The sequence below is a fragment of the Aulostomus chinensis genome, chromosome 3, assembly GCF_037954235.1.
Source record: "Aulostomus chinensis isolate RoL2024-O1b breed Wild chromosome 3, RoL_Achi_v1.0, whole genome shotgun sequence".
Taxonomy (NCBI): Eukaryota; Metazoa; Chordata; class Actinopteri; order Syngnathiformes; family Aulostomidae; genus Aulostomus; species Aulostomus chinensis.
In genome coordinates this window covers 26,798,757-26,870,845 of record NC_141322.1, presented here as the reverse complement: position 1 = coordinate 26,870,845, position 72,089 = coordinate 26,798,757, and the positions used below count along the sequence as shown (strand labels likewise).

Here is a 72,089-nt window from a genome sequence, read left to right as displayed (position 1 = left end):
TATCATCATGGGTTGACTGAGCATCAGAATTTCCCATCAGTGTGTTGCATAAAGTGATTGGTGTGTTTGAGACAAATGACTTTCCAGATGAATCATTCATAACCAGCGTCAGCCTCAAGGTTTTCTCCTTCTCTTCCTCAGACCATCAGGAGAGTAGAAAAATATAAATGTGGGCATAGTTTAACCTCTCCAATTTACACCTTCCAGATGTAAACAATGTCCCCTGCAATCAGAGGTGCACTTGCTCTGATGAGGCTGCGTAGCATGGAGCACTAACTCCTCATTACGGCAATTGTGGTTTCCCCCAGCGAGGCGATGTTGCTTATCTCGCTGACATTTCACAAAAGCATACTCTCAGCCTGGCTGTGTGTGACTGAGCAGAAGTGACTGTATGTGTGATGACAGTGGGATTTTAAATGAGGTTCAACAGCTTTTACAGACCCCCAAAAAAACTCACTAACAGACCTCCACTAGAGATTTCTGGTTAACCTATTTGCAATTACAATCTTGCTGCCAGTCTTGTTTAACCAGGTCTCCCATCTGGGCTCTTTAAACGGAGGATTGAGTTGCCTGTGCCTCTGCATAAATGCATTCTGCTCATGTAACTTGCAATAATGTTTCCACTTGTCATTGTATTAGAGATGTACGTTGTATGCGTCTCAGCAGTGAGCTGAGACTCTTAAACCTTGACCCCCCCCCCCCCAACCATCAGGAAGAGTACGAACAGCTTAGTTTAGTGCTCTCCTACTGTGCTGCAAATACGAAAATTACAGCCCAGACACAAAAAGACCGTCCAGACTTATCAATCAAAGCAACTATAGGAAACAGCATGGAGGTGGTGAGTTAAGCACCAAAATAACAAAACAACTCATTTCTAGGCCAAAATACACATCTTGCTCTCAAATATTGTGTGTGTGCACTTCATGACAGTTAGAAAGCATGCGAGACTCATGCCTGCAGAGAGCTTCTCCCTCCAAACACAAAACCCACAAAATCTGACGTAAATCATGCCAGCACATCACAGCACACCCAACAAATGAACCATCATGTGCAAATACAACATAACATACACAAAAAGATGGCCACAATGACCCATATGTTTTTGAAATGCATTCATGTTAAGCGTTTTGGCATCTGTCTGTGCTCAGGACTCAGCACCAAGAGGCATGCAGTCCCGACAGTAAAGCTCTTGCTGCTGTCATCAGCTGATGTTGTGTTAAAATGACTTTCAAAAGTTGTTTTTTCTGAATTAAATTAAGCCCCAGCGAGTCGTCTTACACGGATGAACTCCAGCTTTTAATTGAAAGCTAACCTCGAAAACGACAACATAAATCAAAATGTCCTCCACACTCGTAGCGGCGTCGCTGGCTTGTCATTCATGTTGGTATTGGAAGCATTTGTCAAAGGTTCTCCGAAAACCCAAACCTAACCTAAGAGTTTGCTCTGTTTTCATCGTTGTATTATATCATGCAAATCTGTTTCTGGCTGATTGCGCTGCAACTTTGTTTTTGTGAAGGCCGGCTGACTTTCACACTGACAACGTTTAGCAACGTGTGCTAAAGCGGATGCTAAAAGGGAAAAAGGGATTTTCTTTTCATCATCTGTGATGAGAGAAACGAGCTGGGTCGTGAAAACAGAGCCTGATGAAGGACCAAACTCCAGACAGAAACAAGCATTTTAAAAGTAGCCGATTACTTGATTTTTTTTTCCTACGTGTTGACCTATTTTCAAACTGTTTAAAAATGCATATCAAGTTGATAACACAACTCTCATGTTCAGCAGCTTTAAAAGGTTGCTACGATTACTCAAACAAGTTTGGAGATAAAGAGACAAGCAGGAACAAAGCAAAGCACAGAGGTGTCCATCCTTGTCAGGTCCGTGGAGGAGATCCTGCTCCCTGTGCAGAGATAAAGGGCTCATGGCAAGCAAATGAAAACATACAAATTCTTAGTTTTAGAGGATTACACACTAATCAAATTATGACATAATCAATTTGTGCCCAACGAGCTCCAATCCTAAACAGTGCTGCTTCGACTTAATTCTAAAGTTCAAGCCATGAAAACAAACTATTTCTTTAGCACCCTTTTTGGCAATGGGAGGAAAAAAATCCTGACACTGGGAAGGCAGAGTCACACAACTCCAAAATCTGCATTTCTGTGGCAGAGAAACAGTAAATGGAGAGAAATGGAGACATTTGTGGGGTGCAGCAGGACGAAGGCAAACAGGTCATCATCGTCATGAGGTCTGACTCATGTCTCCTGCAGGCTTGTAAGCGATGCACTGAGGTCCAGGTTCTCCCAAACTCAAATCTTTCATTGCGTTCATCATCACTGTGCATCACTGGGCTGTCTGGTCTTGGCCTGGCTGGAGCACTCATCCTGGCATTTCACTGCAGCATCTGACAGGTTTGCGTTTACATAAGATGACGACTTAGTTTTACACCACTGGCTTCCCTCCTATACTGGCTGGTAATCATAGAATTCATGTGCGGATGCATCGAATATCCATCTCTGATCATTTTTGCCTCCTTTTCAGGCTTTCAAGCTTTTCTTGCATAATGAAAAACATCACTTACTATAGTGAGTTTATTTGATTTGTTCAATGAAATTTTCAATTTCAATTTCTGTCTCAATAAGAGACTACTATGACTATTAAATTACTTGTTACTAAAAGGGCCTTTTGTGTGGCCTGTCAATATGGTTCTCAGCTGAAAAGCGGCCGGTAGCTGAGATGTAATTGGTCATCAAAACACAATCGTCCTGCAATTATGTTTCCTGTCAATGATGTGATTTTTATAGCCATTCTAATCGTTTCTCCTTGAAAATGAAAAGAATGTCTTAGGTGTTAATTGCAGCTTGTTGAAGGGTCTCATTTCTCCGAAGCTTTAATTTCAGAAAACGAAATGTCAGCGTAATTTGTTTAGTGAATGGATGTGATTTTAAGCCCTGAACTAAGTTTGAACCTCCATCGATTTCTTGGTTACTGCAGTGATTTCGTCATTTAAGTACAAAATGTTCCCTTGATACATTTTTAGCATCCAACCATTGCTTGGTAACATTTCCTCTTCCTTTTGTTTTTATTCATCCTAATCACCCATGAATGTGATAATGGGTAAAGTTAGAACAGTGGCTCATTGCCCACAGCTACGCTTTTAACACATGCTTATTTTTTGTCGTCGTGTGGATTCGTACTGTAGGTGTGTGTTATTTCTCTGTAATTACAGATGTGAGAGATTGAAAATCTTTGCTGCTTGAGTAATGGAAGCGATTGTGCCACCAACATTGCCCGTCAGCCACACAGCGCATGATGACTCTTGTCAGTTAACTCATTCCTGCCTCCTGACCTTTCCGCTGCTGCACAGCTTTTTCTCACCCTTTCACAGAAACACAGATTATAGTGTGTGTGTGTGTGCGCGTGTGTGTGTGTGTGTGTGTGTGCGTGCGTGTGTGTGTATAACAGGTAATCTCTGGAGAAGCTACAAAGGATTTCACTTTCGCAGGATGCCCGATGAACCCTGTACAGCTGCCAGCACGAAGGGAGAGTGGATCAATCAAGTAATAAATCAAAAGGAACATAAAGTACCATTGTAGATTACTTTGTGCGGTTTATTAGTCAAAGTAAATCAGGTGTATGTCTGCAGTTCTTCTCTTATCTGAAGGATGCAATCTATCGGACCTTTGTTTTGTTCTTTTTTGAAGCACAATTTCAGGGGGAAAAAAAGAAGATCTGATCAACCCACAGTGAACCATTCAGTGACCAGTCAGTGATTAGCTGGTGAAATCATTTCTCAGAAGGAGAGCAAGCAGAACTGAGCTAAAAAAAAAAAGAGAGAGAGAAAGAGAGCATTGAATTTTCATTTGTCAGCTGGCCAAAACATCTTTCCAGAAGAACAGTGATAATATGGTGATGGGTGAACTAACACATCCACTTAGAGAGCGGCGTGGCTCCGGAAGGAAGAGTGGCTGTCTAGTCATTGGATGGTTTCTGGTTCAACCTCCAGCTCCTCCAGAGACCAAGTGTCAAAGTGTACCTGAGTAATTGCAGCTGATGAGCTGGATGGCGCCTTGTATGACTGTGTGGATTGATGAGCTTCTCATTGGGAAGTACTTTTGACTCCCATTAAGGTGGAAAGACTCAAGATAAATGGAGCCCATTTACTGAAGACTTGTGTTACCTCTAATTCTCCAAAAACTGAGTAAAAGTTAATCTCTTCCTGTTCTCAGAAGTCTTATTTTGGCGGATCTCCAGCAGTTTAACTTGTTACCTCACTGCAAAAGATGTGTAATGTAAGGAAAGGGTGACAGCAGTGATGCCGTGCGGTAGCGGCAGCAAACTTGGCTTTGCCAACCAGAGAGGGCAATAAACCACAGGCTCATATTAAAGCGATACATCATTTAAAAAATCATAATTTGTGTATCAGTTACTCATGATTACATTCTTTTATTCACAAAGAAATTTTTTCACGTGAAAAGTGTCCAGGATTTAGAAGACGCCAGCTACATGCTTTGTAGTGGAAGCTAATGGAGGCCAACATTTAGTGCCACACTTTGATTTGAGCTAAAAAAATAAAAAAATTTTAAAAAATCCTGACTAAAACAATATGGCTTCTATACTTTATGGCGTGAGCGTGACAACACACGGCTGTATTCTAACTAGAACTACTGAAAGCTTACTGTAATTCAAACACAGTTGTTTTTGTAGTTTTAGTTCTCCACCTACATTAGCTTCCAGCAACATTACGTTTTATTAATTTTCAATCCACCAAGAAGAAAATCTGTCTTTAAGTGGGCAGACTGATAAACAAGTGAGGGTCTTTTTGAGATAAGTACCATTTTAAGTCCTTGTTGAACCATTTTTTTCCCAGGTTTGAACAGATGTATATCATAATTAAAACCGATGAAAAAACAAATTACCGCCATTTGAAACATGCATGATTGGTGGTGATTGAAAGATCAGTGATATTGTCAGCTTTAGGTTCACATGCCGAGATACGATGCATTGTGTAAAGGATTTAATGTCGGTTTTCCTCGTAATGAATAAATAACAGAGGGAGCTGATGTTGAAATGATGCACTGCAAATTGCTTCTGTCAAAAAAAAACAAATCTATTGAAAAATAATTACCTTATAAATTAATTACTGCAACAGGACCAGTCGACCATGTAATCCACTGGCCTTCTAACCACTGCAAGCACACAGATCTGACAGATTCTACAAATATAGACCATAAGGAATGTGTCATCGCTCACCCTCACACTAAACCCCCGGCTGGTAATGTTTGTGTTATTTAAAGTCTCCTTCTGTGACCTTACGTTTCAGAACAAATTTAGATTACCTCATCATTATGCACATTCTAAATTGCGATAAACGTGATTATTCCAGGAAATGGATGAGAGATGAATGGGAAGTCATTATCATAATTTCAAACACATTTGTCAATTTCTGTTTTCCACCGGTGTTGAGGGGAAACGCATTGATTTTCAAACCGAAGTTGAAACCAGGACAGCTGTTTCTTGGAGCTCACGGATCGTTTGTGCCTTGAAACTCAGCACGTGAGGATGTTTCTGAGAATCTCTTGACAACACGCTACACACAGGAGACAAACACAACATTTCCAGATATCTCCACACGCAAATATTGACTGGAAGTCTCACAACAATCCATAAAATAATTTTGATTGTGTAGATTTGCGGTCATCCAGGACACAGTATCTAAGAGCGATACTGAGGCGGCCGGGCTCGTTTAAGATTCCTGACGACGTCTCACCTCTCATCCAAAGGGCATCTTCCAGTTCTATGCATTTAACCTCTGAGAGGGTTCTTAACACTTTTAAATTTCATTAAGGTCACACGTGAGTTGCTGACCCACGCAGTGATTATATGAGGGGTCACACGAGTCAAGGTGTGGCTCAGTGTTGAGCTGCCTGAGGACAGAACTCAGCGGGTGTGTACGGACACTCGGAAGCAAAAGCGTGTTCACCATCAGGTTGAAACACAGAGGCATCAGCAGAGCAATGACGCGTGCGGAGCGTAAAGCAGCAAGGAGGCTCCACACCTCTCCGTGCAAGGACGCCGTTAACCAAGACTGCTTCCAGGTACACTTCGTAAAAATATCAGTTGGTAATAAAGTGTGTTTAATGTTGGCGTAACCAGTTTTTTTTTCAAGTTGATATTGATGTTGCTGGCTGAAAAACATTAGCGTTTTAATTCAGAGAAACCCTCGTTACTAAAACTTGATCCACACTGTATTGTTGCAGCCGACCTCTGGCCTGATTTGACACAAATAACTTCGAAGTTTGCCTCACTGGGTGTTGTTTGCAGTGCAGTGTACAGGGGGCACGAGCACCGGTCGCGGCCCGAGCATCTGTTCCAGCAGTCCAACATCCAAAAAAGTTCCAGACGTCAGGCATTTTAGTCCAAGCAGAGCCACGAGCTGTTTCCTGACTTCACTTGTTAAACAACTCACTCAGCTTCTAAAAATATGCTTCCTTTCCTTCTTCTTCAAGGTACAAAACAGCTTTAAAATGAATCTTTAGTGACAACTGTTGAAAAGAGTCTGCAGCAGACGAACAGGGTGAGCACTAAGATCGTGATGATTGACAGGTGCAGGAGCAATCCTGAGCTTTGACTCTACATCCACATAAAAATCTGCTCAGACGACGGGAGTTAGACTTGAACAACACGCCTGACTCTCTTTGTGCGTCAGCCTCACATGAAGTTTGGCTTTCCTGCTCTGGTTTAACACAGAGTTTGTTGAAACTTTACTGACACCTTTCAAGATACAACATCAGGGAGACTGAAACATCGCCATCTTACAGTTTGTTTGCTGTTGACATATCAGTGTCATAACTTATGAAATGGAAGTTATTTTGGTTAATGCTGTGTTTGTTCTATACATGAAACACACTGTTCATTCTTATCAGCTGCACTCCTTGCCTCATGGTCTTTGGCATTCTTTGTCTCACGCCAGTCATAACTCTAACAAACTACATATTTTGAAACGTTAGGGTCGTATTATATTCGATATCAGTGTGCTGTTCCATCACGTCATTAGAGAGTTAGAGGGTTTTGCTCTAGATGATTTATTACTCTCCATCAGGATGCTTTTGTGTCCCTTTGATAGTGACCAAAGAAACACGAACAGACTTCAGAGCAGCTTCTACCCCTGAGCTGTGAACCTGCTCCATGGAAACTACATCGCACTCAAAAACTCACGATGAATAATGGCTGTATTTTTACACCCATTTCTTTTGGACAGTCAGCCTGCAGACTGAAGCGCATTTGACTTGTAAAAGCATATTTTACTCCTCTATCCAGGCCTTTGTGAACAAGAATGCTGCACCAAACCCTGAAAGAAATCTTTTATTTTTTTCTTTGTGCTTTCTTATGGCCACCACTCCTACCTCTATTTCACTCTTATTAATTCACTCTTACGCGTCTTTCCAGAGTGGGATAATGAGTTTCAATTATGGTTTTCATGGGTAGTTAATATTATCGCTTACTTACTCTACGTTCACTGATTGTTTGAGTGGAGCAAATTTGGTTTTACTTCTCGCAACATGAACAACAAGCATGGTGACATGTAAATAAACCTCCTCCACACTGTATTTGCTAGAATTTATTATCAATAATAACAATACGTCATTCCCTCGTGTTCTCTTCCTCAATTTAACAAATATATTGAAAACTATGATACAGTTACTCAATATTAAAGAAAAAGGCGAGTATGGGAACGTGGAACGAAAAAGCCGTGGGTTCAGGTGGTCTGCTCGTTCACCAGACTGGCAGGTGTTGGCTGGCATCATCACCACCCATCCGACAATGAGGGATGTGGTCCATGCAGCCTCCTTCTGTTGGCACCGGCCACTCAGTTTTCACAGGGAGTGGATTCCTTTCATGGAGGTCATATATCTAGAACGATATTTGATTTTAGCAGATGGCTTGTGACCTCTCAAAGAACAACCCTTCCCACTCCACTGATCCATAAAATGAATCCAGGAGCAGAAACCCACTGCTCACAGGACCTGCACTGCATTCTGGGTTTTGGACATGTCTTGTGTGAGTGACATGTTCATCAGACGCGTCTTTATCTAATCCATAACAATCATGATCGGTCGAGCATTAGTGCCTGGTTAATCAAACGCTCTTGATATTTGTGATTTGTCAAATTGATCCTGGTGTTAATTTTGGCAGCTATTTCTTTTTTTCCTTTTTCTTTCTTTAACATCAGTCTCAGTTCTGTCTCAAATGTCTTTAAAAGGTTTCAACACATTTAGTCGTCATTTGTCATGTTTTTAATTCCGTAGCCACATTTGTGTCCTACATTTCTTCGTCCAAGCGTCAAAGCGGACAGAAAACATCTTAGTCCAATTGCTGAAAACCTTTGTTTGGTCTATTCTAGTGGATGAAACTCAGCTTTCATTTCTTTGTTTTTTGAGTAGCTGATTTTAAATTCAGTGGAAATGTTTTATAATAACCATATGTTATTAATACTTAATTAAACATGAGTTAACCGCTAACAGCGCTAATAATCATTTATGAAGTTAATTTCACGGGTTACAGTAAAAATTTATGGAAAGACTCGGGGAGGTTGGGTTTAGGGGTTGTATTGTTACTGAAAGGAAAAACTTTTCCCGCTTTATAATGAGGGTCACAAATTAATAGATAGTTAATTATGCTTAAGTAATGCTGGTCTGCACTCTTCCATATAACCCTTATTCTGAAGTATTCTCTTTTTAGTCTTTTGACTGAAACACATATCGTCACCTTCTTAAAATAACCGCCGAAGTCATTTTTGACCATTTTTTTTTTGTTGCCTAAATCAACTCCTTATGATGTTTCGTCTCCAGTTTTCTTTTCTTTTTTTTTTGTATTTTCTGAAAAACTTGAGGGGGAAAAGGACTTAGGCGACTATCTTAAGAAGGGGGCGATGTTAGTTTTCAAGAGGTCGTTGTTACAGTCTGGTTTTAGTCCACATACATGATTTATATAAATATACATGCAAGACTGTAAAGTGATGCAGTCTGAAAACATTTACCCCCATCCCTATCCTCTCGACTTACAGATACCTACAATCGGCCCTAATAAGGTGTCTGAATATGACCATATATATGATATATATGACCATATATATGATATATATGACCATATATATGATATATATGACCATATATATGATATATATGACTATATATATGATATATATGACTATATATATCATATATATGACTATATATATGATATATATGACTATATATATGATATATATGACTATATATCCATTTTGTGTTTTGCTCTGTATGCCTGAAGATGAGGGTTTTGGGACTCGAGGCCCTCGGAGCTGCTGCATCAACAGGAAGGCGCTTGGTGTGGTGTTTTCACATTCATTTTCATGAAAGCGTTTTTTTTACAGACTGAAACACTTGACCAGCCGATTATTTGTCTCTTATGAATGCATAGGCAACTCCTCTCACAGGCAGGTGAGCTGGGTCCTTCCCGTGCAACACGCTGATTATTTTTTCTCCTTCTATTTGATTCTGCCACGGCAGTTCACAGCGACCAAGGAATCCATTATCCCTCAGCATTAGCACCTTGACAGAGACTGAGCACGCTATCAAAAATTCTTCCACTTTCATTACATTCATGGTTGCTGGGACAAGGTATTATACAGAACATTATCACACTTTTGTGTTTTTCTCTGAGCTCAACAAATCCTGGAGGCTTCACATTCTCAGTTCGGAAGTTGTAAGGAATGAGGTTTCCTGAGTTACATGTCGTCATCATCCCCTCGTTGGATTTTAAGTTATGGGGGACACTAAGGGAAGGTCTGGTGAAGCAGCGATGTCGGACATGAGATTCATTAGATTACTAGCAGGTACATGGAAACACCAGTAGGGACAACAGCACCAGCGCACCGTACCACCGCGGTGCCGCCATCTTTGTAGTAACTCTCTCCTCCTGAGCTAACTGCATCATGCCATTCCAAGACGCTGATTGGCTTGTTGGAAATCAAACCTTGGCAAATGCTCTTGATCAGAGACTTTCCAGACTCTCCAGGGGCTGGAACCATGCTAGCAATGTCCCGGACTTGAACCCACAACCACGGCATAGGAAGCAGATGCACTGGCAACGGCGCCAGAATCCATGGGAGGAAACAGCGTATCGTGTTACCCAAGTTCATGATTTTGTGTCTCAGTATGAAAGAAAACTGGTCTGGTCTGCAACAGACCAAAAACAAACATTCATCAGCAGGAGGATGCATGTAAGCAAAATACGAAGACAACAACATTCACTAATCACACGAACAGGAGCTTTACCAGCAGCCGTTTTTCCAGCCTCTCTCTCTCCTCTGACTTACTGGCCATCATACTAAAATTTCCCTTTAATCTTTTCATCCTTCCTGAGAATCAACGTCAGCGAACATAGTGAAGCAAACTGGGATTTGTTTGATGAAATAAATGAGTCAACTTGAGGATTAAAACATGATACAAACTCTGCGCGCGAGTGTGTCTGTGTGTGTGTGTTTGTGTTTGCGCATCTTTGGCGTGCGACAGGAGGAAGGTCGCTTGTTGGTCACCAAAACAGACTCATGTTTTGAGACGTTCACGCTAACTGACAGGACATATCCCAAAATCAGATTCCTTTTAATGCCCTACGTACTCCCGCAAGATTTTAGAAAAAAAGCACCCCCCCACATACACACGTGTGCACGCACACACGCACGCACACGCTGTGTCGAGTTTTGACTGATTTTCTCTGTACCATTCATAATTGAAGACTCATATTTACGGTAATAAAGACAGAGTAGAGACTCTGGAGATACTTTTTCCACAGGATGGATATAAACACATCGACTTATACACTCTTCTTTTTTTTTTTTTGCAGCATGCTTCTTATGGTTGAAAAATTAATCCTGTCAATTAACTTTTAATTAGAAATCTGCATTCATGCAGTCAGCAAAATATACTTTCAAGAACTGAAGTTGCTAATGACACAACAAGTCCTGCCACTAAGTCGACCTCCTCCTTAATGGCGGTAATTAAAGTTTCATGTCAAATTTCCAACCAGTGAATTTACTGAACACTTGTGAAGTTTTGGATAATTAATAATCAAGGAAGATATTTAGCCCAGTTGGTGGTGGGGGTGGTGGGGGTGTGGGGGGGGGGGGGGGGTAATGGATGCACAGGTATACTATCTATCTAGATTCAGCCCCATTTAGAAATGGTTTATGCTTTAAGATCATCCACCACCCACACTTTGAGAACAGGACTGTAAAGACCAAATTCAGTTTTGAGACAGTCTGTTAAGAGTAAGAGGCACGTTGAAGAGGGGGGAGAGCAGGTTTGACACTCATCAGAGGTGATCAACCAGAGTGCCATCATGCAGCAAGGTGGTAAACGTCTCCAGCCTGCTGGGCCTCCAGGACACCCCAGACAGAGGCTGCATCACTGGCTTTGCGAGTCGTCTTTGGGATTCAAACAGACACGAGTACCCCAGATGAACTATGGATGAAATTGCATTATACTGAACAAACTGTGCAGTCAGAAAAACGACTGCTGTGGGCGTGCAGAGATCAAAGAATCAAGCGGAGTGTTGTCATCCTTTCATTCCTCCGTGTGTCTGAAGCAGAGAAGATCGAATCCTATGCACAGCAGTGGCATCAATCTAAAGACACTCATTCACGGTCTCATACATTCACACGTCGCACCAGGTGCTGAATGCCTTGCTCAGAGGTGCTACAGAGCAAAAGCAACATTGATTCATCTAATGTCTCATTTCCCCTCCAGGTGGGAGTGGAGCCATCATTGTCACCTGAAACCTTCAAAATAAAAGCTCCTCTCTGGAATTTCATTTGACTGAGAAACAGAAAACATTTGAATCATCAGACATTTGCTCCTGCAGTGAGCTGCAGTTTAGTGTGTATGAAACATAAAGTGTATGGTAATTAAATCAGAATCATTTCTGCGTGCTTGAGCATTTCAATTAAATACATTTGCTTATGTTTAGTAACTTATTTATTGGGCCATGTGATCAAATAGAGATGAAGGGGGTGTATTCACTGGCAAAAGCCTAATTAATTACACGTGATTTGTCTCATTAGGCTGCCGCTGCAGCAACTGTAATCACAAAGCCCAAAAGACATTAAAAATGCATTAAAATACACTGTAGATGTTAAAATGTACGGAGTCCTGGAGTAGCCATAAGGAAAAAAAACATCTGGTTTATGAATCGTTCCCTTCAATTTTATTATTTTGAGTCCACAATATTTAACCTGTTCTCTAACTTGATATATCAGTGTTATTAATTTGTTTCTTCGAAATCTAACTTGCTACAATTCAATTTATTTGGCCAAAACACAACTTATGTCTACGTTTTATTTAATTTGTTTCTACAACATATTTCTTGTTCGCTCTATATCTTTATTTTGTGCCACTGTGTAAAATGTTTTCCATCATTTAAAGCAATCACGAGCGGTATCTTGTTCTCTCTCCTGTCTTGCGGCCATGTTTTTTCTCACGTTTTGAATATTATGTGGGAACAAGTTATAGCTCATGGCCATGAAACAACTATACAAAGCCAAGAGTGTCATCTTGTGGCCTTGAAATAACTAAATTGAGGCAACAAGTTATATGTCATGGCCACATTATTTGCCTCTCTCTGGCACCTCCAGGATTCCTTTTGTATTGCCACTCTGGCGCAGTTCACCCATATCTGCCTGTGTCAGGTGCACATTCTCAGTCACAGCTGCTGGAGAATTACTCAGAGTAATTCCAGAAAATGCTGCAGTTCTCAGTGGAATACTCAGTTGTGAAAAGGATCAGGTGAAAAAAAAAGCCGAGAGAACACTCAAAGAACAATTCATGACAGTGCACGTTAGGAAAAAAAAAAAGAAAAAGAAAAAAAGTTCTCTTCTCTTACCTTTCAGGGGAATTTAGGATGCTCTTTGTGCCCGGACTCGCTTCCTGGTGAGGAGCGCAACAAAGGTGGGTCAGCGCTTTGATTGTGCTGAAGCTGAGCAGCGTCGCATAGGTGGAGCAGAAAAAGATGCGTCTGTCCCCGTCCGGCAGCAGCAGCAGCAGCAGCAGCAGCAGCAGTCTGCTGGGGGCAGCGGAGCGGAGAGGTGCTCGGATGTTCACCCGGATCTTCGAGCCTGCATCTGCTGCTCATGTCCTTCTTTTCCTTTCTTTTAAATCACACACGCTGCTACGGTCATGTGACCGTTCCCCGCCGTCCAATGCCCACCCTACTACTCCTCCATCCACCAACACCAACGGTCGCATTATTTGTCGGCTTGTGAATGCATTACAAGGAAAAAAAGAAACCAAAAACAAAACCTCATTTGAATAATTGTGAGGGATTTTAAGCAGATGTGTTCATGCTCGTAGAATTTATAATACACTCAAAAAAACCTGAGGGAGGGCAGCCCGAGTTTTATAGAACAACCTGGCAACCTTATTGAACCCTCTCAGACCTACTACTGTCTCACACACACACACACACACACACACACACGCACGCACACATGCACACACACACACATATATATATATATATATAAATACTGTACTGTAGCTCTGCCTCCTGTCTTCCATGAACCATCCCCTTCTGAAGCACCATCCATCTTTCATGTCATTCTGTCAGCGGCTTCTGTATTTTGCCCCCCAGCTACTGAGGGATTGATTCTACAAGACCCATAGATCCACTTGGGGGGTGGGCAATCATGCCATTTTTAAATCTAATTCATCACAGTAACTTGAATCTGTAAATTATTGAATGGAATTTGTTCTGATTACCTGCAGTATTCAATTATTCTCTCCGGATCTCATATAAACAACAAATTGTGCTTTATCTATGAATACACAGTTCTCTAATTTTTTTTTACATGGTTTCATTAATTCAATTATTCATTGTTTTCTTGTCTTTTATTTCTTTATTATTCATTTTATGTAATTCATGCCAGTCTGTGTCTGTTTTACAAAATATGTCAATCGCCGTCACTATTGACGTGCGCTGACATGACCTTTGCACCCTGGTGCAGGCTTCCAGATTTTTAAACTTTATCCATAACCATCCATCGAACCATTTTCTATACTGCTTATCCTTTAAGGGTTGTGCTGGGGGGGGGGGGCAGGGGTTGGAGTCCATCCCAAATGGCAATGGATGATGGGCGAGAGGCGGTGTGCACCCTGGACGGGAAGAAGACAAACACAAACGTCATTTTTTATTGCTTAATCTCACACCTTCCAAACAGCTCCTGATTCCATTATCTGTCTTGATTTAGGACCCAAGCAGCGCTCCCACATCTCTCCTTTATCAACTCAAGTTCTGTCCCTCATCGTGAGCTGTTTGGGATGCCTCCGCCTTCTTCCGTGTATTCACAGCTTCACTCTCCTCCTCCACATCTGCCCTAATCACATTAGAGCTTGCAAGGCAGCGGGATTTGTTAGATCTCAGAAGAATTCAGCTCTGATTTGCTACACAGTCTCCACCCACAGGACACATTGATATCATAACACATGTCTGTGTGTCTAAGTCTTTACCGTCCAACCCCACCCACCATCAGACCAGAAAGTTAGACATAAGACACCAAATGGTGATATCTGCATTTAAGCCGAATAACATATGAAAGGTAACGTCAGGCTGTCAGGCCACTCGTTTGCTCCGGGCTGAAATATCTCATCAACGATGAAATTGATCCCCACAAGAGTTCTTGGTGAAAAGAAAGTTGGGAAAGGATTTTGATTTTTATCCAAAATTTGAAGAAAGAACTTCAGAAGCAGTTCGTTTTTAACTCAGGTTGTCCTGAACACTAAATCCAACATCGGCTGTCAGCTTGTGTCTCTTCTCGTGTTATGAATCTATCATCTAGTCCGCTGTCTCAGAGAAACATGCACAAATTTGGAAGAAAGCAACAATGCATTCATCTTTTTTCCTTTCTCCTTCTTGTCTCACGATGGTTGTTCTTGATTTATGTTTGTGTGTTGTTGTTGTTGTTTTATGTCAGGTGTTGCTCGAAGAAGAGCTCCTGGGGCTCAAGCCACTTCCTGGTTAAATAAAGGCCGAGTAAATAATCTTCAGGGCAGGTGGGTGGTTGGATAAATATAACTTGGGAGAAATTTACAGCAAATTTGATCCAAAAAAAAAAAAAAGCTCATTTGTCAGTTGGGCTCCAGCCGGAGGAGCCACGCTGCTCAGTTGGGTTTCTCCAATGTAGCTGCACGGCTCCCTGCAGGACCCGAGGAAGGCCAGTTTTTTTTTTCATCAGGGAGCAAGACATCTTTCAACTTTGTTGTGAGCTTCTTGATGAATAATTTCCACCCAGTGATAGGTTTTGAATTTGCACCACCAGTAAAAGATCTGCCACGCGGACTAAACTGGTTAGCTAAAACAAAGTAGTGTAAAAGAGCAGCTTGGAGAGCTGCAGCCTGAGGTCAGGAGGACCAGTTGATCTGGAGGTTGTAAGAGACAGACTTTTGGAAGTTGGTGACACAGACTCAAGAATTGACTTCATAAAATAATAGAAATGTGCACATAATTATCAAGCACTGCCTCATCTGCATACATTTTCTTTATTTGCAGGGCATATATTTTCACCTCAAGGTGGTGCTACAGGAAAACATGAGGTGGCGTGCATGAAGTCTCAATCCTCTGGGGAGCTTAGATATGCCCCGGAAATGCTTGGGATCTTGCTAGAGGAAAACTACAACTGGTGCTGAGTCAAAAGTTCGTAGATTATTAAAATATCTGTAAAACACCTGATCATTAATATGGACAGCAGAGAGCCGTGTGATGCTGATGAACTGTTGAGCTTTGTACCCTTGGACAGACGGATAGATTGGCTGAACTTGTCAATCCAGGAAAAGAAAGTTCAGCCAAAACCTTTCGTTCTGCAAGAATTTAGGGTGAACTCTCTTAATCTGCTTTTGAGTCTTGTAGCAAAATATCGACATCTTTGCATCACCTGTACAGTTGCGCAAGACCACCTGTATGCTGACTAAATATTCCTCTTTGACAGCAAAACCTTGAACCTGTAGCTTAGGTACAAGTGCACAGTAGCACCAGTCACTGCAGAGATTTTAAGATGAATTAAAGGCAGAGTTGAGATGGAAATCCTCTGCTGACTGTCTCCTCTTATTATACACAGTGAACAGCCGGCAGCAATGGAACATCTCTTATGTAACAGCATTATTTAGATGCATTTTAATGAAGAGTGTTTTTCCTCACACCCCCAAAACATTGCTTTGTGGTCCCACCTCTGCTGCTTGATAAGGCCTTCAGGTTTTCTTTGCTGGTTTTTAGGGAGATGATTAACCTACTGTTGTGTTTATAGATTTCGTGCTGAAGGCAGAATACAGACAATCCCATTTAATGCGCCTCAGAGTGTGAAACAGCCTAGAGATCCTTATTAAAAGCGGCTGCAGAATGTAGAATGCGGCCCCATACCACGACCATTGTATTGCCTCTTTCTTGGGTTTCAGCTGTTTCCCTCATATCTGCTCTTCTTGGCCCTCGCCGCTGTGCCTCGTCTCTTCTCTTTGTCTTTATTATCCTGTTGACAGCCAGCTCAGCTCCTATACATCAGAGGTTCTTCGCTGATTGTCACGCAGAAAAAAAATAAATCTATATATATCAATAACACTCATCAAAAAGAATGTTTCTGCTGCAGTTGGCCACCACCTTTTGGAATAAAGATTCTCCTCAGGAATAACGAGAGCAGTGTAAACCTCATGTGTGTAAATATGTTTCTCTTTCTCCAACACGATGTCTTCAAAGCCCTGACCTCCTCTTAAGCTTTCAGAGGCTAAATGGGTTTCATCACAGGTGATACATTTCTCACTCACCTTCGCAGTCTGCATGAATGTCCTCCTTGAAGCGCTAATTCACCCAAAAGGAGTATTTTGCTTTTTTCCTGTACATATAACTTGAAACTAATAATGATTTACAGTTTACAACAACAAAAAAGTCAAGCAGTGCCTACAGACTCTCATGCACATCGTCCGGTATGATTTACATCTTAATTTTTAAAGCCGCAGGCTCAACCATCCACAAACACTTTCACAATCACAGGCCTCTCAGGGCCAAGTGGCCTCAGAGCCGAAGGATGGAGCCAAGGGTGCTCAGCCTGACGGCCCAGAACCACGTAAAACAGACCTAGACAGCAGCTGTGGAGGATGACCTGAACGCCATCAACAGAGGTGGCCACAGTAACAGTAAGAGTAACAGTGACAAAGACCACTCAGGAAGTAAGTGATGAAGCTGGAAGAGGAAAAGACAGCTGACCCCTGGAGATTCAGCTGCAGGCCAAGGCAGGATGATGTGCTGGGCAGACTCCAGCTGGCTCGAGGCTGGTAGGCTAATGGCTGAATATTCGGAGGAATCACTCTTGAAGGGCACAGGAGAGACTAGCCAGGGAGCAGCCTGAAGGCCAGCTGGATGTGCAACTGGGGACCATGGATGACCGTTAACAGGTGGAAGTCAGTGCAGAGCTGCGAGGTCACCAGGGGCTGGACCGTCAACCTCAGAGCGCTGGAGTGATTACAAGAAGAAGAAAAAGGATCCAGGCATAACAAGGTCATCAGAATAGAAAGCAGGAAATAACTACACAAGACAATAATTTTTAAATACAGAAATTGAAACTGACCACTCAGCATAATCACATGTACATCCCCCCTCTGTCAGCCAGCAATGATCTCTGCCCAGCTGTAATTCCCAGCTTTTCTTGAAAATGTGTCTCAAAGGTGGAGATTTTGTCCCCCTTCTTACCTATAAAGTGGCTTGTTTTTTCCCCACCTAAAGCCGATTGGAAGCAATTTAGTTACATCTCCTGACTCAGTTTGTCACTAGCTCGAAGGTTATTAGATTTCTCTCCTTGAAATTCAATTTTAGAAATCATAGCGCCATCAGAGCATAGGCCAAGGATTCTGGAGGATGTCATTCGGGAGAAAGTAGCCAGCTTGGAAGCTTTTATAACTTCAATATGTTTTCAACTTGAACATAAAGTTGCCCAGTAATAAGGGAACTGAGGATGATGAACTGCTATCTTGTACTAATGAAGAAACTAGAGAGGTGACTGCTGTACGCCCCCCCCCCACACACACACACACACACATACACACCTGGAACCCTATATTTAAGGTGTGTTTTGTCACTTATGTCATTTATTTTATGTGAGCTTTGATGAGTTCAGTTACAAAATCTTACACCTCAGCATTGACTCACTGCATTTATTTCATGATTTATTTATTGTAATACTGCAAAAAATGTCAGCATTTTCGTTCTAGTCTATTAGGATACTGGGTTATACAAAGCTGAACTAATTCAAATGCACAATCTCATAATCGGGATAGTCTGAGGACAAAAGATGAATGGTGAAATTTTCATGAGCCAAGCAGTGCTGTTTTCTGTCAAGCACTGTGCGGATCACCGGACAAGCCGCAGAGCTGGCCTGGATTTGAGTGGGCAAAGCGAGGATACAGTCTGCCTGTCGGGGAAGGCCATCAAGGCTGCCTTATATATCTGTATTCATTATTCAGACCTTGGCTCCACACTCCACCAAAATTTTGCAGGGAAATGTCAACATCGTAAGCCTGTAACGAACAGCACTGTCATTCCACAACAGGCTGGTGCCATGACTCCCAAACTAGGGTGCACCCACCCCACCCCCATACACAGTTGCATCAGGGAGTAAAAAATATGTGGTACCCTCCCAAGCATAAACTAGTGTTTTCTATGATTCTGCTATGGCCTGCTTCTTCTCTTCCCCTGATTGGCATATGGTGATCTTCACTCACCATATGGCTAAAGGCACAAAATACTAACAAATCAGAGGCAGACTACAGCCGCGGGAGGGTCCTCTGGGTACATGCACATTAGGCCCATCTCCAGTTCTTCCTGGGTTGCAAAGAAGCAAGGCCCTTTAGCACCCAAGATGTTGTGTAACTTACTCAGATATGGATAAACGGTTGAAAAGAACTCATCCCCCTGACCACGGACGCAGCAGAAGCGATCAGTGCACGCATGGTTGAACACAAAATTATCACCACACTTCATCTGAAGCATTTTCAAGAAGTGAAACAATGTCTTGGGCGATACATTTATTCAAAGAACTGGCACTGAAAACCTTCTCCTAAATCAGCATCTAAATCAGAAGCGGGAAATAGTTCGCTAGTGGTCCGACATCAAGAAAGAACTCAGGATACCAGAATCTTCCATTTTAATTTATTTGAGGGATAATTTACTTTAATATTCTTGAGTAAATGCTACTTTTATATAAGGAAGTTAGCGGGACATTTTAATCAAGAGGGACAGTGGCATTATTTTTTCAGTAAATCCCTTTTTGATAAAAAAAAGAGTAAAAAAGAAGCTCTGTTTGTGATGTTTCTGTATCAAAAAGGTCACTAAAATCATCATCTCCCATAAAAATTCATGTTATTGCCTCAAGTTTGACGTATCGCGAGGAATGGAAGGCTCTGCTGAATGTTCTTAAGTACATATTTAGTTGGAAAAAGTTAGTTTAAAAAGTCAAACATGAAAAGTTTTCCATCGCAAAGACCTCAACGTCTACAATTTGATCCAAAATGGTCAAGAGAAACTATTTTAGTGCAAACAGTGGTGCAGCCTCTCCTCTATGCTCTATAAAAAACATAATTTGCACCAATTTAACTTAAAACTATGCAGTGTATGTTTGCCAGCACTTAAGCTTCATTAAACTGCTGGTCAAACATACACTATGTTACCTTAACCCGGTCATTTCAGCGGCCTGATTCAGAACTGTGCCGTTCACGAAACACATCTGATGAGGATAAATCAGAGATGCCGCTGATTGGTTGATTGATTTTTGCTAAATAAGGCTAGTCCTGGTTCTTCTGTTCACCATGATCCCCTCAGAACTTATTTTCTGTATAAATAGACTTGCCACATGAGTCAGAATGCACTTGCGTCTCAGAGTGAGAGACAGCGTGACCCCGGAGGATGATGCTGAAACTCCAGTCGGTATTATTATGTGACGGCGTCTAAGTAGCCGTGTAGAGCAGCAGGCCTGCCACCCCGCATGTGTCTGTTGTTTTATGTCACACGGTTACAGGGCCATCAAGTCTGAAATGACAAATTGAATAATGGGTCTTTTAATGCCAAGTAGGATATGCATGTACCTTCATTTGAACACCTATTTTTCAAACGCCGTGATGAACGTAACGACTCGTGCTTCCTGTCATTTATCACAGCGTGGAGTACAACTGGCTTCCCGCTTAACATGTCACAACCCAACCCTGGGAGTGAAACTGCTCAGCCCTGCAGGACTGGTGTCGAAATGAACACTGGTGCACCAGGACTGTGTCGGCATGTTGTGTTTGTTTGTTTTAGCCACTTGTGTCTGGGCCACATATACAGTTTTCTTAACTCACCCTTTGCCACCATAATCGTTTCTTGCCACCGATAATTAAATGTTTCTTTTTTTTTATAGCTGATCTCAGGTTGGGAGTCTCCATGCACTGACTTCTTAATCGTAGCTGAATATTGTCAGTGAAGGTGATTTACATCTGCCTAAGTTCCTCAATGAATATGTTAAGGGGTTTTGATTTCAGGTTTTCTTATATGCTATTAACTAACAGCTGGACAGTTTTACCTGCTGCGATGAAAACGCTTTAACAATCCTGGTGACGTCGGGGCATTTATTCATGTGGGTGACTGCCGGCTCCGTGTGTGGTTACCTAAAATGAGATGGAAAATTACTTTGAAGCACTAATGGCAGTTTGGCGAGCTTGTCAAGTTGAGTAGAAGTTTTAAAACAAAGGCAAAAGACAGGGGGAGAAAAAAAAAACTCTTGAAAGGTTCAACACGGTTTGAAAAATTTGCAAAGCTAACTAGTACAACTTATTATCCCCCCCAACTTGCCCAAATCAATGCAAATTTAAATCAGTGCAGTTTGTCCACCTTATCAAAAACACTGCAGCCTGATGCCGCTACAACGCTGCCTTGGCGTTACTGCACAGTCATAAAAACTGGATTAAAACACGTTTTGTGATGGATTCTAAACACATAAATTTTAGAGAGCAGTTTTCAACGGGGAGGTTCTTGGTTCATAAACCAAACTCTGATAGTCTAGTGATCTATTGTACCTTTTTTCGACCAAACATATTTTGTGCAGTTGCGAGTGTACACTATTTTAAAGAAGGCTCAGTGTTGTTGACGGTCCCTGCGCTCTCCGCTCACGGCAGCAACAGAGACCAGCGTTAGAAGGATGGCTGCTTTTGATTAAATGAGGTTTTAGCCCATTTTCTACCATACATAGTTGGAAGGAGATATTGTTTGTTTTTCAAACATTTCCCTGATGAGTTTCTGATGTTTCATCTGTGAATATTATTCCAATTTACGCTGCTTTTCTTTATAATTCTTTCTGACTTGAGTGCCTGACTCATGTCGCAGACCAAGACAGTCCTGGAACCTACGTACAGGGTGCGTCCCATCATGCAGTGGTTTATTTACTGTTACTGTTTATAACCGTTCAGGGTGTTCAGTTTATTATTGTAATTAAAAAGCTGCTTTTGTTGGGCTTGTTTCTGCGACCAGAGCCAGTAAACCTCCAACCTAAAAGACAAGTTATTACGAAAATCTGTCTCTTACTGCACCGCAGTGACATTTTGCCCTAGAGGCAACCACCTACATCCTCTATGCCGATAGCTGCGTGTCAGACATGTTGGTCTGGCTTTTTAAAAACAGAATTACACATCAATAACACAAACACAGAAAAATACCAACTCTGCGGATAAAAAGAGAGGTTATCCTCATCCCTGCACGCTGAAATCTGGGAAGGGCTGAGGTCCTCTGAGTTGATCATCTTCATCCTTTTCTCCAGAGGCGACATGGAAGGGTGATCTGTGTCTGCTGGTCCGCTCCACAAGCTCCATTGAGCCTGAGATCGATAAAGCCGAGTTTAATCTGGGCGCGGGTGCAATAAACCAGAGTATAATGAGAGAAGAGCTTCCAGCCCTTATCCCCCTCATCCCCCACCCCCAGCCCATCCCCCCCATGACTGAAAACCAGATCTGCAGGGGAAAAGAACTGGGGAGAGGAAGAGGAGAGCATGTGTGAGCCTGGTAGATGTGTTTTACTGGTTGAGGTGATAAATGAGTGCGTGAGTGTGAGTAGGAAGCAGTGTGCTACCGTTAAAGACAGATGTAGCAGAGACACTGAACTCGGAACCATGTAAGGTGCAGTAACTCAGCCCAATCCTGCAATAGATTCACGTTGAGTTTAAGGAGGATTCCACTCTCAGACTTTAATTTGCCCACTCTCTGAAGAGTCTGTGTGTTAACCGCAGGTCATTTCCACACAGAAACAAAATATTTCTTGTATTGCTACGGTCAAATTCATCTGCTCTGTCCAGAACGAAGCTCAGTTGCATTCATTTGCTTTTCCTACCAGATTAACTAGAAAATGATTGTCATTACCTCCAGTGCGAACCCCAGAACCTGGTTTGTTTCCCCCTGCAGAGCGATTCATTTCCAGCAGGTGTGAAACCAGCAATCGCTCTGGAGTGCGGCCTGATACAAAAAAAAAAAACTTCAAACGACTCATTTGAGGTGTGAACGTGATCCAACTTAATTTAACTCAACAACCAGCTGAACTGCACCCTGAAGTTTGAGTTAAACAGCTGCTGCGTGCTTTGCATTGTTGAAGTCACAGCAGCAGAAGTGGTCCACAACACAGGGACCTTCTCCTTGGATTTTTTTGTCATCTGGCTCATAAGCGGCGTTTACATTCTCACCCGCTTTGCTGTGACACGTTTTGATTCTCTCTTTTTTTTTTCTCAGTGTGAGAATAGAACCATCTCCTCTCCCCTGCCTGAGCGAAGCTATGCTTTGCTGACTGACAACATGTCTGTCCACAGTGTTACTTTAACTGCTGGCTACTCAGAATACGTACATGTGACAAGTTAATGCATTCATCCATCAAACTGGTTTATCTGTGGTGATCGTCCATCACGCATGCAACATGGGGCGTATTGATCGGGTCAGACAACATGGGTCATGTGGCACGCTGCTTTTTTTCTGTCTTTCCAAGCTCCTCAGGATCTTCCACATTGATGTCAACACAAAAGGGAACTGATGTATCAGTGTGTTAGCAACTACAGGTTAGGCATATAACAATCGGTTACCATGGTGATGTAGACCCCGAAAAATTGAGCCAGCTTTTAATAACGTAGTTGCACACATGTTTGACTCCAGAAAATCCCAGGTTGAAACGGAAGTTACCATGGTAAGCCATTAATGCTGATTCAGGTCACTGGTCTGTGGCTGACTGGGGCGGAACTGGGACATTTATACTGGAATGTTAAAAAATCTACACTCTTGTATCACCATATTTACTTTTTGACAAAAACAGAATGTGATAGACTGATGCTCTTAATAGCAAAATGACTCTCCGTCTTTCTATTCATCCTCAAATGAATGATGTCTATCTCAAATTAAACTGGTTTTCAGTGTTTTTGTTTGGCTCGTTTTGCCTTGTAACTGCAGCCCCCCCCACCCCACCCCCCGAACCAAATGTTAATTGAAATGAAGTTTACAAGGCAAAACAAGACTTTCAGTTTAACACCAAGGCAAAGAGAGAACAAACAATTCTGTGCTATAATGAGTCTACCCAAAAATATTACATATAATTTACCCAAATTGAAATGCATAAAGAAACACAAGGGTTGGCAAGAAGATATAAAGTTGGGTTTTTATCATTTATCCTGTGCTCATTCTAATCATATTACGCGTTTGTTTTACGTTACTAAAGAGCAGCTTGGTCGTGGTGATGTAAAACAATGGGCCCTTCCTGAGACGATGTCCTCTTTGTCGCCTCAGAACGTGAAGTTCCCTTGTGTTCTGGGCTCTGTGGAAGGCTGCTCCTCTGCATATGCAGCGCTGGCTGAGCTGCTCTACAAGCCCACTCCCGGTCCTCTGGGATCAGGGCTGGTGGGGTGGAGGATGGGAATCCAGGGCTCACTGTGGCGGAGTTATTGAATTATTCATGTCCCCCACCCTGCTCGGCTCCCTCCTTCTCCGCAGTGCATCGAGTGAGACCTCCAAAACACAATGAAAGATCTCTGTGTCTTCCCCTTCACTAAACCTTCAATGGGGGTTTTCTTGGTTTTTGCAGCAAATTTTATGGAAGCATCTGCTAGAACAGCCTGAAATATGAACACAGAGAACGGCCCGGAGGTTATTTTACCTCTTTTGATCTGACGATAGACGTGTGTTCATTTCAAATTTCTCGATGAAGCTGCACAAGCAAACACTGTTTGCAAATCTACGGCTTTCAAACAAGCACACAGACGCACTACTGCTCAAAACAAGTTTGCGAGAGGTAGTGCCAAGCTCTTCTTTAAATAGGAGGGTCTAAACTTGTCTGAATGATAGGCCTCTGCTCGAGGGAACACTTGTACTTGTTCCTTCCCGTCAGCCTCCTTCAAAATGTCAAATTTGCTTGTCACCTCGCAGACACAAAGCTTCAACTGTACATTTCCATCAGCTCAGTATTAGATGGCCTAATGGCAATTAGTTTTGCCCCTCATTAGCATTCACTGGAGTGAAAGCAAGCCGTTACCTTATTAGTGTGGAACACCTCACCGGGGTTTCTCAAGCAGAGTTTTCCGCTGGTGATGGACGCTTTCCTGGTCTTACTCTCTCTGTCTCTGGCGGTCTCTTTATCTCAAGGTTCATTTGGTTGTCATGTTGCTCACGGTGTCAGTCCTGAATGTCTCAAGCTGTCACAGTTTGTCACATTTGATGTGCAATGTCAGAAATAATTGCCCAAGATGGAAAATGAATAGCAGCATGTTCTCAGGCCATCTCATCCTCGCTTTATCCTCTCAGCACAGGCGTTCAATAAGTTCAGCCCTGGGAAAGACAGGAATACATACATGCACGTCTCCCTCCATCTATATACTCTTGACTGCATGGCTGTTACTTAACATACCATGTCACTAATGCTCAGTTACTCACGTTAGTTAGAGACTGACAAAGTGAGGGGACTGATCGAGTTTGTTATAAATAATGACTAAACACAAACTACTAGATTTTTCCAATTAGAAACCTGCTGCTGTCATTTGCACCCAGAGCTGTCCGTCTGCAGCTGAAGCATTCTTCATCATTTTAAAATGATTAAGACTATGACACAACAAATAAACTTGTTTCGGGTTATTAATATCAAAGGTTTCGCCACCATTTACATGTTACTTTGTGGAAGGACACTCAGTAGAGTTCATACGTCCGCTAAATTTAATCACATCATCCATAAAACTGCCCGTAACTGTCAGGGCATAAAGGTATGTCCATCCTCCAGAGCCAGAAGAGACAATGGCAGCTTGAGGGAGCTGAGACCCGGAGGGAACAGCTGACTGCTATTCAGCTTAGCACAATCGATGGCAGTGGAATCAATGGCTAGGGCATAACAATTTAAAATTATGATACATTATAATTTCAGAATCAGATCCATGGCCGGAACGACTTTCCTGACTCAGCGCTTCAGAAGCCGCTTCATGTCTTTAGGCAGCAAAAAATTGATGGGACTGCTACTTCTCATCACGGAGAGGACATGCAGGATGATGTAGATCCTGAATCCTGATGACTTTTGACTGAAAGTATGCTAACACTTGCCAACCACTACCAACTCATTGCGCTAAGCTAACTAGCGGTCTCAGCGGGTCACTGTGGGTTTAAACACCTTAATGCGCACACAGATGAAAGACGAGTATCTGGCTCTTGGGAAGATGGCAAATAGGCATGTACATATACACATTGTGTACATGTTGTGTACATATATATAAATATATATGTACACAACATATACACATTGTGTACATATATATTTATATGTGTAAGAATATGAATAAATGTGGAAAAAACAAATAGAATCAATGGCAATTCCTTTCAGCTGGAAATGGGAGTCACTTCTCTCTCTTAAGAATGAATGACGTGGCTGGTTTGAGTCAGTTGGAGGGCTTCAGTTGCCTTCAGAGGTTTTTCACGAGGACGTTACCATCTCAGCTTCTTCTGAGCGAGACCCTGACTCAGCTGACAAATACTACCAGATCTCCGGTTTATTACCTTAAACCGGTAACTTCTAACACTTCTGTCTTTATGTCAAGAGAAACAGGGTTTGCAATTGCAGGGTAAATAGCAGGTTCGCATTTCCATCAACAGGACAGCGCAAAATCCTCCCACTTGATTCTCATGTAACTTGGTGGAGCGGTAGACCAATTAAGAAAAAACCCACGTTGTTACATCAGCCTCGGCAGATGCATCGTGTCCTTGACATTTAGGGAAGCTTACTTGTAGTTTCACCTCCAACACAAATTAATTTCACTTGTTTTCAACTTATCTGATCTTGCGGCTGCTTGTGTTTCTTGCCTCATTAGACCTCATCGCCACTGCTGTTGTTGTTGTTGTTATGTTTTTGGGTGCTATCATCATAGAAACAATGGTGGAGTCAGACATTTTGTAATGAATATTAATCTTTAAAATGCCAGTGGCGGCTTTAGACATCTCCTCTGGGAAGTTTCTGTCAGAAATGATTTTTAAAGTCTTCTGTTCCTGCTTGATGTTAATGTTTGTCACGCCAAAACAATTACAGTAAATGACCTCAGCATGATTTGAGGAATCATAAATCCAACCATCCATTTTCTACCGCTTATCCTGTTAAGAGTCGCGGGGGGGGGGGGGGGGCTGGAGCCTATCCCAGCAGCCTTCGGGCGAGAGGCGGGGTTCACCCTGGACAGGTCACCAGTCCATCGCAGGGCCAACACATAGAGACGGACAACCATTCACACTCACAGTCACACCTACGGTCAATTTAGAGTCTGGATTAACCTCGTCCCCTCTTGATGTCTTTGGACTGTGGGAGGAAGCTGGAGTACCAGAGAGAACCCACGCAGGAACAGGGAGAACATGGAGACTCCACACAGAAAGATCCCGTGCTCCAGCCAGGGCTCGAACCCAGAACCTTCTTGCTGTGAGGCGACAGCGCTGACCACTGCACCGCCTGTGAATACTAAATCTATCCTTTTGCATTAAAGCCCAGCGACAGACCAACTCCTGTTCTTTCAGCGCTGGAGCAACCAAAATGTTGCAAACACAGCAAAGACAGTAGGATGGGGAGTGTGTTGTCTTGTGATCTGTTTAAATAATCTAAACATGTAACACTGATCATCCCCAAAAATGTTACTTGATGCGAATATGGGCAGACATTTTCTTCATCATATTCCATTTTCTCATAAGGGGGGAAAAAAATGAATAAAAAATGCTGGCTTCAGCAAGAATTTCTTGAAGATTGAAAAAGGAAAAATGAACAGGACACACTTAATGTATAATAAATCATGTTCTGAATTACAATGACATTTGCTGGAACAGAAAAAAAAGGCTGCAAGGTGAATCTGCTGGTATTTGGTAATGAATGGGACGGTGGTAGAGTATGTAGGCGATTTGTCACAGTTGTCCGTGTGCCAATAAGGTAATTTCCTGTATCACACAAGCACGTGCAATTTTCTAGGGGTTCCAGTAAACCAGGCTGCTGCTGTTTAAGAATAGAAATCACATACCGGTAGGTGTCTTGTATTGTAATTAAGAAACAGGGGGACTGAAGATTCTCCAGCGCGGTTCACTGTAGGCCCTTGACTCGAAATGTGGAGGAGCAGTTCTCAGCAGTTCCAAAGACATCTCTGCTGAGTTCTGTAGTTGGGATTCTATGCTGTGTTTCCAACGACTTTTGACACTTTGCGTTCATTCTTTTGAGAGAGCAACAATGAAAAACCATAGTCAAAGACAACCAGTCGATTTGATGAAGTGTCATCTAACATCCACGGCTGCTTCTGCAGCTGCTCACGATCCATGTTTTCTCTCTTGCATGACAGGTTTGTTTTTTTGATTTCTCTTTAATTTTCCAGGCAAAAAAAAGACAAAGAAATATATATGTAAGTATATATATATATATGTATATATATAAGTTTAGTCATGCTATTCATATCAGGGATATGTGAAAATACATATTCTAATTTTTGATGTGAGTCAACAAAAGTGGATGGAGATATGTAATGGCCGCTGGCTAATTTTGAGATCAAGAATAACTGTTTTATGTACAATGAAACAGTGAGGTAAAATAACATCGCTGGCAATCTACTTATTGTTAATTATTGTAAATAACCTCAAGCATCTTTCTTTGAATTACGCTCTGTGAGAGGTTTCTCATGTGGACTGTCAAGTCTCTGTGAAGTCTACAAGTGAGCCCTCATGGCTTCTCTCCTTCTCGTTAAATTTCCCCACTTGTCAAGAGGGACGCACGGCTGAATCCTCTCCCACAGGTGTTGCATCTCACCTGTGCACACCCTCACGGTGCCAACAATCCATGTTGAGTTGTTATACATTTACCACGAGTCACACTTTTCATACCTTTCCAGTTTTGTAGCTGTCACTGTTCATATTATCTCTCTTTTAACCTGCTAGAGCTCTGCTCTTTATTACAGTGGTAGTTGGACTTGGCAAGTCTCTGCCTCGTCGTTTCCATCTGATTCAGAGTCACCACTCCGGGCTCCTTGGTGATCTTGGCTCTCATCTACAGCAGATTTGTGGGGAAACAAGGAGCTGGCAGACATTGTTTACTCAAAGACTTCCTTTAAAACAGAGTGGTTCTCTGCTGGACTCCCAATTTCACCAGGACTTAAATCCAGACTCTTAACTTTTTCAAAGTCCTCACTTTCCCCAGGAGGAGTAATAAATGGAAAGTCTTCTGATTCCCTCTTCAATCCCAGCTGCTCCACATCCTGAACAGGGTTTTGTGCCCTACTTTACTTTAAAGGTTCTTATTCCTCTTTTAGTTGTAAAAGTTCTGGGTCCTCTTGTTCCAGACTCAAGTTCCTTTCCTGAATGAATGTTTCTGACAGACTTATCATGAGCAGTTCGCGCTGACGACGGACCTCTTGCTCGAACTCCATGATAGTTTTCTCAGACTCGTAATGTTTCTTCAGCTGACAAACTGTCTCAAATATTGAACGAAAGACATTGTTTTTTTCACGAACTTGTGATTTTATTTTATTTAAAAAAAATGTGTGGGTGTCAACAGGTTTCTTCCAGCTACTTCTGTTCATTCATTAGTTCAATAAACGAGGTAAGTTAGCAGAAGGCAGCTAGCATCGAGGCGCTGTGATGTTTACTTCCGCTTGGTGTCGCGCTGTTTAGTTCCGACTGCGGAGACGATGTAGCCTTTAGTTCCCCTTTCAATATTTTATTGGCGGGTGATAAAAACAACTAAACTCCTGCCCAGCTAACAGTCGTGTTAGAAAATGGCAATATTTAAGAGTCTGAAACCAGGAAATGTTTGGCATTTTTGCCTAGAAACCACCCTAAAGTTATTAATTTTCCTTTGATTGACCAATCAATTAGTTTTAGAAGCTCTATCTCACTAATTACATTACCTTTAATAATGTTTCTATCCTCAAAAAGTCGCTATATCTTAATCTCATTTATTATCTTCTGTCCTTAGCATCATCTGCTTATGCACTTTTTACACGAGACTTTTCCTATCATCACCCTGGAGTTGTTCAGCATCTTCAAGTCCCCCAGCTCACATGTTGGTGGCAGAGTGCCAGTAAGAAGACGGAGTCTGTGATGGGGAGACGATATCATCACCAGGGGCACTGAGTTAATGAACACACCACAGGAGCAACACCAACAACAACACTGAGAGGGCCACACTCCACCTCTCTGAACAGGCAAAGCCAATTTATTCATGTAGTACTTTTGGAAGCCAGAGGCAACCCAATGTACTCTCTAGACTACACAAGCTAAAGAAAAAGATAACACAAGTGTGTGTGTGTGTGTGGGGGGGGGGGGGGGGACATAAAACAATAAAAACAAATGAGTTTGATTTTAAAAGGACAAAAAGGCCTATTAAGAGCAGTGCTATGTGCAGTTTTGATCCTTCTGGCGACTTGAATTGCAGGGGGACAGGAGTACATTTCATTTTTAGCGCAGTATCTTTTAGGGGTGGAGCCATGAATTCATGGTAAAACCAGCAATGATTCACATTGTTGCTTCGACATGTCTGATTCAATTTACACATTCGTTTTCTTCCACGCTGTCATAATTCTGGTCCAAATGTGGATGCCAGGTTAACAAGTAGGAGGCATTATTATTATTATTGATGAGCTGGTGACAGGCCGTTATCCAAAGGGGTGGGGGGGTGGGGGTCAAGGACAGTGAGCAGGTAAACTAACTGACAAAGCAACGTTATTGGCTTGAGCTGAGCTGGATGTATGACTCATTATCATACAAGGAATGGCACAGCGTTCTGGCAGGCTCTGTCTCCGGCTCTTATTTTTAGAGGCGAACACTTAGGCAGGTGTGTTGACCGATGATGACAGGCAGGTGAACTGAGAGTGAGACAGAGGGCAGGGGGAGGGGAAACAAAAACACAGCACGCACACATCATTTGTACTGAAGAGACTGAACAACTAACAAAAGACACAACAGTAAAAAGGTAGAAATGTTCTGTTCCAAGAAAATTCTGAAAATGTCCCTGCATGGTGTTAAAGACTTGTATGTTCCTAACACATTTGCACACAATGGGGGCAGGGCACTTTATTTGCTGTGCATTCATGGAACATTCAGAACAATCTGGGAATGGGGGAACTGAGTTACAGTGTCTTGAAGTTTCTAAGAGTTGTGCGAATGTTCTGGCAGGGTAAAGTTCAAGAAGCTACATAGAACCGTAAAAGAAAGGACATTACACTGTAGGTTGGTATCCTATTTGGAACATAGGGGGAAATAGCATTTATGTTGTCCAAAACCATCGCTTAAACATCCTGAAAATGCATCAAATAATGTTCCTCAATGTCGTACCCAGTAAAGAACACTACATCTTGACTGGCTGGAATCCTTTTAGAAATACTGAGCAAATACCTCAAAGGAATAATCCAACATTCCCTCGTGGTGAAGAATGTGTCCTCGTTAACTCCCAAAATAACAAATTACCCTTCGGGGAACTGTGAAAACACGGAGATGTCCTCTTAGACCAGCAGAGACATTCTCAGTATGTTCTGGGATTTTTTTTTTAAACTGTTTTAATCCTAAAGGTTGAAATGGAACACGAACATATAACCTGTGTAGAACCACATTAGAACTTTTACACCCCAAAAGTTCTCTTTGTAATCCTGCAGGAGACTGTAAAGTGGCCTAAATACAACACTCTCCTGAAGTCAGAACCACAGGACTTTCATAGCGAGAGGGTCACGATATTCAGGTGCACGTGACCAACCAGAAGAGGCACCAGAACATATCCTGCTGGGATCCCACCCAGAGCCCAAAACCAGCAGCCCCCATGTTGGTAGGCGGCTCTATTTGGGTGTCAAAGAGGATTTATGAAGACCATAATCTCATCTGTTGTTCTGAGTCCAAGATGTTTAGCACCTCAAGAGAACTCTCAGTTGCCTGAAGTTCCATCCTTGGACTAGAGGTTGAACCAGAACACTAGAGGATATAGAGTTGGTTCTGGACTACAGACGTTTAGGGCAGCTGAATTGTCCATAAACAAACCCATACAGTGTAAAACCTCCAGTTTTTCGGCCCTATAACTGTTGCTGATGTATTTTTCTGAGTAAAGAAAAAAAGAAACCCTCCAAAAACTCTATTTTCTATTCTTTCCATATCTTTTGCTGTGTCATCCGTCTCTGTCACACTGACATTTATTTTCCCAGGGAGGGTTTGCAGGGCAGAAATTACAATCAACCTGTTTGATGCTCACTCTCCTGTGAGACTACAGTCTGCTAGTATCGGCTGTTGAGCCGTTTCCTCTGAACAGACAGGGGTCAAGCATCTCTTGCTCGAAGGCAAATCGACAGAAAGTGGTTCTTATCAAGTTCTGCTGTTTTTTTGTGTCCCCTCTGATCACAGCTTAGTTTCCCTACACTTTAGAACAACATGATGTAAACAGAAGGACTCATTTGTGTTCTCATGTATGATCAAATTACAGAGAGGTTAAAGCTGCACACCCTGGAGATGGAAACTGAATGCATAAAATATGAGCGCGCAGCTGCCTGATATATTTATTTGTATCTTTGTGTTACATTCGAAGTTTTTATAATAAAAAAAGCCCAAAACATATGACTTAAATCAAGTATAATCCAGAGTAAATTACAATAAACATTTAAGAATTTCTATTCATTTTATATTCTACATTGTATTCATCAATGGTTTATCTTCAAGGACTTGTCTTTAAGGGCCTGAACTAGCTTGTGCTGGCCCATCTTGTCCTGAGGCAATCTCACTGAACACATTGTGCAACGTATTAAAATTGCATTGCAGCACCATGGAAACGATGCCATTCTGCAATAAATCAATAAAATTTCTTGTTTGTGGTTCTCCGGCTCAACATATCATTCACAGCCTGTGGTTATTGTTGTTAAAATATATTAAAAGTCAACAGCGGGGAGGCAGCGTAACATTGCTACCAACATAATCCTGACTTTGCAGCACGAGTGAGGTGTTTGAGTTCCTGTTCCACCACGTTTCACAACATTAACCTAACTGATGCCATGTTCTAACCTAAACTAACCCACAGATTTGCAAAAGTGGACTTTTAGTTAATGATTGTTTCTATTTTCTGTTTGAGAGTTCTGGTTAGTTCCTGTTTTACTCTGAAATGTCAGGTGTTGTCTACTTCCACCTGTCAGCCTTGTTCCTCTCTGGCCCAATCAAGCTCATGTTTAACACCTGCTGTTCATAGTCTCATTAGTCCTGCTGTTGTCATCATCATCATCATCATCATCATCATCATCATCATTAATTCAACCCACCTGTGTTGTCTTCCTTTGACAGATTTACCTTTTTAAGGTTCTCATCTCAGGGGCGCCGTGGCTCAGAGGTAGAGTGGCCATCCAGCAACTGAAGGCTCGCTGGTTTGATCCTCACCTCCCCCGGTGACCGTGTCCAAGTATCCTTGAGCAAGATACTGAATCCCTAGTTGCTCCTGATGGCCCTGCGATGGACTGGCGACCTGTCCAGGGTGAACCCCGCCTCTCGCCCAATGTCTGCTGAGATAGGCTCCACCCCCCACGACCCTTAAGGGATAAGCCGTATAGAAAATGGATGGATGGGTTCTCATGTCCTACCTGCCTCCGGCTGCACTCGGATCCCTCCACAAACACAACCTTGGTTTTAAGCAGAGTTTTGAGGGTTGATTCATGACTTTTATCATTAACTTAGAGTGAGGATATTTTCTCGATTCTTCAGGAAACAAACACAATAGTCACAAAAATTCCACACGAAAGAAAACGAGGAAATCCATGGAAAGTGTGTCAATGTGTTGTTGTTTTTTTAACGGGGGCCAGAATGCAGCATTCCAGCTCCTTCCCCAATGTCTCCTCTCTGGAGTAAATAATTCCCAGGATATGAAGCGAAATCCCACCTGGATTTGACAGCAAATACTTCTTGGAACAGGTTGATCCATCAGGCAGGGGACTGAGATGCTCTGGATCCTGCTGTCATAGAAGTCCCGACTTTTAATCCACCCTGGCGGTTGTGGATGGCTCATCCTCTGTCTGGGCTACAAATGCTCATGCGCCATCGCATGATCAAACATATTCAAATGTCTCCCTCCGCCCGGGCTTCTCCTGTATCTCATTAGTCTGTATATTGCTCCCTGCGACCTTGAGAATTGTTTAAAATTCACAGGAAAAGACTCAGGCTTTAGGATCTGTTTGCTCTCTGCTGTAAAAAAGGGAAATAATTTAAACCTTAAAGGTTACAGACGATGGATAATTGACTGTAAAAGGTTTGCAGCTGCATTGCTTCTGTTACAAGGTTCCAATCAATGTATCCTACGGGGTTTTTCTCGCTATGATTCAACAGATGTTAAAGAGAACCACAAATGAGTTGAGACTTGCCCTTTAAAGGCAGCTGGAGGACGAGTGTGAAGTGAAGCATGCCACCAGCATCACAACCATAATCTCATTCATCCCACCAAGGTCATGCGAGGAGGTTAATATAAACTAATCTTCTCTATATTGACCTCACTTTGAGGAAAAGGTCAATGCACCTGCAGGTTCCTCTGGCGATGCCGTCATCCTGTGTCATTGCTGTTACGCAATAAGTTCAAGGAAAATGTGATGTCTTTTACTTGTAAGACAGACACCAAATAGACAGAGTTTAGATAAATGCTGTTTGGGAAAGTGAGTCACCGAGGGATCAGATTATATTCCTGTTATTGCCATCTTCAAAGACGTCTTTGAAGCCAGAGAATCACATCTGGTCACTCAGATATAGCGGGGGGGGGGGGGGGGGGGGGGGGGGGGGTAGTGGTGAAAAATCACACTGGTTAATTTTGTTCTTTTGTCTCGCTAATAAATTCTTGTAGGCAATTAAGACTTTTTTTTTCTTGATAATACATTTCTATTCAACAAAATGGAAATGTTGGGACACAATAATCTGACCTCAAAGGTCCATTTATGAGCTTTTGGGAAGCCTTCAGTGGGATCTGTCATCAACCGCTTCGCGTCACACATTTCCCTCAGTATCTGCAACATATGATTCATTGACTTCATCCTTGTAACCTCAATTTAGATTAGGAAGAACTCAGAGAAAACTTCCCAGAGTGGAGAGACGGGGCGCACTCACAGGAGGACCAGCAGAAACCGAGCAGTGATGGTAGATTGCGGTGCAGGGGGGAAAGTGAACAAACTTGAACGAATCTTTTCAGTGGATGAGAATAATACTCTCTTACTGTTGCTTCCTTTGTCCTCCCAGAGGTTGGTTTCGTTTCTATGAATCAACTGGAAGAAAATGATGCCGTGAAAGGAGTCGGTCTGCCCACCGCTGAAGGGTGTAAACACTTCACACAATAAAGAACATGTACAAGATTAACATTTAAGGGGGAAATTTTTTTTATCAAGTAGATCTAAGTGATTGAGAAGTTGCGACCGGCTTGTGTTGGCAGGCAGGGCATGTCAGTGCTGGAGGTTGACAATCCAGATGTTTTCTGCATCTAGCAGGTCAAATATGACGCTCGGTTCTCGTGGCATTATTCCTGAAATGATCAATTCTTCCATGCTTCTAATGTCTTCTTGTAAACTCCCGACTCTACAGCTCTCCTGAGGGGATTGTTGTTAAATCGCCCAACATGGATTACTGCAGCCTCAATTTAGAAAACAGCGTGGCGCACCTACGACGAGGGACGCCCAGTAGCATCAGCATGTCTTGGGTACGAGCAGATATTGATCATTTTTAGAGATGCTATTGGCCCAGTCATCCATATTTCTGTCAGTGTGACATCGAACCTCTTCTTTGCTCGTGGTTAATGAAGAGGAAACTACGATAAATACGATATGTGAAAACATGTTTTAACGTGCAATGCTTGCATGTGTTTTTAAGTGTGAATAATAATTATGTTGACATCAGCACGTCAGTTATCAGCCAAAATCATCAGCACAGTTAAAAAAAAAAAATTCAACATCGTGTGTCTCCGCTTAAAAATACAGATATTTTCCTTCAAGGTTTTTTTTTGTCATCAAAGCAGAGCTCATGTGAGTGCATATACTGGATAGAAATATGTTCATACGCCCTAATTTCCCCAAGTTGGATACATTATGTGCGTTGTGTTTGTTTCTGCTGCCTTCAGATGGTTTCAGCTGAATTCAAGTTCAATTCCAAAAGAAGCAACAAAATCACCAAGAAAAAGTCTGTTTTCTTTTATTCAGCCATGAAACCACATTCACAAAACTTTAAAACCATCCTCCATCACAATTTACATTTCCCCAACAGAGCTTCACATTCCATTGACATACACACAGATCTTTTGCTTTTTAAAACACTACAATATGCTCTGTGCCCTAAACACAGTATCTGAATTCAAATTATTAAAAGTATTATTACGCCACAACAGATTTTCAGGTGTCAAATCAGAGATGGACTGCAAAGAGAGGCACAGCTCGATGCTGATTATCATTCATTCGTCTGTTGGAAAGTTTTAAAAAATTAAATTGTGTCTGTGTGTTTGTGTCATATTTACACCAATTTTTGTGTTCTATCTGTGCATTAGAGATTTGAAAGACTATGTTACAATGCCCAAGCAAAAGTGTGAGTATATACATACATAAAATACACTTCTTTGATCGGCCTGTGTGGGGAAGTGCATCTGGATTTGCACGCTGTGATGGAAGCGTTTGGTGCACTTGTGTGTGTGTGTGTGTGTGTGTGATAATGGCACAAAGAGTGGATGTTACATTAACTTTCATGATGAGCAAACTCACCAATTATCTCATACTATCCTATAAAAATATACCATATACAACAATTAATTCTGGAATGAATTTTGTCTACTGGGTTGGATTAAAAATTCCTCATTAGACTATAAATATCACCACATTTACTGACAACTGGCATGAATCATCCTTTTCCACCAACAGGAAACGGGTCTGAAACCAGTTCTCTTCGGGACGCTACGTAGTTCTGATAAGGACGCTATCTGGTTCTGTTCAGGACGCTAGAACAGCCATGCAGAGCTCATGTGCAGCACGGTACTGTACTGTACAACACACTCACCAATCAAACTGTGAAGGGACAAGGTTTTAGTTTGGTCCCAGCTGCAAAACCAAAATTTCAGGTTCCATTTTTTTTTTTGTCAAAATGTTCCGGCGGTTTCCTGTTGGTGGAAAACAAGCATGTGTGTACAAGACCAACCATCACTCTTCAGTAACACAGATTCCACTGAGGGTAAAAAAACAAAAACAAAACCAAACCAAAAAGATTTGTTGTTTCATTGACACCGATGTGAATAATAAAGTGCAGCTAAAAGAGGAATTTCCTCATATTATGCATTTAAAGAGAAGTGATACAGCAGTCACAGACAGCGAGGCGAAGTGAGCCAGACTACAGACAGAGAGCTGAACGACACTGCACGACTGTGCACCAGCCATTCAACCACCCTTGCACCACAGCAACAAGTGTCCACTCCTTCAGACACACAGAGAGTGCAAGGCACACAGGGACTTTGACCCAAGGTGATTGAAAACACATTTCAGGACAATGAAAACTTCAAAAAAGAAAGAAAGAAAGAAAAAAAAAAAGACTAAAATTTATTTTGGTCACAGAGGAAGAGCACATCTGTGAAAAGATTCCGACAGCTCTCAAGTCATTTCACTTCTAGAAGCTCCACAGGTAAATTCAGAGCTACTTAAGCGAAGATCCTCCACTGACAGGAGCTTTCAGTCTATCAGGCCGACCTGACTGGAAACTGCTCCGCCAGATGCAGCTGAGTGGAGCCGTGGCAGCTCACAAATAGAAGGAGATTTCAGTTTTACAGCTGATTACTGTGAGTGCACACTCATTATCTCGTCACTGTAATGTGTTGTAAGAATGTCATCAACTTCTCAACTCACCTGTGCAGATCCTGGGCCCCAATCATGAAATAATTTGCAAAAAATGTGTGATTACACACTCAAGGATGATTTGGGCCCTCAATTTTGTCCCACAGGTAAGGAAGAGGGCCTGACGGCTATATGCTACTCCTTGCTTCTGGCATCTCATGAGTACTTCTTCATGTCAGGGTGACTGCCAGTCACATGAGGTACAAAACAGATATCGGGTGCAAAGAGTTACAAATAGCCATCAGGCTTAGCTTCCTCCCTGTAAGACCTACCTGAGGGTTAAAAAAAAAAACTACTCACAAAATCTTCAAAGTTAATGTGTAACCAATTTGTGCTTGTGGGTCTTTTCGCAAAGATCTAATTCAGTACTGATGTCAGTAAATGTACTGGTGGAAATTAATAGGGAAACTTACATGATTTAGTTACACGGTTAAAATGGTTTGACTTCTTGACCTAAAAAACAACCCCCCCCCCCCCAACAAAAAAAAAATCTTTAAAACTGAACTTTTTCTAAAGCTGAAAAGGCTAAAGCTGAAAACAGTCCTCTAAATTTCATGAAGGACATTCTAATCCTCACAGCAATACAACGATATATATCACAGTTGAGTAACCCGCTCTGAAAAAGGTCTAAGGGACCGTTTCTATGAGCAGGGCTCCATCTGGTGGAAGGCGACGGTGGTGCGGAAGCTACAGTGCTTGAGTCTACAGTGATACAGCATTACAGTATGATTGATAAGAACATTGCGGTGTCGCTGATCTCTACACCTACAGCACTGTGTTGTAACAGGCTACAAAGTATATAAGATAAAGACAGGTCAGTAACATATTCAGTGAAAAAATTAAAAAAATGGTTGGTTGACTGATGCAGACACTCATTTTCATTCTTTCAAATATCTTAAAAATATCAAAAACCTTCCCAATCTGACTCCCCTCTTCATATCTACCAGGCGACACAGTGCCCATCAAGTTTGTACTTCTTTGTGTGACATAAGAGGGGCCGCAGGAGATGTCATGTTATCACACAGGGCGGTTCTGTGTTTGGTAACGACGCCCAAAAGTATGGTGACAGTGTGAAAATGATTCTAGCAATGGATCGGTCTACTTTCATGTTCGTAGACCTTCCTTCTTACTCCTTGGTCTGCGAGAAGAGTTTTTCAGAAGGCTATAAAACAGTCACTCAGAGCTGAGAATCGGCTCCCAGGCTGTTCAGCTCCTCCGGCGAGTGTTTTTCTCCGCCGGTGACACCTGTCTGACGGAAGCCGGCGGCGATCTCATCAAATGTCCTGCCCTTGGTCTCCGGGACCCTGAAGTAGGTGAAAATGAAGAAGAAGAGGAGCAGCACAGTGAAGATGACGAACACGTAGGGGCCGCACTGATCCTGTGAAGACACGCAAGAGGAAAAACAATGACAGGACAGTTAGCCGGTGATATGCTGCTCAGACGGATGTTTCAAGACATCAGGTAGATTACATCTCTGCTGCTCAGTGCACACAAATCCTTCTCTCCCATTCAGAAATCTCTCACAACTGCATGCATATTAAAGGCAGTGGCTCTCCCATTATAAGTTTACCAATTATTGGTTACTATCTCTCTGTGACATTGGCTTTTTCCTAACTTTGAGTATTAAAAACATACATTTGGAATGTTTTTTTTTTTAACGGCTGGATATTGCTATAATCTAAAGTAACGTATAATATTTCTATTTTGGAGGCGGTCCTCACAGAGAAGTAAACAAAGCAGCCATCAACTATAAAAACATCGCGCGGAGGAGCTCATGTGCTCCCTGGAAATCTATCTGTTACTCACCGCTACATATTGGAAGCTCATTCCCACTATGAAGTTAGCAGTCCAGTTGGAGAAACCAGCTACAGCAATGGCTGAAGGCCTGGGCCCCTGGGAGAACAACTCGGCCACGATGAACCAGGGGATGGGACCCGGTCCGATCTCAAAGAATGCAACAAAGGCAAAAATGGCCACGATGCTCAAATATGACATCCACTTGATTTGCTCCTGCAAACAAAAAAAAGACAAGAGGAGTTTAACGCCGAGCCCACACCTTCAGGAAAGCATTACCCGTGTAAGCCGAAGCTAAGATGTCCTACCAGCAGAGCCAAGGCGATGGTCATGAGGACAGCAGATCCCGCCATTCCTATCAGGCCCAGCAGGTGCAGAGACCTGCGCCCTGCACGCTCCACCACAAACAGCTGCAGAATGACAAGAGCGCGATGAGGAATAACGGCAGAGCTCAACAACCAGTGTGATGAAAGGCTGCTGCTCATAAAGCTGCGGCTACGTTCAGGCCTCATTCTGGAGAAACCAAATCATTCAGGGGACAACGGCTGGTTCAGAAAATGTAAAGACTCTGTGACCCTCTTTGGGGCTCTGTAGTGTAGCGTACTTAAATATGTCATTTAAAGTACCGCAACTTAAACTTCACACAGTTTTCCTCTCAAAATTACAGTCATAACTTCCTGATGAGACACAATAAATCTCGTGATACTGCGATGACTAAAACTTGACTTGGACTCACCGACACCACAGTGAAGGCTGTGTTAACGACTCCTGCTCCGATGGTGGCGTAGACTGGCTGCTCAACTTTGGCTTTTTCAAAGATACGTGTGGAGAAGTAGAACACCTAAAGGAGTATGACAACAGTAGATGATGATGACGACAACAACAGAGGTTACAGCACCACCATGTCCATGACACAGACGTAAATGGCCTTCGTGAGCACTCACAGCGTTGATGCCGGACAGCTGCTGGGAGAGCTGCAGGACCACAGCGATTAGCAGAGGCTGGCGGTAGAGAGGCGAGCGGAACAGCTCCAGGATGGTCACCTTCTTCTCCCTCATCATCTGCCGGCTCTCCTCTTTCATTTCCTGCATGTCTGCACTCACGTCTGTGGTTCCTCGCAGCTTCTTGAGGACTAAAACGTGCAGGGAACAAGATGATCATTAACACGACGAGCTCACTTCAGACGGATAATCCGGTCACTTCACAAACGTATCTGTGTTAAGTCGTCTACTTCGACCTACCAGCCTTAGCCTTGTTTTCTTCGTTTTTGTTGATGAGCAAGAATCGAGGGCTCTCGGGGCAGAGAGGCAGCAGGATGCATTGAAACACAGCAGGGATGAAGATGAAGCCCAAAAGAAGCGGCCACAGTTCACTGCTGCCCATGATTGACTCCATTCCAAACACCTTGAACGCAACAAGACAGAGATGAAGCACCTGCATCGCCTCTGACTTATGAAAGAAAACCTCAAATCATAGACACACACACACACACACACACACACAAACCTTAAAATGACTAACCTGTGCAATAAGGATGCCCAGGACAATACCCAGCTGGTGGAGGGTTCCCAGCGCTCCTCGTAGGGAAGTCGGGGAAACCTCCCCCACATACATGGGTACGAAGCCAGTGGAGAGGCCAGAGTACAGGCCCACTACAAAGCGACCGATGATTAGCATTTCCCAAGATCTCGCCATCTTTGAAAAGCCCATCAGAGCTGCAGCGATGAAGGACAGGATGTTGGCTAAGAGCATCGAGTTCCTCCTGTTGACACCAGAGAACAAATTTAGCAAATAAGCATGACGTCAGGAACTCTAAATTTGTGGATCTGCACGCTAATGATCAAGCTATGTGCTTTAAAACTTTTCACAATGACAATAGTGTCAAGATTAACTCAGGTTGCATGTGTTCGTATGAAGAACAGGGCAGTAAAATCAAGAACAATATATCACAGTACTATTTATTTACCTTCCAAAGCGGTTGACAAAGAGTCCAACAGAGAAGGAACCAAAGATCCCACCGACAGAGAAGATGGAGACAGAGATGGACCAGATCGCTGTGAGGGAGTTCTTGGTAATGGACTGCTGGTAGCGATCAAACCACGTCTCATTGATGAAGTTCTCAATAATCTGGCATTTTTTTAATTAAAAAAAACAAAAATAGATGAATGTCCCATATTGCCTATAAGTCAAGTTTTATGATGTCACATGATGATGATGAAACACAACTTGAGGAAGACCAGAACGTTGGGGCCAGCAGATGGCAGCACAGCACGATCACTGTTATTTCCTGGCTACCAGGAAATTCAGCAGCCCAGCCTCAAGTTTCCTCCCCTCCCCCCGTCCTCATCTCTGTGTTGACAAACACACCCAGGGTAGCCAGTGACTGCGTCACGGTGACTCGTCTCATATGATTGAAAAAAGGTCACAACCCGTGTCTGCGACTTCAGCAGTATGTCTCCGACCTAAACAGCCACCACTCACTCCGGTCATGTGCCTCTGCAATGACCTTACGTCACTCATATTTGTTCTGAAACACTTGGCAGCTGAGCTCCTGCCCAAGCTGGTAATTTACACCGGCTCAGAGACGGAATGTGGAAGAAGCTCCTCCGTGATCTGATCAACCGGTTATGAAGAGCAAGTCAACCTTCCATCCCTCTTATGGCGCATGCTTTATTTGTTTTACTTGCATAGCGAGAGCACGAGTTTGTCATCATATACTGAACTCTGCGCCTGACCTTCTGGAACATCTAGCCTGTACAAATAAAAAAAGCAGCTGAACATACAGTGCATAGACAACCCCCTGTCACTGCACACCCCTGATATTATGTAAAACTATATGTTGTTATAATTCCTTTGAGGGTATCAATAATAATAACAAGGTGTAGGACTGTATACCATGAAACCATGATATTTCTGAGAGAGTTATTTACCGGGATATAGAATTACAAATTCCATGACAGAATATTTTCAAATGCACTGTATAGGGCAGAGATGCACAAAATAGGGCCCGAGGACCAAATGTGGCTCGCCTAAGCTTAACTTTGCCCCACCAGATGAGAATGAGAAAAGAAAAAGTACCAACGTGATTTAAAAAAAACAAAAAACTGTTTCTGCTGTGGCTTCATCAAGTCATTATTTTTTCATAATTGTACTCAGTGAGACACTTGATGCATGATGTCAGTTTGGGAGGAGGAAGAGAAAGTGGGACACACATGAAAGGCGTGTGAACGGCGCCAAGTGTTTGCCCCACTATTTAGTCTGAGTTTCGGCCCTCTAAGGGGAAAGGTTTGGGCGCTCCTGCTCGAGGGTCTGGAGCAGCCAGGTTGCAGACACCTAAAGCGACACCTGCATCCCCGAACTGAAGAAAGGAAACGTCTCTCTTGTGCTAGTCACTCTGAAAGCATGTCCCCCAAAGTGACAACCTTACAAACACTGATTAGCAGACTGGCTGATCTGGAGTTACGTAATGATGTTCTGTTCTCTCCTCAGTCTTTTCCTCTCAATAGACTCAACCAGCAGCTGGCTCTGACCAGACAATGAGGCCGGCTGTGTATTCATGCTGACAGGTTTGAGCTGGCTGGCGGCCAGGTGGTTGTCACGGTGACAACATGGCCTCAATAAGTGAAAATAAAGACCAATAATAATAACAACAAGTGAAGAAATCATTATTTCTCTTAATTGTAGTTTGCAGGATATTAATGTGCCCACGTATAATGTATCATACAAGAGGAAGAATATGTAATACATGAACATAGGGATTCACCGAACGGGAAGGAAATGGCAATAACCATTTAGACAAAAGTGTCTTTTTTAAATGATTTTTTTTTCATGATGATGTGGTGATCTTGATTCCCCCTTTTTAATCAGGAAACAAAAACATACCTCACAAAAAAAAAAACCCAAAAACAAACCCATTTTAAAATCTTTCAGCCGTTTATCACACCGTCTGATAACCAATTCCGTCCTTGAGTACCGTCTTTAACCTCTGGTCACCTGCATCTGTGGTTGCAGTCTCATCTGTCGATGGCCGATCGTGGTCAACCCAGGCAGACAATGGCTGATACTGATTTAGTAAATCAGCACAAACACACACCTGCACGAAAACCTTCAAACTAAAAAGAATACCTAAAGAATAAAACAACCCCGGATGATTCCAACTGACCAATTAACATCCAAACTGGAAACAACCCACCCCTCCATCATATAGAAAATCTGAACTCAGTGTGTTTGTCTGGAAATACTTTTAAAATAATTACAATAATTTTTATTGTCATGAAAAAGGTCCACGCAATATTTCCTGGCCCCTCGGTGTTAAAAACTGCCTGGGCGAGGAAAGAGGGTGTCAAATGTGAGACGCTTTTACACAGTAGAAAGCCTCGGTCACGGCATCGCTGCAGCCTGAGGGGAATTATCCTCCAGAGTTGCTGGCTTTGTTTGGAAACTTATAGCCTCTTAATTGGTCATTACTGATAAAGAACTATTAGAGCCAGTGTTGAGTAACAGTTATGCTGCAAGCTTGTTCTGGAGCTTTTCACGTGATGCTGCTGGGACACGTGTGTGAGTGTGTGTGTGTGTGTGAAAGACATAAGCAGGTTATTGGGAAGGGTACAGAGAACCAAGACAGCATGTTCACACAGGCCCAGTGTGCAAGAAACCACATATTCAACGGCCCCTCTCCATCGGCGGCCCCTCACTCTGCCACTCACAAGGTCCTCGGCGGCTCCGCGGAGGACACGTGGTGTTTTCACAGCAGAGGCAAATCTGCGCTGCGCTCACAAGTCAAGTGTTGTAGTGGCAGAATAGTGGATTAACTGTTATGAAACAGGCCCGTCAGGTCAGGTTTTAAAATGAGAGATTAACCAATTAATTGATCGGCTGATTAACAGAGAAATACTGCAAACCCCTCTGATTAGTGATGGTTGTTTTTCAACCGAAAGCCCCGGTTTGTCTTCGTGCGCCAGCGCAAAACCACACGAGGACGTCAAACTGGGAATGGTTAAAACCATTTAGTGGAATTCTTTTGATGAATTGATGAGGTCATAAAGAACTCATAGTTTTAATACAAAGGGTTTTTTTAAATATTGTGAAAAAGCATATTTTGGGTGGTTTACATACATTTCTTAAAACTAAGTGTGCGTTACAATAACTTAAAACTAAATGTGCCATTTAGTACCTGATGACGTCATGTGGTGTCCAGTGAGCTGCGTTACCAGAATATTAGTCCAACCCATAAGCAGTGGGCGATTTTTACACACATTTCCCAGTTTACAACTTCTTTTTCTTGGTGCTGTTACCTTGGATTCATACAGAAATGTATAACAGGTCAACTCTTGGACTACCTTTTCTGCTTATTTCATGTCTTCCTGTCACCACAAGGCCGTAATCTACCCTGCTTTCCTCCATCTCTCAGGAACCGAGGACATTTACTGTGTGAAGGGTGAGGGCCCTGAGACCAAAATCAGGCTTCGACTGAGTGATGATAGTTCAGACAGCAGACAGCTGCAGCTGTATCTCACTGTGACGGTCCAGGGTCCTGCGTCTGATCCGTCTGGCGAAACACCTGTGACCCACAGACAGACAGGTGTGCAGCCAGAGGGAGTGTTCAGACCACTACCTGAGCAGACGGTCACTTTTAAGTACACATTCCTCAGGAAATTGTGTTCTTTGATGTACTTTGCTGTTAATAAAAGGGACTTCATGTTCACTCTGGTGGGGGCATGAAATAATCTCTTTGTACAACCTGGCATTGTCATGGGGATCAGTGACTAACAGCGTGTCTCCATGTTCTCCCTGTGCCTGCGTGGGTTCTCTCCGGTACTCCAGCTTCCTCCCACAGTCCAAAGACATCAAGAGGGGACGAGGCTGATTGATACTCTAAATTGACCGTGTGTGTGGCTGTGAGTGTGAATGGTTGTCTGTCTCTATGGGTTGGCCCTGTGATGGACTGGTGGTCCGTCAAGGGTGAACCCCGCCTCACACCTGAAGGCTGCTGGGATAGGCTCCAGCTCCCCCGCGACCCTTGACAGGATAAGAGGTAGAAAATGGATGGATGGATGGATGGATGGACTAACAGCGTTTAATTTCCTCCATAATTCCTTGTCTAGTTTGCCTGACCTGCTGCTGTGGACGTCCATGTTTGGACATGGACACACTCCTTTATATGGGAATCACTCTGAGTCTGTTAATGTAGATTTCCTTGGAAAGATAAGCATGAATGTGGCTATTATTATCCCCCCTCCCCGCCCCACCCCACCCTTCTATCTTTCCGTCCTGATCTCAAGCCCACAGTGGAACAAGAACTGATCACTAGAACCGTGGACAGGGATCAATGACGACATTTATTTCAGCTTTATAGGTTTTTTTTTTAAAAATCCCCTTTCTTGAACATAGCTCTGGCGTTTACAACTCACCATTTGAGGAGCATTAATGACACCCGTGTTGTACCCGAACTGCAGAGATCCGATCACAGCAGCTCCAACACTCATCATCAAGGGGAACGTTATTTGCTGTGGAGGAACAGAGAGAAAAGGAAGTGTTGTCAGTATAATACCAGCCAGGCCAGCTCCATTCCCTATTTTTACCACCTGGACAAAAGAATCCAGAAGTGCCGCGACGAGTACAGACAGGACAAAAGAAGCTCACGACAAACTCACACTCATATCAGTGTACACAGTGAGATTTATTGATTTGAGAATAAAGCCTCTACGCTTCAGTAATACTATCATACAACTGTACCCTCAATTTACTCTGAAATTTTTTTCAAATTCATCAGCATCTCCTTGACAAAAAACGGGTTCAGATGTGTGTTACTGCTTATTATTGTAACTCTGACTGTGGTTTAGCAACAGGATGGGCTGATAAATAAAATAGAGGCATTCCTAATGCCAATCATGAGAGAAGCTGACAGTCACTCTTAAAATGTATGAGTCGTCCAAAGAGACGCTGTTAGTTTCCGGAATGAAGCGTGACAATAGTCAAAATAGTCGAAACAGAAAGATAATCTGACAACTGGATTACATAAAGCTTACTGAGAGTATTAAGCAAGGTTGGTACTTGCCATGAAAGCTTAACCATAACTAAAGAATGTGCATCTTCTAGATCCCTGAACTCTTGAAAGCATCCGAGCTCTGTTCCAGGAAGCAGGTTTACACAATCTTCTTCTTCCGCGAGTGAGCAGGATAGCTTTTCTCATGGCTGACTGGAACAGGTTAACCAAAGGTCCGCACATATTACTGTCTGTATTCCTCTTCCTGTTATAACAGAAGGTAATTTAAAGACTGATCTCAGCCAAGCGCAGGGAGATTAGAGGAGATTTTCCTCATTCCACCAAGTTAATAAAGCAGGGCAGAATATGTCGCCGTCCATTTCCTCTTCTCAGACATGCGAACCGCTTCAAGCGCTGTCAACTTTTTGGTTTAATAATGTGTTCAAAGCTTCTAATAATTCTTCCTCCTCCCCTCCGCTCTGATGTCGTATCAGAGAGGATTTACTGAATTTGAAGAAAAACACGATGCTACTTTTGCCGGGTTTTTTTTCCCTTCTAAGGTTAAATGTAGCACACAGCAAACAGCAGTTGTGTTGGCTGTTTGTTTGTTTTTTCCATCAGTCATTAAGCTGGAAGGATGAATATTTGGACTAATGTTCGTGTGATTCACTCCGCTCCTTTTCCGCTGTGATTCACCAGTTTCTTTTTGTTTGTGGAAACAGCGATGACCTTCACGAGGGGGAAATCTGCAGCAGATCATCCACAAACCCTGCCTTTGCCACACTGAGATCTAAACAGACAAAAATTATTCCCTTGTGGCCAAACAATGGTCAGAAGGGAATAAAGGCAGCGGGTGTAATTTAAGGGTGATGACAAGAAGAAGTAGCTGTTCGAATAATGATAGCTGCTTAAGAGGTTAGCACAGATGCTGCTGCAGCACAAGTTACATCAGAAAAAAAAAGTAGATCTGAACTGAAAGAGGAGCAAAGAATGGATGCTCCTTGATGGAGAAGATGTTTCAATCCAAGAACACGAGCCCTTAGCGACTTCATCTGTTAGCTATTGGAGAAAAACACATTAACAAGATGCTCAGTAGAGGTGGGTTAGAAATGTCTATATACCGATATTTTATCGATATACATTTGTAGGAAAGATTAGCGATAAATAATAATAGTATCGATCTTTTAAAATGCATAAGATTTTACCCATTTATTTTGTTGTTTTTGTTTGCCCCTTTAGTCTGGCGTGATTTAGTGCGTAGTGCAACGTTATTGCAGTCAGATTATCAGATCTCGCGAGATCCAGGCCATGTGCCTCCGATCAGAGAACAACAAGATGGCGGAAGCGCAAATTTAATCACCGGCAAATTTAAGAGCCGATGTCTGGCAGCACTTCGGCTTTAAGAAGCAAGAAAACTGCGCCCGACTTGACAAAAATAATGCTGTGCGCAAAATGTGCAAAGTAGAGGTAAAGTACAACGGAAATACAACTAATCTCTGGAGCCATTTGACAAGGCATCACCCAGAGTACACTCAGCAACCAGGAAACTACAAGTCACTGCAACAACCCTCGCTGGAGAAAGCATTTGGGATGAAGTTTCCATCCACGCCTCCATGTGCAGAGAACATCACTTCAGCTCTGGCAATTTTTATCTGCAAGGATCTCAGACCATCCTGTGTGGTAGAAAATGTAGGCCTCAGACACCTCGTCCAGACACTGGAACCACGCTACTGTACGTGCTACCGACACGGAAACAACTGAGTCAAGTCACAACCTCAAAGATGTACAGAGATGTTAAAAACAACGTCGCAACTGCAATGAAATCGGCAGAGAGAGTTGCCATCGCTTGCGACAGCTGGACGAGCAGAGCTATGGATTCCTACTTGACCATCGCCTCTCATTACACTGACAGTCACTGGTCCCTCATGTCCCACGTTTTACAAACGCGGGCGATTGAAGCTCGCCACACCGCGAGTCATCCTGCTGAGCTGCTGACGGTTTGTGGAAGTCTAAGTTGCCCTTTTGTTTTGAATGACGGTCATATATTTAAATAACAAGTGCATGATGTTGTATAACTATTGTTTAATGGTCAGTTCTCAATGTAAATATTAATATTTAATTATGCAGCAGGTTAGAGGGTTACTTTTACAATTGAATTTACAGCATGAGTCCTTTGAGAAGCGCTTCCATTACCAAAGCAAAATTGGTATTGTAACTAAAATATCGTATCGTGTGTTGTATCGAATCGTATCGGAAATCGTATCGACTTGGGACCTAGTGTATTGAAATCGTATCGTATCGGGAGGTCAGTGGTGATACCCAGCTCTAATGCGCAGTATTGTACATTGTGGAAAAAAGTGTATTTAAAAAAAAAAATTGTGAGCAGAAAATAAAGGCACCCTCCTCACGCCCTCCAAAACTGAGATGAAGCAGCTGATGCAGGTGACGTATCACAATGATCAGGCTGTGCCAAAAAAAAGCTGGCGGTGACTTTGAAACTCTGTCCTCTGCCACACAGCTATCACATCGCACCGATTCAGTGAAAACGTTGGGGTGCTGTGGCGGGACCAAAAAGTGAAGTCAGATGATCTTTTCTTTTTGCCAGTAATTCACACATCACGACTCTGTTCCTACGAGTTACAGCAAAACTGTGGGCTGAGGGCTCAACGACAGGGAGGACTTTTAAGTTGTTATAAAGTATCTGACTTCTCGGGATGTGTTTGGCTCAGTTTTAGAAATGATGTTTGGGTTTGTATCGAGCCGTCACACGTCAGCTCAGTGAGCCCAGCTTAGTGCTTTTAAAGTTCTGTTAGTACAAATAAAGTGCAGAAATTGAATAAACACGACGGACCTGCTGTGCCTGCGTTTATGGTGGTAAATATTCATGCGGTCTCATGAAGGATGGAGGATGTCACACAACAGCTGTCCTCCAGGGACAAACATGGAGGGGAGTCAACACGGACGTGTGGATTTGATTGCCAGTGCATGTACTGAATGTAGAATGTCGCTCACACACAGTTAATAGAGACAAATCCTTGAGAGGTCAATTCTGATGAAAACATCAGAGGTGGATCCTCTAGAATTCTCCCTTAAGCTTCCAAAGGAGGTAATAAACAGTACCAGATACCTCACCCCTGAAGGTTTCATTAAAAGAACAATCCCCAGACCAATTTGAGAGAATTCTTCTGTAATACCAAGCAAATGCTTCTGGCTACTGTTAAGTAGCAGTATTTCTGGTGACAAAGGTAGTCTGGGTAACAGAGGTCCACAACGTTTTGCGAGGCCAAAATTCTTCTGCTGCATGAAGAGGGAGCGGAGCAAGAGGGAAACGTCTGTGTGTGTGTGTTTTAACTGCATGTTTGAAACTCTGAGGGTCATCAAGTCCGTGACAGAACTATTTAGCTGCAGTGTCGAGTCACAGACTTTTCAGCGGCGGGGGCTCGGCTGTTTAAGGAGCCAACAAGCAGATCGCGCAGAGATGATGTCATGCTGTTGCAAATGAAGAAAATCCAGCGCAGGTTTCACGGACGTACAAGCTGCTTTTCACTATAAACAAAGAAATCCTGTCCCTCCCCGGAAGAAGAAGCCTTCACTGGAACCCGTCTGACACACACACACACACACACACACACACACACACCCCCCCCCCCCGGAAACTGTTTACTCCCTTAAATGTAGATGTTTGAATCAAGTTGCTGTGCGTGTGTGTGTACTCAAGAAAAATCAAGCTATTCTTTACCTTTTCCCTACATTCTTCAGTCAACCTGGCCTCAGCACACATGCGCACACACACACACACGCGCACACACATACACGCACACACACACCTACTGTGAGGGAGCTTTAGTCAACATAGAGTAATCACTGTGTTTAAGAGACTCTTTTTTCATGTATGATGCCTTCCTCTGCAAGATGATGAAATACAAATGTTCTGTTAATAAATCAGACCTGAAAATGTTTTAGTTTCCTTTTTTTTCCAACACACATGTGGTCCCCCCCCCCCCCCCCCCCCCCCCCACGCACACAGTTGCCACAGAAGTTTATCTATCGTGAGGCTCCACAGCAGCTGCGTTCACATTTCAAAAGGGAGTTTCTTATATTGACCTACTCGGTGGTGGTTGGCATCAAGCAGAGAAAGTTAAAAAAAACAAGATCTGGTTTGCAAACAAAACAAAAAAGGGTTGGGTTTTTTTTTCCGTTTCGTTCAACAGGAGCCAAAAGTTTTTCAGATTTACTACATCATCAGTGATGATGACAGATGTCACTCAGTGGATTCACCTGCTGCGTGCCAGTTCTACCAGATTCTTTCACTGGATTACGGTCGTCGTCGCGGCGCACAAGAAACCGCACATCCAAGTACGGCTGCCTCCAGAACAACAGGGGGCAGTGTAGCCCCACAGCTGGTTGAGATCGAACTTTCCTCCAAACTCATATTAAAGACGATTCAAGATAAAAACAAAAAACAGCTAATTTCACAGTTCAGTTTATTTCTCCTTGTTTGTTTGGAATATTTTTCTCACAATTACCCCCCCACAATGATACCTCCTTGACAGAGTGACGTCGACTTCTTGATTAAATACCAGAACAGATCCCAACCAAATACATAACTCCAATTTGGTAGATTATCAGTCGGGCTCTTGCGTTTTGAGGTAAATTAAACATCCCGTTTCAGTCACACCAACACAATAAATACACTTTTTCTTATCATGTAAACCGACAAACTAGTTTTATTAACTCTTTTCCTGACTGTGTGACAGGTTTTGTCGGCAAATTCTTAACATGCCGTCGTAGCATATGACAGATTTCATCAGCAGTTTCTCTCCGCTTCCTTCTTTTTTTCTTTCTTTTTTTAATAACAATACACAACTACAACAAACAATCTACACAACTACAGCAAATCACCATGCAAATCAGATCAAGCAGACCCGCCTGCGGTGAAGGGTTCCAGGGAAATTTTTGCCAAGTCATTGCGGCAGTTTCAGACCGATGCTATCTTCAGTTGCTCCGCCCTATTGACTCCCTCCTCCGATCGAGTTCACACGGACAGGACAACACTTTAACCACCTTAAAATTATTCCAGGGAATTATCAGGATGGAAAATTACGGCCGCTGCAAATATTTACAGACCAATTTGTATTTATTGGATTAATGAAGCTGAAGAGTAATGAGAAAGTTGTGTGGTGAACCACTTTACTGTGTATATTCAAGGCAAACCAAGCCCACATCCAACATTAATTTCAACACTCGGATGATTCATGGCGCTCAACAAACATAATATGAGTCACCTCTTGCTAAACCTGAAAGTAAATGCTCATATAGAGACCAGGAAGCAGCCACCCAAACTGGCATGTGCACAGCTGAAAGTGAGCTGTTGGGGAGGACGTCACTGTGATGCAAACTATATTTAAAGAAAATAAAAAGGTGCTTTACTGTAAAAAAAAAGACTTGGAGTTACAAGTCAAGTAGATGACAACCATGTTGTTGTGGGCACGTGAGCAACTCAATAAGATGCTCTCCCAAGAGGACTTCCCAAGAACCTGCGAGATCAAGAGTCTGCGATGATGAAATGTTGAATCATGAAATACTGACTAAACCAGTGGAAAAGCAGCCAGTACTAGTTTCTCACTTCTTCATTCTCAGTAGGAGGCGTCAGATTCATCAGAACGATGGCCTGCGCTGCTCTCATCATGCCCCCCCCAAGCGTCACCTCTTCAGTCTCAGCTTTCACATCTGGTGTGAATCCAATGTGAGCTCCCAGCACACCACTACCCCTTCCCTGCTCCAGTGAGTGAGACATTTCCTAAGACGTATCTTTATTCTCTATGTTACCTTAAGTAACTTTCACACTTGATTTTTATTTTATTTTTCTTAATATTCAATAAGTACAGGGACAGCTAGGCTGGAGTGCATTGAAAAAAAAAATGTAAAACTGTGCTATTAAATATCGGTTTCCAATGTCTGTATCATAACATCCACCTCAAGTTTTATATTTCTGGTAAACCCTAATTAAATAAACGCACATTTGCATGTTATTCTTCCTTTCGTGGAAATGTAAACTTGATCTCTTGCTAACCGTGAGCAGAAAACCCAGATGAATAATGCAGAAGTAACAGCCACATCCCCCCGCCCCCCCCCCCCTCCCCATTAATTTTCCACATTAAAATGACAGCAAAGTGAAAAATGTCAAATGTTCCCCTCAGTGGGCGTCATGGCGATCCTGACACAAACCTTTATTCAAACGACGTCGAACAACGAGCGGACAACTCATCTTCTACACCAGGCGTGACCTCGCGGCTTCAGAGAGACGATCGAACTGAAAACTCTGCGCACATTAATCTGGTTACCACTCCTGGTTGAGTCAACACAAGTCAATCAGCCACAAAGCACTGAGAGTCTGAAGACACTCGGGGTACATTTGAAACACCGATTGTCGTAAGAGGTGACGCCTGCTGCGATACAGAGATTTTAAAGGTTTGGTTTTGATGCTTTAAGTTTAAATGGCCATTTTTTGTGTGTGTGTGTGTGTGTGTGGGGGGGGGGGGTTATGATAGAGACCAAGTGAACTAGATCATCAACAGCAAGGGGGAGGTGAGCGGTAGTGAGAGATGTGCTGAGTAAATTCAGAGTAATCGAATTAAAACTGCTTGCGGTAGAAAATCTAAAAAGCATCTATACTTTGGCAACAGGTCAAACGATGCAACGATCCTCCTGCAGCATAAACAGATAAAGACACGCAAGCACTACTCGGGTGACGTCACTCAAAGAAAAGCCGAACGACAAGTCAGACGAGTTCACACCGACCACAGAGCTCAGTGAAAGGTGAGGTCTCATATTTATTGAGGTGGAATGCGCCCCTCGTAAAGCGACAGGGGACTGCGTCCCTGTCCCTGCGTGACCCACTCCATCCAAACCTCGCCTTCATGTGAACACAGATCAGACCCGAGGATCAGCACAGAACGCACAACCCCAGCCAGCTCTCTAAGAAAGTGAATTAAACGTGCGCTCTTGCTGAAAACCCTCCTAGATCTCTTAATCCCATCTTTTTTGCAGCAGCAGCAGCAAAGCCTCATTATGCCTCATTAGAACACGACTGACTGTCACACTGAAAGACTCGCTGAAGGGACTCAGTCATGCAAGTGAAGTACATCTCAAAAGGCGGAGGATGGAGAGGAATTAACGTGTGTACAGTGTGAGGAGGGCTGTTCGCTCTGCTGTTCCAATCAAAATACTTGAACTCTGGAGACTGTCGGCGAGGAGACATGTAGGGGCTGTTTATTTGAAACAGAGCAGGTCAACTGTATGCTTGACCCCAAGAACCGTTTTTATTCATCGGATCAGAGCAGAACTGCTGTTCTGCATCAAGTCAACCTAAACAGCCATGATGAGAAGTTAGTTGGAACGCGTGGAGGAGAAGTAAACAACTGCTCTTTTATGAGAGAACACTCCTGGAGTCTCATTTAGAGATTCGACAGAGAAAATCAGAAAGTTTTCCGTGACACAACAGCTGACTGACGCCTCTCTGAATCTTCCGCTGTATAACCCAAGACGCTACGCTGCTGGCCTTCCCTCTGAGCTGCTGTTACCTCACTCGCACATGGCCGGGCCACAGCGAGTATGAAAATCCGGACCACGAGATGTTAATGCCTCTGCTCAACTTCTGTTTATACACATGCAACCGGCTAGCAACACTGGAAGCAACAAAACACAGGGGGGAGGGAGGAGGGGCTGCAACGGGGGTGGAGACAGAGGATGGGAAGGGGTGTGTCCAGAGTCACCCCTTCGACCACAGGGCACATTTTTGTTCTCGCCCTTTTAGAAGTACTTTTGATCACTATGTAATTAGAAACCACAGCACCGGGCACAGGTTTATCACAGCAATTACTTTATCGATTTAACTTACAATAAAAAGACATGGACACGCTCGTTTTGTTGACCAAAATATAATTTATGTCGCGTTTAATTGTGAGTTTGTTCACAAAAGAACGTCTCCTGCATTCTTTTGTGGTTTGTATTTGAATGTTTTTCACAGTCCAAGGAAAATAAGGGAAATAATACAATTGTCCATCAACATTCTTTACCGTGACAGGCCTAAATGCGCAGCTGGAAATCTAATAGCATTGTAGGCTAGTGTATAATTACACACGCATGTATTCAGGCCTTAATTTTCATGTTGGCTTTGTGTATATTCATCAGTTTTAAGTCATTCTCTGTTTTGAAAGGCCCAGGACTCCCCCTGAAGAAGCCTTAGCCACCATCAAGGCCACCCAACACATAAAACTCCAGTTCCACCAGCGCCAGGGAGGAAAGGGTCAAGGCTCTGATTCTGGCGGGTTTTGCTGCCGTGTATTCCCATCGGTGAGCTCTCGCTCTCCCTGGAAATCTGCTGTGTCTGTGTCAGAGTGGAAACTGGGACCGGAGAGAACTCTTCCCATCACGTCCACCACAACAAACCCCTCCAGCTGAGGGGCCACTAAAGCATCCGACACACAGCTAAGGAAACATTTTCTGACCCACCGAGTCAGACTGAGCCCCTCCACTGGGGTTGTTTTGTTTTGTTTTTTTGAACACCGATGAGAAACAAGAGTGACGTTGTTGGTGCAAGTTTGCGTATGTGACACTGAAGACACGCGGCGCTGAAACAGAGACAGATCTGTGTCAGAGCGACGAGCACCACAGCCTGTGACTGAGACTTAAACCCAGACGTGTTTCCTTTATGTCAATTAAATGACAAATACCTAAAGTCTGGATGCAGCGACAAAACACTCAGAAATGAATGCCAATTTAGAAAATCAGCTCTTAATGCTTCTTTAAAACTGAAGGTTGTGAGCAATATTTGCTTTTCTGACTTGGAAAAGATTTTGATAATCACTGAAGCCATTTATTTAAGAAAGTGTCTTTGTATTTGAAGCTGACGGTTGGAAAAAGCAAAACATCTACAAACTTTGTCTGAAACTTTTTTTTTTTTTATTATTATTTCAGTTCCCTTCCGATTTGGACTTCTACTCAAAGGCATGTAAGGAAATATTAATTGAAGGGCACTTCTTTTATCTGGCTGTGGTAAAACAGTTTGAACTACTTTTAAATTTGTGTTTTTTTCCCCCCAAAAAACCCCCAACAACTTAACATATTAATGGAATTATTTTTAACATCTATATAAATTTACAAAATAAAATCCTTCAAATACACACACTTATGTTTAGAGCGGACTTCACATGGCTCATCACAAATATGAGAATATATAAAATATAAATAAATACTATAAAACAAGCCCAAGTCTCTACTTTTGTGCTTGTCAATACATAAAATAAATATATGATGTATGTGCTTTTCCAAATATGATGAGAATGAAGAAAAACATTTTTCTCTCGGTGTGTACACGGATTTTTGAACTCGAATATCTTGCTCTCGTCTTTTTCTACAGATAACACCGACATCTGCAACCATCACTTCTGATAAAACATCAGCTTATTTGACATGGGTTCAACAACAATAACACATCATTCAGAGTTTAATTTTAGTCGGTTTGTATCACTATCTCTAGTCTGAGCAAGCCGAAGGGCTTCTGACGTCCAAACTCACGCCAACAACACGCGAAACACTCAAGAGGAAGAGAGCTAAACAAGTTTTGTGTGTGTGTGTGTGTGTGTGTGTGTGCAGTTGGTTTCAAAATAAGAGCAAAAAGTGACAATTAACAGCCGAAAACCACGACATTTCGCCGTTTGGAAACAACTCATAGCTGCGTCACATACTAGCGGCACGGCGAGTCTCCGCCAGTCAGCGCGGATCTACAGTCGCTTCATGGGTAAAAAAAAAAAAAAAAAAATACCGTGAACTCCCTGAACTCGTTGGCTTGGAGACACACGGTGACAGTGACGAGAAGAAGAAGTAGAAAAATGCCGGCACCCGAACAAGTTTGTTAAAGGCTGATAAAGAAGTGAGAGACGGGTGTCATTACCTTTCCGGTGTCCATGTCTGCGCCGGGAGGAGGGAAATATTGTCGTCTTTGTCTTCTTTCTCTTCTTTGGTTAAAGTTGAACCGATGGAGGAATTTATTCTGGTGGTTGCCACAAGCCAGTCACCCGAGGTGGAAGGGCGGGGGTGAAGGGGGGGAGGGAGATGTACCGCTGCACTGAGACGACTCTTACACGTGTTTTACTTTATATTTGTTCTCTTTCCTTCAGTTTAAAAGTCCGCCAGGCTCACTTGCGTCTCTGTCCCCAGCCTCGTCGCGTTTCAGAGCTCCAGCTTTAATTCGCAGTTTAAAGTCTTCCCAGGTTGTAGTTTTCGGCTCGGTAAGTCTTGCGTGGATGTGTGAAAGCGATTCTTTGTGGATGCGAAGCCCGGTTACGGTTAATATATTTCGTGGAGCTGACGCAACTCTTGCTGGGTGTGCCAGCGGAGGCCCATCCTCCCTCTCAGCCAATGAGACGGAGCTCTGCGTGGAGCACCCGGACTCAAAACAAGGCTGCACCGCATCAAGTATCCCAAAAACCCATGAGAAGCAGCCTCCTACACCAATAAAATATTAATAAATGTCTCACCACTGAACCAGACTTCACTTCCCCCTGCCTGAGCTAATTTTCTCACACCAGTGGCGGATTAATGATGGATGCCAACACCCACTGCAGCTCTATTACTCAAGTAGAAGTATAAATACTCAGGTGAAATAGTAGTAAGAGTAGCCGTTCTAAATGCTCCTCGGGTAAATGTATTTGTTGGCGAGCTTATAAGTGGCATCAAAGGTAAAGGTTTGTGTGTGTGAGTGTTTGGCAGCACGCCCTCCTCCAACCGATGGCCTCTCAAGGTCACGTCTAAGTGGTCGTTTGTGTTCCTGCTGCTGCTGTTGCGTCCTCCTGATGTTTGGCAGGCTTCAAATCTCAACGTACACAATCTTCATTAGTTTCTACTGTGTTTTCTATCCTATTTTTTTCATCAAAATAACTAAAAAATAAAATAAAATAACCAATGACTGATTGGTAGTAAAAAGTACAATATCTCGCTTCCTGTCGTGAAGTAAAAAAAAAAAAAAGTCCCTTAAGATGCAAATACTCAAGGTAAGTACCAACATTGTACTGTTGTGATGCAACTTTCGTATACTTGAGTAAAAGTACTTCACACAGCTTTGTTTTTTTTTAATTTTGGGTAAATAGGTCATCAATGAAAACTTAGTTACAATTATAAATTCTTCATGAAGCGGTACCAGTTTGCAAATGACAAAAGCACAAAATATTGTTTTTGATACTAAAAGATCAATTTAAGAGGCCATGGATGAATAGAAATGTCAGAATATCTGTTTTTAACTTTTCCAGATCAGTGAGTCCAATAAGGTACTGAAGCCAATAGACAAGACATGTATTTTATGCACATCAGTCTAATTTATTGTAAAATCAACAAATAAATGCATGACGCTTATTTACAACAGAATCACTTGATTGGAATCTCAGATTAGGAACTTTTATTCAAGATATCCATCCATCCATCCATTTTCTACTTCTTACTCCACACAGAAAGACCCCGTGCTCCTGGTGGGGCTTGATCCCTGAACCTTCTAGCTGTCAGGCGACAGCGCTAACCACTGCACCACTGTGCTGTTTTCATGATAATATATACCATAATGGATTATTTTTTTAATTACTTGAAATAAAATTCTACTGTTGAAGTGATTATGCCGGGGATTAAGTGTAATGCGATTTCGTGCTTGGGTATGAAAACAATTGAATCGTGTTGAATAACGTGTTGAATAATTTGAAATACTTGGACAATGTAAAAGTAATGAAATTTCTGTTCAACATCCTAATATACTCAGATATATAAATGTAAGTAGCATGACAAAGGTCAAATATTTCTTGGAATAAAGAACGTGGACATGTACTTCCTGTGTGTGATATTTCTCTTCCAACTAACTTTTTGCTCGTTGTTGCCACCTGGATGGACTCAAACTAGCCTTGGTTAGCCTCTAATAAAGGATTCTTCTACTCTACTCTTTTAATCGTGTCACCTCAGGAGTCGCACTCATTAGAGATAGTGGCTGACGTGATTATTTCTGGATTGTTGCCTTTGTGGCAGCACAGTGGTGCAGTGGTCAGCACTGTCGCCTCGCTGCAAGAAGGTTCCGCGTTCGAGCACAGGGTCTCTCTGTGTGGAGTCTCCATGTTCTCCCTGTTCCTGTGTGGGTTCTCTCTGGTACTCCAGCTTCCTCCCACAGTCCAAAGACATCAAGAGGGGACGAGGCTGATTGATACTCTAAATTGACCGTAGGTGTGAATGGTTGTCTGTCTATATTTGTTGGCCCTGTGATGGACTGGTGACCTGTCCAGGTTGAACCCCGCCTCTCACCTGAAGGCTGCTGGGATAGACTCCAGCCCCCCCCCCCTCCCCCCCCCCGTGACCCTTAACAGGATAAGCAGTAGACAATGGATGGATGGATGTTTCCTTTGCACGTTCATTAGCGTGTTGCTCTCCACTTTCCTTCCACTTCTCATCCGTTTTCAGCCTTGGGCTTATGAACGCGTTCACATCAGCACATGTGTGTTTTTATCCTCCTCCTGCCAGCTGGGGATGCGACATGTTTGCCCTCCTTTCGACCCCTCTGCTATGATCTGAGATGTTTGTTTCCAAAAGGCTTGAAAAAACAAATTCTACAAATGAAATCTGCGCACTACCTTTTGTTTTAGATTGAGGGGAGATGTCCGGTTTGGGTGGATGTAATCAAAAAAACATTGTGAAAATAATTCGAAGAACCAAAAGGGGAAATGCATTTGTTTACACAGTGCACGACAGCACAAGGGGGGGCAGGTTTGGGGGTGAATTTGTAAAAATTGTTCCATTCCCATTTCATCTACTGTCTTTTAAAGTTTGGGAGGACAATCGCAGGGAAATACTGAGGAAAAGGTGAAGCGTGAGGCCCAAATATACGGAATTAATTACTTTTTATAAAAAAAATTATATAATCATAAAAAGAAGAATAAGCAACACATGCTTTGATTGCTTGTCATATTTCAGGCACAGTTAACAGTCAAATGCTTACAGTGCTTCCAAAAACCCTTTCCATCAATCCCGACTGCCTCTAAATCCTACCAATAGTCAGAGGAAGCCTTTATTGTCGTGCACTGACGCGGTGACGTCACGTCTGGGCAGCAGCACCGTCAGGTGTGTCAGCTGAACGTGTTTGGTAGATGGTTGTAGAAACCATAGAAACGCACGCAAACATGCAAACCACACAAACTCCATCTCAGGCAACAGCCCTAACCACTACGCTGACTTGACGTCATTTAAAAAGTCCCCAACCCCCTCCCACCCCTCCCCCTTTCATGGCATTAAAATGCAAATATCTGGATTTGTATAATAAATGCAGACCAAATTAATGTGCTAAAAGGGGGAGGAAAAAAAAAGCCGGTAAAATATATTTCTTTTTCTTTTTCACTTGGCTACGAAGGTCCCGTTCAGATGCGAGAGCTCTTTACATGCAACATTTTCACAGACTACAACACACGCCGTATATGCAGCAATGCAAGAAAAGTGTAAAAGAAAGATTTAAAAAAAAAAAAAAAAAGAAGCATAAAGGCGGTACCAGGAAGATCCAGATCTAAGGTTCTGTTAAATAGCAGCAGGCGAATGGACTCTTTCAGTTTTCTTGAAGACGTCTTGCCTCTCATCGAAGAGGCATCTCAGGTTATCAGTCACTGGTGGGGAGATGCAAGCCTTCAAGACTCCATGTGGGTGTGACCTTCTCACAGAGTCGTTGAGTTCAAATGAAAGTCTTTGGCTCAGCTGCAATTCAGGTGGTCCCTTAGTGAGTCATTTTTCAACTGGTACCTGTTCCTTCACGGGGGGAATGGCATGATTTTTTGGAATTCTTTCCATGCCAAGGGAGCTTAGAAAGGGAGAGAGGTTTCACCCAGGTCTGAATGCAGCGTGGGGATGTTTACTTCTGCCTTCTTCAAGCCGCCACTCACTTTTTACTGAATCAGTTTGAGAGATTCTCAGGTGGAGCTGTTGTTATCCTAGGAGTTCTACCTCGTGTGTTGTCTCCTCTTATCCATACAACAGGGATGGATGACATCATATTAGAAATCTCAGTCCAGTTCAAAACATCATAAATCACCAGCCTCCAATATCAAGATAAAAATAAAACATCTCACCCGATTAACATTATAATCCTCCCAAAGGGAGGATTTAGCAGGGATGTTGTATTCTTTTAATCTAGGTGTACCTAATAATGTGGCATGTGAGTGTACATCCAAGAAAGAAACACAAATGAGGTGATGACATCACTTCATCAATGATGCACACAGCTTTTGTTGCAGGTTGTTGGGTGGCATCCGGTTGAAGCATATTCAAATGGAAAGAAAATAATCATGATGGTCGGCGGAGGAAGAGCGCCTGCTTTCATACAGCAGCGGCGAAGGGACATCGGGGAAATATGACACAGGACCGTTTATTTTTGTTTGGTTTTTATGCGCAAATCCTTTGAAAACCCTGTAAAAACAATAACAGACATTTTTCTGGAACAAAGACCGGAGTGACTGTTCTGAAGGATGGTATTGTGCACTAAATCAAACGCTCAGGATGCCATTCACGAGGAGTCCAAGTTTTGTCCTGTTTGAAAAAGGCTGTGGAATAAAAGAAAAAAAATACAAGGAATGGTTTCAAACACTCTGCAGCATTAAACTATCCTGAAAATTATTGTTTGGGGGTGGGGGGGGGGGGGGGTGGGGGGTTAAAAACATGCTTATACACTTTCTTAACAAGACGTAGCTGTTTTGAGTGAAATAAGAGTCCAAGCCCTGAGAGAATGTGCCACCATCTTGGGTAAAAACGTCCTCCTGTGCTCCTGTGAAATCAGACGTCACTTCTTCTCAGTAGTCGATTTTATTTGAAGTCTAGAAATTCTTCCATGGAGCAAATCATAAAGTTCTTGTCAGCAAATGAGAACTGGAGGAACACCGGATGAATTTGATGATGAATTTTCTGTCCAAATCTGATACCACTCTCATACATAAATGAATCTAGCTAACAGATGAGTAGCTTAGCCTAGTATGAATATTAGCATTCTGAAATCAAGCTGTTGTTATGCATACTTTTTTTCTTTTTCTTAACATTTACAGTACTTGGCTAATCTTTTTACTACATAGTAGGCTGTAGCAAGGCTTTCAGCGAGCCTCCTTGCCGGCTTGAAGAGCGTTACTGTGGTAACCTGTGCTAACATCACACAGACCTATTGTCACTGTGCTCACTGCTGCTACAGCTCATTGTGGGATGATTTCACCCACATAACGTCCAGTGCTACTAATTCCAGTAAAATCAAGGAAACAGAAGCACCTTATACACTAATTGATTTCGGACGTATTAAAATATCTGACATACAATTTCAGCATAGTCACCGCCGTGCTAATTGTGAATTTCAGAGGCTTAGTGGAGCCTGCCGGCCTTGTTCTACGCCATACTTTGAAAACAATGTAAATGTAATGTTCAATTCTATCTGGTGTCTTCTGGAGAGTCAGTGGCAGTGCACCTCGACTGAAATCCCATGCCAATTTTCATCTGAGTCACTCGGCGGCTCAAGTTCTCCTTTTTTCCAGTGAGTGCGCAGGGCTGGGCCTGTGCCTTCATTCACGTAGGCTCCCCTCCTGTGTGATTCTCATGGGTCCGTATCCAACACCAACCTTTGTGCTGTTAATACTCTTCTCAGGGCCAGTATTCAAAGCTGTGGCAGTTCAGACTAGTTTTCTGTCACTGTCTTTTCTGTATGCTCCACCGACTCTTAACTGTACCACCCGCCTGTACCTTCCTCTCGTCCTCAGACTGTTTCACCTTTAAATTCTGAGAACCCAAGTACAGGTCCATATTTGGGGTGATTAAAGGGGTGTTTATGTGCACTTCACATCATAACTATGGCACTAAACCATGAAACATGCCATTAGAATGAGAAATTACTACGCTGCTTCCCCGTACTGCTAATTCTTTAAAGTGAGCATAGCTTTATTTTATCAAACCCCTGTGACTGACACGATTTACAGAAACAAGTGACGTACGCTAGATGTGTCAAACCCAAAAGGCCAGATGTTTGACCAACATGCCCTTTCATGTCTAACTAACTAATGTTTTTTTGTCTCTTGGATGGTAACTTTTGAAAGTGAACTGTGTTATGTCACCATTCAGAACTTTTACCTCTGTAATGTACAAAGATAAGGAATTCAGTGTATGAGAGGAAATGCGACAACAGGATACATGCATCCACCTGTTTGACGTACTTTGCAACTTTGCTGGAGCTTTTCCGTGAATCCAGAGCGCGTACGTAATACGAACCGTCCCAAGAGCCTGGGCTTGGGTCGACCAAAAAAAACCAAACAAATAATAAAAAAAAAAAATAAAAAAAAAGATTTGTTTCCTATTCTGCACAGCTTGGGTTGTGGTCCTGCAAAACACAAATGCATCAAAGGCCTTCTTTCATGATGAGGTCATTAAAGTACATCACTGGTGCCTGTTGTTCCTGATTCTGCTGTTTACAGAAACCCAAAATCTCAAATGGCCCATTCATTGCCCTCAATCACACAAGCACGAGAACGCTACCGCAGTTTCAGATCCTTAATAGTCTGCATGGTGGTATAATGGAAAAAATCATAGTGTCTCGGCCACATGGTATCTTACTAAATGTTTCCAGTGTCATATACAGAAAAAGGGGCTGCCTAGGTTTTAAGTATGGATTTTAATTTCTGACTTGATTTTTTTATTTTAGTTTGAATGTTGATACAATACACAGAGTATATTAGACATGAGACAGTGTCATCATCATCTTCAGATATCGTCCAAAAATTTCAAATCGAGACCAAACTATTTAGCAGTATTTGCATCTCATCTTGGGTTTTAACTGAAGTCTGTTCATTAGCCATATGGGCCTTATCGAGGCTGAAGTGAACACAGAAGCTTCTGCCTACAAAAGTTGTCTTCTGTCACTGGTGAATATTTATGTACTTGGCTTCTTTCTCAAAAGTTGTCCCTTGGCTCATCACTATGCCCATCAACTGCCCTGTCATTCATCCTCTCAGTTTGGAACATACTTGACTAGTATTACTTCATGCCAAGGCCTTGCCACTGCGGGCTGTTAAAATAATGACAGATGTCTTCACTCTGAATGGGGTACACGGGGTGACTATTATTTTTGGGGACATGTCTCACCAAACCTTGGATACAGAAAATCTAAAGATACACTGTGGGACAAGAGGACAAGCCAAAGAGGAAAGCGATTCAGACAACTCTTTAGCCATAATGGCCTCCATGGGAATGGTTTAAAACGTAAGAGACTGATAAATCTCAAATATCTGAAAAATTAGAAAAATTTTAGCATGTTAACAGCAGCAGCATGGTAGCACGTCATTATTAGCATGTTAACATGGGCGTTCAGCCCACACCTCAGACAGCATGATTACATCAGCTGCATTGATGCTAATCATTCTGTTGTGGTTGACCAATCACCACTCAGTGCTGAGTATCTGGTATCTTTGGTGGCAAACTTTGGCAGCCCTTCCCACCCTACTCACCCTGACCAGTGTCTGCCTCCACACACTGGGAGGATATGGAGCCAAAGAGAATCCGAGAGAGAGGCGAATGTATTGGAAATCTGTTGTGAAGGACCCCTTTTTTGAGATGCCTAGTTACTCTCATCTCAGCCCTTCCCCTTGGCTAGAGTGGAGAGAGAGGTTTGAAAAACACAGATTAAAGGGGGGAGGGCCTGTTGGCAGAACTGAAAGGTAAAGCTCCTCCTCAGAGCACTGTGGGCAGCCATGGGGAGAATGGGCTGCAAAGTCATGCCCAGCCATGCAGGATGATCATCTCTGAGCAACAGTGCAAAGGAAACAGCTGTACGTGCTGCCACTTACTTTCTGTTCATCAGACCTAAATAGACAAAGGATGAGAGTGATGTAACAATCCCTTAGCTGGGTGCAACCCCTGCAATAGGTCAGTGATCGTCTGAGGACAACTAAGAGACGTGCACCAATGCCAGTGGTTGACTTGTCCAGGAGGTGATTCTTCAATTGTATTGTTTACGCTGCCATGTTGTCCTTGCTCAACAGAGGAGATGGGATATCCAGCATGCATCTGGTTCCCATGTTATTGCAAGGATTGGGAGCAACTTGGCAGCATTGAGGCCGAGGAAGAGTGCCTTTGGTAGAGCAGGAAGAAGCAGGGTTTTGGGGAGTCTTGGCACTTGTTGACACGAACTGAGATCTTGCTAGCTCTGACATTGAAGGGTGACAAAGAATTTTCACAATGCCGTGGGTGTGAAGCCAGTGGTCTAAGTGAAAAAGGGGACAAGCAGGGGACAAGCAGGGGACAGCGCGGTTAGGGTTTTATTAGAGGCAGTTGCTATGTGGCTAATACCACTTGACTGAGTGGTGAACAAAAACACTTTTTCTCAGGAGACTGAACCTCACAGAGGGTAAACGAATACTGACACCTGAGGGTAGAGCATGTGCATCATGGTACTGCAGGGTCATATCGTCAGACACCACTTGGATACAAAATCTTCACTTCTTATTTCTCAAAGCACCATAATAAAAAGTAATGTGCCAACTGTCTCTCATGACGCCATGCTTCGATGCAACACTTTGCCGTTTCATTCACCTCCCCCTGAGCTGTGATACCAGAGCTGCTGCAGGACAATGGCATCACGTCTAAAATTGGGACATCTGTTTGGTTCATGGCTGTTGTGTTGCTCTTATCAGTGGTGCTTGATAACCCAGACTATATGTGCACACACACTCACTCCTTCCCATTTAGCATCCAATACCTGCTACTGTTAAACAGATAAACCTATCCACTGTATTGTGGCAAATCTTTCAGGCAAAACAATAAGCTTTATCTAAAGTAAACCACAATATTGGAGTTTAGGACGGTCTGCTGGATTTACCTGTGCACGGTACATTTCACTTCAGCTTCTCACGGACAACTGTTATACTGGAGAACTAAAAAAAAAAAAAAAATCATGAAGAAAAGCCAAAGACAACACAGAATAAAGACAGGAGTCATGACTGTGAAGGTTCTGTGGCTGAACCTGCACCGCAAGGAATGTGTTACAGGTGTTAGAAATATCCAGTTGGAGACAACCTCATGTTTGAAGTGTTGACAAAAAAGAAAAAGAAAAAGGCCAGCAAATAACTGCTGGGTCATCATTAACAAAGACAAATGAGAAACTTCAGTAAAACATGCGTTGTGGCAGAAGGAGGTGGATAAGAGGAATCAGAGGATCGGGACACAGGTGTCAGATGGGGAATCTCTTCATTCACAGCGACGGGCCTACGAGCACCGCAGACAGAGATGTCTACCAAACGTTACAGAACGTGACATACCTTTTTATACTGAAGACAGGCTGTGTGTGTGTATGTGTTCATGTGGCGTAAGTGTTTCCAACTGTTCAGACTTTTCGGCTGCCTCAAAACCCAGAAAAGAATGGGATATTTCCCAATCTCACTTATATCATTGGACTGCGACCTGTGAGTGGCGTTTCCACACTATGTGTGTGCGTGGGGGGTTCTGTGCTCCATTCCAAATGTTTCCAGTGTCTACTGTTTTGTTGAGTGAGTATAGCCTCACTGTTTTAATGATATCATTTGTCATCATGCAATTGGAGTACATGAGACAGTTCACCATTCAGAGGTGTATGGGAGCGAAAAACCTCTCAAAAGGAAAATTCTCCCATGGCCACTTCCCCACCCGCGACCAGCTTCTCAAGTCACACCTTGAACCACGTACTATCGGCACAACACATTTTCATAATACAGTGGTGAAAGAAATTAAGTGAATATGACAGTACAATTTGTACTGTAATGATACAGTGATTCTCCCAACCATCACTTACACAAGAATACATGATGTGACTGTATGGAGTTAAGTGTATGCGCGTATATAATGGGCATGTATATAATGATGTGTGTGTGTGTGTGTGTGTGTGTGTGTGTGTGTAACAGTCGATTACGCTATCAATCTTAAGATCTTGATGACATAACTGTGACTCAAAAATGCATAGTTCAGGGTGTTGTGGTCCAATTCGGTCCACTGTGTCCGTTGACAGGTACCAGTCCCAAGTCCCCCCGTCACGCACCTGTCCAGGTATCAGAAACAAATCCGCATCTCCCAGTAGTCCTTGGACCACAGGGTGTCCATTTGCCCGTGCATTTACTGTCCGAGTTCCCTGCAGGCCCATCATACTGTCCATTTGTTTGTCCATTGCTCACAGGCACTGTCTCCTCAGCATGGGAATGATGCAACATCCAAAAAAACAAAATAAAAACAAAACAAAACAGAATTAGAACTATGGGAGTGCCCATGGCCGCCTTGGCAAAACCGGCTCCCCATTTTCTTAAAATTTGGTCTAACCCATCCAGTGACAGGCTACCTCCCCCACCAGCATTCCACCTCATTTCTACATTTGCCTTGTGCAGTTTTGCCATGGCCATTGTGAATGAACCATCAGGACTTGTATTATTTGGGATGTAAGCACAACAACATTTCCTGAAAATTTGACAAACTCCTCCTCACTCTGCTGTTATCCTTTCCAACATTTGTCTGTTCTGCCATGCTCCTGTAGAATTTGCGTGGAACTGTTCCCCCAGTGCTCCAAACAACTCATTGCTACAATTGATATACCTCTGCTGGTTGTAGTAAATGTAATTTATCCAGGCTACGTTCTTCTTTGTCATATATGGATGGATGTGTCTGGTTTTGCATCGTCTGAGTCATTGAGAGTGGCTCCGCTCACAGCCTGCTGCTCTCCTTCCAGCATCCTGCAGTCGCTTGAATCTTCTTGGGTCTGGCAGGGACTGGTTGACACTGGCTTCACCTGTCCTAGATTGCCATGTGACATTATCAGGAGAGTGCTCGTCACTATTTTGCACCACACAGTCCATCCATCCATCCATCGTCATCTTCCGCTTATTCCTACACATTAAGGGTCGCGGGGGGGCTGGAGCCTATTCCAGCGTCAACGGGCGAGAGGCGGGGTTCACCCTGGACAGGTCGCCAGTCCATCACAGGGCCAACATAGAGAGACGAACAACCATTCACACTCACATTCATACCTACAGTCAATTTAGAGTATCAATCAGCCTAGTCCCCAATTGCATGTTTTTGGACTGTGGGAGGAAGCCGGAGTACCCAGAGAGAACCCATGCAGACACGGGGAGAACATGCAAACTCCACACAGAAAGATCCCGTGCCCGAGCCGGGACTCGAACCCAGAACACCACACAGTCATTTTTCTCATTGTTCATTATCAATTTTATACTGCCCTTCTTGTCCTCCAGAACTTTGGTGCAGTGATTCAGGTGATACCACTTTGTACTTCCTTCCACCTGGAACAGCCATTGGTGTTGCTCTTACAACTGTGTAAGGTCCTTCACACCTGGGTTCATGCCACCCTCGTCGGACAACCACATACACCTGATCTCCTGGCACCTCTGGTCGGACCAGATCCTGGCCTCTCGGGCTTTTTCCTGCAAATATATAGTTCTCTTGAAAGCAGTTAGTTGTTTCATATATGCTTTCCACTCATCTGGCAACTGCTTGAGTGACGGTCCCTTATAAGAACGTCTAAGTTGTGGTGCAGGCATATGTCTACCAGTGAGCGTTCCATGTTAGTTGTTAGAGGCATACCTCTTTGCGTTTGCATGCGATAGCTCATTAGCACTATAACGCTATAAATCCCCCATTTGTGGGTTTCTTTGGTTTCTTCAATTATTATTTGGGCTGTCTTGTCCTGAAGCAGCCTATGGTATTCACTCAAAATCACTTGAGAAGTTGAACTCTCCAGCCAGGGATGGATACAACCCTGCAGGTCGCTGCCCGAGGTTTGTTACATCTGCTGATGTGTGCTATTGTTTTGTAATGCCTTTATTGCTCGTCTTTTAATTCTGCAAGTTTTTTTTTCTCCTTCCCCTTTGAACATGTTCACATTTTTTTTAATCTCATGGTCTCTTTTCTCTTGCCTTTTCTTGCTTTTGTCTTTTATTTGATGGTCTTTGATTCGCCTTTCCATATCCTCACACACCGCCACATCAAACGTGCCATCCTTGGGCCATGCTGGGCCAAGCTCTGGGAACGTAGCCCCGATTAAGGCAGTTGGCATGATACTCATTTGACAATTTTCACCTTTAAACTATTCTTCTATGGGCACTTGGATTGACAAAAAAAAAAGAAAAAGAAAAAATTTACTTTCTCTGTGCAGGAGTCTGGGTGAGCACAAGGGAGGAGGGACTATTTTTAACTTTTTGTGTCTGTGTATTTTCTGGGCCGGTTGCCAACCTATGAGTCAACTGTACTACAGTACCCATGCACACCTTAATCACTCCCACTAAACATTCGCACCTCTTGAACATTCCTCTAACTCCTTTAATTCCACCTTCTCAGTTATAACTGCGCAACAACTACTTTTCTATCTGCGCTGCGTCCTAGCCTATTATCCACTTTAACCACTCACTCTTTGACCATACAAAACTTCTCTCGTACCGCTCCAACTTTGCAATCCAAACGTAGTTACACATGATCTTTGGAACAAATGCGCGTTAGACATTTGCTAGATAAATAGTTTACATTAAGAAAGTATTGACATTTATGGACTAAAGTACATTAATTCTTTTATTTAAAACAAATGCATTACCAGCTTTGTGTGAAGGGAAAAGAATCACTTTTACAAAATGTATTCATGTTTTAAAATCGCAGCAGTGTTAAACACGTACTACTGCTAAAGATTCAACAGAACCCATCAAGCTTTCTATAATGTGCACTTTAATAACGCTCACACAGCATTTTTCTCTCTTTCTGCTCCTTCTCAGCCACACTCCAGAATTAAGCTCAGTCACACCACAGATTTCAGCGCACACTAACACACACAGACGCAAACACAAAACATTCAACAAACACAAACACAGTCAGTTTGAGTCAGGTGCGGTTAGTTGTTCTCAGTCAGGGGAGGATTTTATACAAGCATTTATTTTGTTTTTATTTTGTGTCCTTATTCTGAGGGATTTTTCCCTCGATATGTTCAGGAGACTTACGGAGCTTTGTTATTATCTTGAACTGAATGGTTTACTGGAAGTTGCGACGACCAAAATATTGTTCAAGGTCACCAACACACCATATAAATAAGTGCTAAAGCATTAGTATTACCATCTGTTTTTATCTTGCGTTTTAAATCAGTCCTTTTGTTTTCTATTTTAACACTTTACGTGATGCAAAATGCAATAAGGCAAGAGTAAGTTGAAGTGTGCTTGTGTGACTCAAATATCTTTTGACATGCTGCTGTGCTGGTGATTACCGATAACCCCTCACCCACTGACCTCTGCCCCAGGCCTCATCAGACAATGTTTCTATGCATTCACAGCTTCTACAATAGAAAGATTAAAAAAAAAAGTGTTCCAAAAAGCTCTCTTTGACTGAATCCTCTGCTATTCTCAGAAGTGCCACATAATTGAACCTCTGTTGTGACCTTCTAAAGCTGCCCAAATCTGAATCCTTCTCAGCTGCTTGTAACTGTGGCTCTCTTCCAGTAAGCATTTCCTTGCCACTTTAAAGCAAGGGCAGGTTCTACCAAATGTCTAAATTGATAACTTTCTCCACAAAGAGAGAAAGTGTAATCAGGGTTATTCTACTACTTGAAATGAGTTTGTAGAGACAAGGAAGGGGGCCCTATATGTCAAGGCTGCTTTATTTGTTTCATGATGGCATTAGTTGCAGGATTAACTAGGGATATGTTATGTAACTGAGGTGGAATTTAGACAACAAAATATTTTTCAGCCAACTTATGAAAGCAGCTGTGTTTTAGTATTGGGTGTTGAGTAGAATCATGAAGGTTGAAGGTGGCTGCAGTGACAGATCCAGACTCTGCAGTTCTGGAGTATGAAATACAAACGTGTACAGATGGAGATCTCCCTGCGCTGTTGAGGCCTGCAGCAGCTTTGTTAAGTCTGATCTTAATCATAGAAAAGAAGTCTGCCTCTTGGATCCAGAATGGAAGACGGTTCCACGAAGAAGAGTCGGATAGCTAAAAGCTCTGCAGTCCTCCTGGAATCACATGCTAACCTGAACTCACACATTTCTAGCAGAGCAACAAGGTACTGTGAGCTCTAGTTTGTTCAGGGCTTTGATGAATTCGTAAATCAAATTCCAAGGAGGGGATGCAGGGAAGTTAATATGAATTAAACATGAGCTCCCTTACAAATGGAGATTCTCTGGAAACTTGTTGTGACAGTATAAGCAAAAGGAATTTCAATTATCTGACCTGGAAGTTAAAAATGCATTGACTAGTTTGTCTACATCTGTTTAGAAAGGGAGTGCCTGCTTTTTTGTACTGTTACATAAGTGGAAAGAAGGCGATCCCTGTGTGGCTGTGAAAGGACATATACTGCTTTAAGATAACACTGAGGTTCATCCAAGTGTTTTTTGTTGTTTTTTTGTCCTTAGGACAAGCATGATGTTTAGCTGGCTTGTATCATCTGGCTGTATGTAATTGGGCTGGACAAAAAAAATGGAGTTTACTCAGTATTTCTGCATAATATTGAATAAAGAAAGCATATTAAAAAGGTAAATATAATATGTCCAAGAACAGAACCTGTGGAACACTGGGACTAACTTTAGCGTGTTCAGAGCTTTGAGAGAGTGTAATTTAAGTTTAGAGGAATAAACAAGTGCATGGACTGAGCCGAAATTCAAAAAAACTGTTGGAAGTTAGTTCTATGAGGTTGCTGGCTTCATTTTGACTATCACAGCCATTCCAGAGTTCCTGTGCATGAATTGATGCTAGCTGAGGGTAAGAAGTGATTACTTTTGTCTCAAGTGGAAGTATTTTATCAAAAAATCACAGTTCCTAAATTAAGCTATTTCCACAGAGAGCTGAGGGAATACATGGATCAGTATAGCCATCCCACTTTGTCAGTGCCAAAAACATAAATCCGGGTTTATTTGAGTTATAGGCTGCCCTGACATCACGGAGAGCCAATGTGAGGGTCAGATAGTTGTGAGGCGGCACGGTGGTGCAGTGGTCAGCACTGGCGCCTCACAGCAAGAAGGTTCTGAGTTTGAGCCCCGGCTCGAGCACGGGGTCTTCCTGTGTGGAGTCTCCATGTTCCCCCTGTTCCTGCGTGGGTTCTCTCTGGTACTCCAGCTTCCTCCCACAGTCCAAAGACTTCAAGAGGGGACCAGGTTAATCCTGACTCTAAATTGACCGTAAGTGTGGCTTTGAGAGCCAATGGTTGTCTGTCTCTATGTGTTGGCCCTGTGATGGACTGGTGACCTGTCCAGGGTGAACCCTGTCTTTCGCCCGAAGGCTGCTGGGATAGGCTCCACCCCCCATGACCCTTAGCAGGATAAGTGGAAGAAAATGGATGGATGGACGGTTGGGATAGGGCTCTATCCTTTTTTTTGTCATATCATCTTTTTTTAAAAGAGCTGTAGAGTCATCCATAGTGAGCCTACTTTTGACATAATACAAGAGGAATGCTGGTAGTTGCATTGAGCTTTTTCTGAGAAAGCATTTGAATATCTGACAGGAACGATATCTCACTGTTAAAAAGGTGCCTGGTATCAGCCGTTTTGCTTACAACGCGGTGGACCAATGCACATTTGGGAACACAGGCACATTGTTTCAGAATTTGTTTACACCAAGTTTGGAAAGCTCTTACTACATGAACACAAAAGGAGGTTTGTGCGCTCACATTTGATAAGAATAACCGTGTGTAAGATCTCTCCACAGTACCTGATGGCGGTAAATGGTCCATGTTAGATACAATAAGGTGCAGACAACGACATCCCCACAGATAAGGAACCAGGAAATATGTACACAATCTTTACATTTTTTGTGAAAGAAACTTGAATTGTCACCCAGAATTATCAGTCTGTCAGATTTTAACCTTCCCCAGACTTCCT

General features: G+C 42.8%; 2 protein-coding genes and 1 long non-coding RNA gene across 3 annotated transcripts in view; all 3 read right to left on the bottom strand.

Annotated features, from left to right (window-relative positions):
* Window positions 1–13,186, bottom strand: part of LOC147268447 (rap1 GTPase-activating protein 1-like) — a 101,383-nt gene extending 88,197 nt beyond the window's left edge. The window contains exon 1 of the mRNA XM_086200020.1: window positions 12,916–13,186. The gene's annotated coding sequence lies outside the window, so the exon portion shown is untranslated. The remainder of the gene's footprint in view (window positions 1–12,915) is intronic.
* A 4,281-nt stretch (window positions 13,187–17,467) lies between these two features.
* LOC147268446 (uncharacterized) lies at window positions 17,468–21,876 on the bottom strand. The gene is made up of 3 exons (XR_015112316.1): window positions 21,754–21,876; window positions 20,621–20,705; window positions 17,468–17,523 (listed from the first exon to the last, which is right to left on the bottom strand). It is a non-coding gene; the product is annotated as an uncharacterized LOC147268446 (long non-coding RNA).
* A 13,819-nt stretch (window positions 21,877–35,695) lies between these two features.
* Window positions 35,696–56,526, bottom strand: slc2a1b (solute carrier family 2 member 1b). The gene is made up of 10 exons (XM_086200008.1): window positions 56,128–56,526; window positions 45,598–45,693; window positions 41,154–41,314; window positions 40,709–40,949; window positions 40,429–40,591; window positions 40,132–40,319; window positions 39,924–40,028; window positions 39,496–39,597; window positions 39,200–39,403; window positions 35,696–38,771 (listed from the first exon to the last, which is right to left on the bottom strand). Exons 1-10 carry the CDS (start codon window positions 56,140–56,142, stop codon window positions 38,571–38,573), a joined length of 1,476 nt encoding a protein of 491 aa, XP_086056134.1. The 5' UTR covers window positions 56,143–56,526; the 3' UTR covers window positions 35,696–38,570.
* Window positions 56,527–72,089: the final 15,563 nt, after the last annotated feature.

What these genes read in the sequence shown, in the direction of transcription:
- slc2a1b (XM_086200008.1), bottom strand. An exon ending in TTTGTCAACCGCTTTGGAAG is followed by an intron (nt 40,950 to 41,153) that starts GTAAATAAATAG and finishes TGGTGTCAACAG; the next exon opens with GAGGAACTCGATGCTCTTAG. An exon ending in TGAGCTTCCAATATGTAGCG is followed by an intron (nt 38,772 to 39,199) that starts GTGAGTAACAGA and finishes GTGTCTTCACAG; the next exon opens with GATCAGTGCGGCCCCTACGT.